This window comes from Nicotiana sylvestris, chromosome 4, assembly GCF_000393655.2.
Source record: "Nicotiana sylvestris chromosome 4, ASM39365v2, whole genome shotgun sequence".
Lineage (NCBI taxonomy): Eukaryota > Viridiplantae > Streptophyta > Magnoliopsida > Solanales > Solanaceae > Nicotiana > Nicotiana sylvestris.
Window position 1 is genome coordinate 68,899,252 of NC_091060.1, and position 72,089 is coordinate 68,971,340.

General features: G+C 37.3%; 3 protein-coding genes across 3 annotated transcripts in view; 1 reads left to right on the top strand and 2 right to left on the bottom strand.

Moving 5' to 3' along the window:
* The window catches only part of LOC104215258 (AP-1 complex subunit mu-2), an 8,900-nt gene extending 3,315 nt beyond the window's left edge, over positions 1-5,585 (top strand). Inside the window, exons 6-11 of the mRNA XM_009765018.2 lie at positions 376-483; positions 793-889; positions 991-1,088; positions 1,220-1,361; positions 1,467-1,589; positions 5,184-5,585. Coding sequence (XP_009763320.1) covers positions 376-483; positions 793-889; positions 991-1,088; positions 1,220-1,361; positions 1,467-1,589; positions 5,184-5,282 — 667 coding nt within the window. The 3' untranslated portion in view covers positions 5,283-5,585. The remainder of the gene's footprint in view (positions 1-375; positions 484-792; positions 890-990; positions 1,089-1,219; positions 1,362-1,466; positions 1,590-5,183) is intronic.
* A 34,645-nt stretch (positions 5,586-40,230) lies between these two features.
* On the bottom strand, positions 40,231-46,051 carry LOC104246003 (protein NSP-INTERACTING KINASE 3). The gene is made up of 11 exons (XM_009801725.2): positions 45,183-46,051; positions 44,863-44,995; positions 44,697-44,768; positions 44,425-44,568; positions 44,253-44,324; positions 44,090-44,149; positions 43,714-43,811; positions 43,427-43,573; positions 42,114-42,455; positions 41,127-41,518; positions 40,231-40,907 (listed from the first exon to the last, which is right to left on the bottom strand). Exons 1-11 carry the CDS (start codon positions 45,283-45,285, stop codon positions 40,590-40,592), a joined length of 1,881 nt encoding a protein of 626 aa, XP_009800027.1. The 5' UTR covers positions 45,286-46,051; the 3' UTR covers positions 40,231-40,589.
* Positions 46,052-47,439: 1,388 nt separating this feature from the next.
* Positions 47,440-47,862, bottom strand: LOC138889666 (secreted RxLR effector protein 161-like). The gene has a single exon (XM_070173001.1). The coding sequence runs from the start codon at positions 47,860-47,862 to the stop codon at positions 47,440-47,442; it is 423 nt and encodes a 140-aa protein (XP_070029102.1).
* Between the last annotated feature and the right edge of the window lie 24,227 nt (positions 47,863-72,089).

Here is a 72,089-nt window from a genome sequence, read left to right on the forward strand (position 1 = left end):
GTCATTACTAAGATCATATTTACATGTAATTTTGTTCTTCGAGCCTTTCACTTCACATCTACACGGTTGAGCTGGTGAAGTTCTGTCTTCTTGCCTGCATTTCCTTCCCGTCTTACTAATGAGCTGCCTCTATGGTAGCATCACTAGTGTATATCTACCTAAAATGTCTAGGATTCTTAAATGTTGACACAAGGACTGCATTATTTTTCCAACCTTTGGATCTCCTGTAAGGTTTTCACTAGTTTAACTGCAATTCGACAAAAATCCCACCATGTCACTTTTCTCTTGTATCTCAATTTTACATCTTGTCCTTTACCCAGCCAGTTAATTGATGAGTGGTACTGGTCTAATGACATAATGTTGCTTCTCTTGCAGTGGTATGCCTGAATGTAAGCTTGGCCTTAATGATAGAGTACTGCTGGAAGCACAAGGACGTAATGCTAAGGGGAAAGCTATTGATCTAGATGATATCAAGTTTCATCAGTATGTAATTCAACTATTTTATTTTCTTTGGTGGATTATGACATCTTTTTGCGTATATGCTTTACCCAAGAATAGGTTTGTGGTGGGTGTGGGAGTTGGGAAGAAATTAAGCTCTTCTGGGCAATGTATACTATATAATCTGTTCAAACATCCGATAGAGTACCTTAGTTTCAAGTTGGTACACAAAGATAGTGAGGCACCGGTTGCTGGTCTCCCCCCTCCCCCCCCCCCAAAAAAAAAAAATAAAAAATAAATTCTCCCTTCCCTCCTCCCTCCATCATTCTTCTACTAACTTCTTCTGTAACTTAGGTGTGTGCGTTTGGCCCGATTTGAGAATGATCGTACTATATCATTTATACCTCCTGATGGGTCTTTCGATCTTATGACCTACAGACTCAGTACACAGGTGCACTTCCCAATGTTTTAATGCTATCCATCTGACTGACCTTTTTTTAGTGCCTTCACTGAGTCGATCGATTAAAGTGTTATAATAGTAATTAATCTCAGGTAAAGCCTCTATTATGGGTAGAAGCCCAAGTGGAAAGACATTCTAGGAGCCGTATGGAAATTCTGGTTAAAGCACGAAGCCAGTTCAAGGAGAGAAGGTATGTCTATTTGTATAATGCTATACACCTTTTTGGAGCTGCATCATTTGATCTTTTGGAGTTCAGATGGCATACATTATGATATAACGATATGGTGCTAGTTCAGATATGAGTTTATTTGATAATTTCAGCACTGCAACTAATGTTGAAATTGAGTTGCCTGTTCCAACGGATGCAACTAATCCAGATGTTCGTACATCGATGGGATCATCTACTTATGCACCTGAAAAGGATGCATTGATTTGGAAGATAAAATCTTTTCCAGGTGGTAAGGTAAGCGTATGCTTAGTCATAGCTTAAGATTTAACTCATATTTACCTTTTACTGTTTGTTCTCTCTCTGAGATTTCTTTTATGCCAATTCCCATTGCATTTTCAGGAATATATGTTGAGAGCAGAGTTTAGACTTCCCAGTATTACAGCAGAAGAAGCCACTCCTGAAAGAAAAACTCCTATACGTGTAAAGTTTGAGATACCATATTTTACAGTTTCTGGTATACAGGTGAGCCCTAAGTACATGTAATTGTAGTTTAGTTAAATAATTTAGTATTTTCCTTTTCCCCAAATTCCTACAATATTTTAGATGCCTATGTCCACATTTAGTCCATCATATCGAGAAACATTATGAGTCTGAGTATTCAATGGGTGCTAAAGAGGTTTTCTAGCGTAGATTATAAAAGATGTTATTAGCACATGATATTTATCTTCTTATCTTTAATTAGAAATAAAGTCTTATCTATTAGTTAGATATATATTTGTCTTTAGGTAGGAATAAGTTTTTTATCTGTTAGTTAGAGCTTATTGTTTAGGTTGAGACTGAATTCTAGTTGCTTAAAGAGTTTTTACTTGTTGGGTTCTCTATCCGATAATACCTTGTATATTTTATTGAACAGATAAGATTTGATGAATCAATTTTGGTATTATAAACCCTCTCTTCTTCACTTTCTTCCTCCTCTCTTCTCTCTCCCTCTCCCTCTCTTTCTCTTCTCTCGCTCTCTCCTTTCTCATTCATTCTACTTGCATGTCTCCGTTCTCCCTTTCTAGTGCTACATCAGTTTAGTATCAGAGCACACGTTGCGCTTCATTACACTAGGGCTCTTTATATCCATCATTATTATGCTGGCCACTCATTCCAGGAGATGATCTTCCATTCAGTTGGTAATTTGCACATGTACCTAAGGATCTACTACCGCATTATATTACATGAATCAAAAAATTGAGTTTTGGTCTATTACTTAAGACCTTTTGGAGTTTAGTCTCACTCATGAGTTTTCTCCAAGTAGAGTAGTGTTTATAATAAAAGATGTATTACAGTATATTATCTATCTTTTATCCTTTATGTAGAAAGGTATTATAATCTATTAGTTACAGTTTATTTTCTGTTAGACAGTTATAATTATTACTTAGAGTTAGACTTACATTTTAGTTAGAAATAACATTCTACTAGCTTAAAGAGTTTTGACTTGTTGGGCTCTCTACCCTATATATAGACCTTGTATATTCTTTTGCACAGACCTGAATAAGTTTTGATGAATTGATTTGGTATTATAACCTCTCTTTATCACCTTCTTCCTCCACTTTTTCCCCTATTTCTCCTCTCCATCTTCCTGTCTGCCTTTCTCCTTCTCGTCTTTCTCAGTTCTTCCATTTGCAATTCTCCCTTCCCCCTGTCCGGCACTATATCAACTTTACATACAAGGGTGTCCGTAAATTAGGACTGAGTCTTGGAAGGTAAGGAGAGAGCTGAACATGTTTGCGACTGAGCTGCTCAGTGGACAGTTATGGATGACACATCCCACCTTAATCCCGTACGTGAGGTCTGGGAGGGTAGTGTGTACACAGCCTTACCCCTACCCTATAACGGCAGAGAGGCTGTTTCCGATAGACCCTCGGCTTAAGGAACGGTAAAAATAAAGCAACAAGCAATAACAACAGTACTATAATAAGGTAATGGAAGCGAGACATCCATCTATGATTGGAAATTCAAATATCATTGCTCATGACTTGCAATTAATCCTAAACCAATTTTCTACTTATTTCTCTCTCCAAGAGAACCACGCATCTCTCCAAATTAAAACTTCTCCAACCCCGTTGCTGACCTCTCATCCACTGTATATCTCTCAAATTGAACAGGGAGCATGAACAAGAAGCCAGTGATTTAGTCAACTTGCGAAGAACATGCTCACGCTTGTAAAGAACGGGATTCCAAAATATGGGGATTGGCGGTCAAAAGTCAAAACCATCCTTTACTGAGATTGTTGATGGTGGCGCTGGTGGTATTGGTGGACCCAGGGAGCTCTAGATGGGCATGCGAAATAATTCATCGATCAGAACTGGCATTTAATGCAGAGGTTGATAGATTAATGGTGTTGGGGATACTGGTATTACTTGAATTTTTGAATGCATATGGGATAGTGAGGGTGATTTGGTTGGATCAATTATGGTGTAGAGGCAGGGTGATAGAAGTATTTGTTGAGGTAACTGGAAAAAAAAAACAAGAGATTAATTCTTCTCGTGAGAATTTTCTTGTGTTTCCTGGTTTCTCCTTTTACCAAGCCTCCTTGCTAGTGGGGATGCTTGACATTTCAAAATAACAAAGGAGAAAATTGGTGTGCAAAGATGGTGGCAGCTCCAAGACACTGGTACAAAGGCAAAGGTCGTACAACAGGAGATTTATGGTAGGTGCGCAGTACAAATTCAAATCATGCCTGGTGAATCAGGTCTAATATTCAAGTGAAAAAATGGTACAAGACCCACATTATCTACCAAGGTTAAAAGTTGGAAACATGGATTCTTGGTTACCTAAGGATGTGGCGTAAGAGTCAATAAAGTGGGAGGAGAACCATGCAGCCTCAAGTTCAAATATCAACAGAGGTAAAAGAAAAAAACACTAGGTGATTTTTTACATCTACCTAGCCTTGATGGATAGAATTACCTACCCAGTACCTATGCTGGTAGGACTTAGGAGGTAGCAGGTACGCAGCTAAATAGTTAAGGTGTTCGTAAGCTGACCCAGATACCACCGTCATAGAGGAATAGAACATAAAAATAAAAAGTAAGAGAGAGGGAGGGGGGGAGTTGAGAATGTGCATAGCTGCTCGTCATCTGGCCATTTACAAGATGAGCGGATCAACTCTAAAAATTAGTTTATATTAAGGGTGCGTTTGGTGCGAAGGAAAATGTTTTCCTCGGAAAATGAATTCCTGAAAAATATGTGTTTGGTTGGCGAATGGAAAACATTTTCCGGGAAATATTTATATTGCTTGGTTGGTGAGTAGAAAATATTTTAATGAACAATAATGAAAATAATGTTCACTAACAACAGAAAAAGACCACAAAATAATGCTTGAAACTTTGAAGGTATCAAATTTATAAGCAGCAAACATTATTGGAGAATCAGTAATACGAGTAATCCAAATATCCTCTACCACAAGCAACAAAAGTACGACCATGCATACTTGGCAAGTTGTGAACCATGTACTCTCAATTCATCCAAATTCAAAGTCCCTTGCTCTGTCCCATGCCCATAGATTCACAGAAAAAGTGTAAGCACGCAGGGGAGTGATTGGGGACAACATAGAGATTGGTTTTGGGTGGGTAGGTGGGGGGCCTAAAAGCAGAACCTCATTTTTGGACCTGAAAATGACTTCCCGTGGGTCCCTACGAACACTAATTAGTGGATATTGTTTCCTTTAGGAAAATGTTTTTCCAAGTATTAGTGCAACTAAATATGAGAAAATTGGAAAATCTTTTCCTTTCATACCAAACACACCCTAGGTGACAACTATAAGATGATGGAGCCAATAGTACCAACATAAATGTGTGGTTCTGATTGAATTCCCCATGTTCTAAAGAAGAGGACCTAACAATTTTTTGTGAGTCTTGAATTTAGTCTTGAATGTTTCTGTGTTCAATCTTGTTCTGCTGGTTAGTGATGGAAGCCGTGTGATAAAATATCTTGCTTTTTATGATTTTTGTGGCAAACCTTTCTCATCAACAGCCTAAATGGTATTTTGTTGTTATTTTTTTCTTTAATAGCTGAGAACAGCGCATTTTCAAAATTTATAACCAATGTGGATTTGTTAATGCATACTAGGTTCGCTACTTGAAGATAATCGAAAAAAGTGGTTATCAGGCTCTTCCTTGGGTGAGATATATCACGATGGCTGGTGAATACGAGTTAAGACTTACGTAAAGCCACAGAGATGGTGTACCAATCCATTTAAGTCTGTTTTTGAGGCTCAGGTAACTACAAGTTCCAATGCTTTGGGTGCTGCTTTAGTTCAAAGCTAATGTTGTGCTGGCCCAATTTGTTGTCCATTTAAGTATTTGGCTTTATTACTTGTATGTTACTCACACTTTCTTGTATAGAGATGTTTGGTGATTAATTTCATGTCTCATATTTGTGTCAACTCGCGGCTGCTGATACTGGCTGGTCGTTTATATCATTATTTCTGTTTTAACCTTTAAAGAAGGTTAGTTTTTATAGCGAGTGTTAGTATTGGGTACTTCTTTGTCATTTTTATACATGTCGTCAAAGTATTATTGTGATAGTAAGTTAAAACTTGCATTTGCATTTCTAGAGCGTTGAGATTCTTTGCAGATAAATTGGTTAGTATCTTTTGCTGTTTGAAGTTTCCTGAATTACTTATAGTCGATATGCTGTTGGATGTGAATGGGAGAGATTGTTTTCGGGAGATCAATTATGACGGTGACAGTTGGAACCAGGTAATTTGTGAAATTGAAGAATTTTCCGATAGAGTGTCACCCGGTACCACCAGGTGCAACTCACGCTCTAGAAATCAGTGAAAAGACTAGCATGCTAGTCTAGACATGAATTGAACACAAAGAGGACATTCTTGTTTCCAGCTTTTCATTCCTAAATAAAGGTGTGAAATTCAAAAATAGCTAGATTTACAAGTGGCCATTCAAAAATAGCCACAGTTTCGAAAGTAATCGAAATTTAGCCACTTTTCATGTAAAGATAAATCTGAACGAAAACACAGTTCAAAAGCCGGAAAATACTCCAGTATAATATATTGGACTTCCAGCATAATATATTGGAGTTCCAATATAATATACCGGTCCAGCATAATATGCTGGAAGTTTATGCACATGTGCTCCAATCTCCAGTATATTATGCTGGAACTTTTCGCGTGTTGGAGTTTTAGCATAATATGCTGGAAGTTCATACACAGGTGTACCGATCTCTAGTATATTATTCTGGAATATTTCGTGTTGCATCAAAATAGTGGCTATTTTTTAATGACTTTGCAAACGTTGACTATTTTTCAATGATCAGTTCGAAAACTGGGCTAGCCCGTGCTATTTTACTAAATAAAGCCTCTGTGACCAATAAGTACAAGGTAAAACTAACTCTGAATTAAAAAAAGAAGACATAAGAGTGAGTGAGTGCGTATATTTTAAAAGCAAAAAAAAAAGGGAGAGAAACAGCCATTAGCATCAATTGCAAAAGGTTGAGAAGTGTAATAGTCTTTGGCCAACCACCAGACTTAATCCTAAGCTAGCTGAGGTCGGCTATATGAATCTTCACTATTTATTTGACTATATTTTAACTCGTCTCATTCCAATATTCTATAATTTAGGTTTCCTAACACTAGTTCTTTATATATTTTTATTGACATGCAAACCTTTAGCAAGATCAAAAGGAATTTTAGCAAACATTGGACCTAATGTAAGCTTAACAGCATGACTAATATGTAATCCCAATTAGTTAGTATCCTTTATATCGATCTTTTCCTTACATCGACACCGTATTACGATTTACGGCCTGCCAATTCTTGATCAGGTTCTTCGCTGCCACCAGAAGAAAAATTGTGTATTTCTTTTGGAAAGTCTCAATTGTTCCAAAACAACTAGAAAGCATCTGGAAGAGATTTTAGGTCTGAGAACTTGTTTCCATATGATTATAGGTTTACTTACCGAAAAGAAAAAATAGGTGATTTTAGGTCACTTGGTGTCTTTTTTAACACCTTCAATTATTATGATTTTAGACATAATAATTGGTACATCTGAAAGGTCTATGTAGGATATATATAACGGCTCGACCGGTCTTTTTGAGCTCTAGCGCGTCGTTCGGCGGTTTAAGGTCTTGGGTAGCTTCACTTCATGTATTATGACTTGTATGTGCGGTCAGAATTGAATTTCGGGAAGTTCGAAGTTTATTCGGATGGAAAATTCTTAATTCGGAGGATTTAAGTTGGAAGAGTTGACCAAGGTTTGACTTTTGAGCAAACGACCTCGGAATCGGGATTTGAAGGTTCCAATAGGTTCGTATGATGATTTCGGACTTGGGCATATATTCGGGTTGAGTATCGAGTGGTCCGGAAGCATTTCGGCTTATTATGGAAGGTTGGCATTTTGAAAGTTTAAGAATTTCATAAGTTTGGTTCGAAGTATATTTTGGTGTTGTCGATGTCCGTTTGGAGTTCCGAGCCTTGGAATAGGTTCGTATCGTGATTTGTGACTTGCACGGAAAATTTGGCGTCATTCCGGATTGTAAGTGTGAATCGGACGCGTTGTCGATGTTTGAATGTTTGAAAGTTCAAAGAAAGGTTTCAATCATCGATTCGTAGTTTTGATGTTGTTTGGTGTGATTTGAGGCCTCGAGCAGATTCGTGTTATGTTTTAGGACTGGTTGATGTGATTGAATGGGGTCCTGAGGGCCTCGAGTGTGATTCAGGACGAGTTTAGACCATTCCTCTATGTTGTGCAGCTGTTGGCATCTGGTGTGTTTGGAAAGCATTGCGATCGCGAAGGAAGGATAGCGATTGCGAAAGGTTAAGTGGATTGATGGCTTTTTTCTTCAATGCGTTCGCGTAGAGGGAGCCGCGAATGTGGGTTGGAGCAGGTGTACTTTGCGTTCGCGTGGGTAGAGCCGCGAACGCGATGGTTTGCGGAGGCAGGCCTGTTTGGGAAAGTTGAGCTATGCGATCGCGGAAGGACTCACGCGATTGCGGAAGAGGAATCTGCGGAGGCCAAGTTTGGCCTTTGCGTTCGCGTTGATGGGCTCGCGTTCGCATAGGCCTGGGCAGGTTGTGCTTCGCGATCGCGAGTAGGACCTCACGTTCGCACTGGGTAAATTCATGGGCGAGCCTGGTTGGCCTTCGCAATCGCGTGGTTTTTTCTGCGATCGCGAAGAAGGGAGTTGCTGGGCACTGAGCTTTTATTTCGGGTCTTAGTCCATTTTTCTCACATTTTCTTTTGGTTGGGCGATTTTTAGAGCTCTTGGATGGAAGATTTTCATCATCTATGTCAAGGTAAATAGTTTCCGCATATTGTGAGTTAAATACATGGTTTATATATGGATTTAAACATCGAAATTAGTAGAAATTTGGGATTTGGTAGAAAATCTAGAATTTGGTATTTTTGGATTTTGACCACGAAATTGGACATGGAATTGAGAATAAATTATATATTTGTGTTTGTAACGTTATAGGTAATATTTATCCTCGAAAAGTTTCAGAATCCAAGCACGTGGGCCCGAGGGTTGACTTTGTTGACTTTTCGAGCGGAGTTGGAAATCATTATAAATTGTTAAATTATACGCATTGGGGATATATTTGATTGGTTTGCATATTGTTTCACTAGTTTTGGATCGACGAACATGGGTTTGAGGTGCTAGAGAGGCATTGGAGCCGGTTATGGAACTTTGGAGCGAGGTATGTATCCTTTCTAACCTTGTGAGGGGGAATTTACTCCGTAGGTATTATATTCTTATGTGATACATGTTGTGGAAGCTACGCACGCATGAGGTGACGAGTATCCGTGCGTATGCTAGAATTCCTTATTATGTCCGGGTAGACTTAGGTTCATGCCATGCTTTAATTGTACTATTTGAGTTTCCTTGCCTATTTAATTCCTTTATTTCGTGTTACGACGGGAGACTAGGCTTGCGTAGAGTGATAGACTCGCTATTGTAGATATTTGACGAGCTACTTGATTAGCCGCAGAATAATTGTGCTCCCTTACGAATTCTCCCGCATTGTGAATTTTCATGGAAAAGCTTCCTTAAATTTCATGTCACACGTTTATTCTTGAGTGGGGTCGAGGACCCGTTAAAGCTTCTTATTCTAATGGGATTGGGTTGTTTGCCTCGGCAGTACCACACTCTTATGGGATCACCTCAGCAGTACCACATTATTATGGGATCGGGCCGTTCTTCTCGGCAGTACCATATTTTTATGGGATCGGACCGTTTTCCTCATCAGTATCACATTCTTATGGGACCGGGCCGTTTGCCTCGACAATATCATATTCTTATGGGATTGGGTAGTTCGCCTCGACAGTACCACACTCTTATGGGATCGGGCCGTTCGCCTCGACAGTACCACATTCTTATGAGATCGGGCCATTTGCCTCGGCAGCTCTATAAAATACTCTTATGAGATCGGATCTTTCGCCTCGGCAGTACCACATTCTTATGAGATCGGGCCGTTTGCCTCGACGACTTTATAAAATACTCTTATGGGATCAGATCTTTCGCCTCGGCAGTACCATACTCTTATGGGATCGGGCCGTTCGTCTCGGCAGTACCACATTCTTATGGGATCGGGCTATATGTCTCGGCAGTTCTATAAAATACTCTTATGGGATCGGGCCTTTCGCCTCGGCAGCTTCATGAAACACTCTTATGGATCGGGCTGTTTGCCTCGGCAGCGTCGTGCGTAATATTTGACAAGAAGTCATCGTATCCCTGAGTTTTCCTGATTTGAGTTCTGACGACCTATCTGGTGGGGACCATTTTACATATATACTCCAGTTGAGGAGGTAACCAATAGTTGAGAGCTTGTGTTTACGGTTCAAAGGATGATTGTACCACGTGTTTATATTTGTTTATTCCGTTTATTTACTCTGCCTCATATTTATTTACTTCTTAGTGTATATGATTTACTGGACCACTAGTAAGTGTCGATGTCGGCCCCTCGTTACTACTTTTTCGGGGTTAGGTTAGATACTTAGTGGGTACGCGTTGATTTACGTACTCATGCTACACTTCTGCACTTATGGTGCATGTATATATTTCTGGTGGTCTTTCGGGCGCGAAGGCGCAGCTATTACAAGGACTTATGATGAGCTGCATCCCATGCTACGATCCGCAGCATACAAAGTCTATCATAATTATTTATATTTTTTCGATCTAACTTGTATTCTAGACAGATATTGTATTATTATTGTACTCCTTAGTAGATGTTCATGCACTTGTGACATCGGGTTTTGGGATATGCTAGTTGATGCTTACGGATTTGTGTATTATTATCACCTTTCACTTCTTTTATAAGCTACTAATTGTGTACGTACATGTGAATTTAAAAGCGTAAATTTTCTTCATTAATAAAATTTATAGTTTCGAAAGTAATAAAATGAACAATTAATGTGATAGTTCAGCGTTTCCATTAAAATACAGAGACCACTTTGAGGCTCTTACCCTCTAGTTACACTGCATGCCTCTATACCAGTTCTGTTTTAAAGATCAAGTAAGCTTCTGTTATCTCGCAGTAAGTACATATAATGATGGTGGCTCGAAACCATTATAAATACTAATAGTGCCAAAATGTGTAATTTTGAGGATTTTGTCCAAAATCTTTTCTAGAGTTGATTTGAAAACATATTAAATGATAAGGTATTTGGAAATTTTTTACTTTTGGAAGTGGAACCACAAGGTGAAAACATGGGAGTCCGAAACTTTTTTGATGATTTTTTGGATAAAAAATACTTTTTTACTACTTAAAAAAAAAGTTACATAAATGAGTAAAACGCAGTACTATACTGCGAATTACTTTAACGGAAATTTAGCCGTTAAAGTAAAACATAGTACTATACTGCGTTTTACTTTAATTTTTTTTTTTTTTTTTTGTAATTCGCAGTACTATACCGCGTTTTACTTAAAATCTGGGCCCAACTATATTTTATTAAAGCTGTTCGCAGTACTATACTGCGTTTTAAGTAAAACGCAGTATAATACTACGAACATCTTTAATAAAATAAACCCCTTTCTTCTTCCTTGGACCACAGAACCGACGCACCCCCTTTTAAAAAATTCTGATTCTGCTGGTCCCCCCCCCCCCCCCGACAAACTTAAAAAAAAAAAATTGGGCCCCACCAGTCACCTAAAGAGCAAGGAGTGTAGGTCCCAAATACAAGACAAGCTTTGGATTCCTTCTTTCGGGTGCAAAAATTCGATTTCAATCAAATTCAAAAAACTTAAATCGAGGTATTTCGATTTTGTTTATGTCGAAACTCGTATAGTACATGCATATTTGTATTGTTTAATGTGTTTCCATGTTAATTTGTGTTATGTTTGTGTTTAAATTTGTATCTTATTTATACCCGGATTGATTTATTAGCTTTGGTACAAAAAATTGTTAAAATTTGATAAATTATTTGTATTGTTAAAAAATTAATATTATTTATTTTGTTTGTTGTTCATATTTGTATTTTATGTTAGTTGTTTTTATATGTAATAGTGACCTTTTAGCGTAGTAAAATAAATAGCCTTTTAGCGTAGTAAAATATAGAGCCTTTTAGTGTTGTAAAATATAGAGCCTTTTAGCGTAGTAAAATGTAGAGCCTTTTAGCGTAGAGTCTATGTAGTTTAAGTATGTAGTAACTGCAAACTCTATCCAATTACACTTTACAAAATTAATTATTTAATTTATAACAATAAACTTACAAAAGTAACAAATTAATATATGTTGTAAAATTAACTCAAATATCGAGCCTAGAACCCATACATAATTATTCAGTCCAATTTTAAACATAATTAATTATTTAATTTATTAAGCTAACAAAATTCTAAAAATGTTGAAATTGACACGCATAATAATTAAGGATAACTCGGTGCTACTGGGCCTAAAAAATCGAGCTTGGAACCCATACATAATTATTCAGTCCAATTTTAAACATAATAAATTATTTAATTTATTTAGCTAACACACACAATTCTAAAAATATTGAAATTGACACGCATAATAATTAAGGATAACTCGGTGCTACCGTGCCTCAAATATCGAGCCTGGAACCCATACATAATTATTCAATCCAATTTTAAACATAATTAATTATTTAATTTATTAAGCTAACACACAAAATTCTAAAAATGTTGAAATTGACATGCATAATAATTAAGGATAACTCGGTGCCACCGGGCCTCAAAAATCGAGCTTGGAACCCATACATAATTATTCAGTCCAATTTTAAACATAATTAATTATTTAATTTATTAAGCTAACACACAAAATTCTTAAAATGTTGAAATTGACACGCATAATAATTAAGGGTAACTCGGTGCCACGGGGCCTCAAAAATCGAGCTTGGAACCCATACATAATTATTCAGTCCAATTTTAAACATAATTAATTATTTAATTTATTAAGCTAACACACAAAATTCTAAAAATGTTGAAATTGACATGCATAATAATTAAGGATAACTCGGTGCCACCGGGCCTCAAAAATCGAGCTTGGAACCCATACATAATTATTCAGTCCAATTTTAAACATAATTAATTATTTAATTTATTAAGCTAACACATACAATTCTAAAAATGTTGAAATTGACACGCATAATAATTAAGGATAACTCGGTGCTACCGGGCCTCAAATATCGAGTCTGGAACCCATACATAATTATTCAGTCTATTTTTAAATATAATTAATTATTTAATTTATTAAGCTAACACACACAATTCTAAAAATGTTGAAATTGACACGCATAATAATTAAGGATAACTCGGTGCTACCGGGCCTCAAATATCGAGCCTGGAACCCATACATAATTATTCAGTCCAATTTTAAACATAATTAATTATTTAATTTATTAAGCTAACACACACAATTCTAAAAATGTTGAAATTAACACGCATAATAATTAAGGATAACTCGGTGCTACCGGGCCTCAAAGGATCAGCTACTAGTGTTGCAGGGCGACCATAGGTCCTCCTTTGTATGGGAGGGACAGCTATCGATGCAGCCTCTCCGCCCCAGGAGACCTGACGATTTGTGGGAGTTCATCGGGCGGGGAGCATCCTTTCCATGCCCGCGTAGTCGCGCGCCTACAGGCTACGGGCTTCTATACGATTTTTGAGCTTGGACGGATGCAGCTTGATTGGTCTCTCATCACGGCCTTGGTAGAGCGGTGGCGACCAAAGACGCACACTTTTCACTTGCCCACTGGGGAGGCCACCATCACGCTGGAGGATGTTCAGGTTTTGTACGGGCTGCGGGTAGATGGACGGGCAGTAGCACTGCCCCAGTGTCACACCTCCTTTTTCCGGCACCGCGAGGTGCGTAGGGAGTTTTTTCCAATTAAAGGACAGTCGAAACGGGATTGGTTTAATTATTTCAGAGTCGCCACTTGGGAGATTTAGGGTGTCCCAAGTCACCAATTTTAATCCCGAATCGAGGAAAAGAATGACTCTATATTACAGTCTGCGTACCAGAAATCCGGATAAGGAATTCTGTTAACCCGGGAGAAGGTGTTAGGCATTCCCGAGTTCCGTGGTTCTAGCACGGTCGCTCAACTGTTATATTCGGCTTATTTATCTGATTTTTAATACAATTATGAACCATGTGCAAATTTTATCTTTTACCGCTTTATTATTATAATTATTATTTTTTAGGAATGTGAACATCGCTTAAAACATATCTTTGGATTGTGTCACATGAAATGCACCCACAATACGAAACATATTTTATTTGATGTTTTAGGATTTAGATTTGGGTCGCATGAAATGCGCATCCGAGTTTAAGAAGGTAAAATTAATTAAATCGCGCCTAAAGAGTCTAGCGCGTCATTATCTTTGGGGAAGGAAGTGAAATTCACTAAACAATCCATCCCAAATTCTAAGTAATTTTTTTAAATAATTAAATAAATAAATGAGATTGGAGAATCCTGTAAATTTGTATTATTTACATCTATTTATTTTTAGCGAAATCCTTTAAGAATATCCTTTAATGACTACCTTTTTATTATTACTAAGTTTTTTATAAATATAAAATCAATATCTACATTCTTGAAAATGACATATTAAATAGAAGAGAAAAACAAATATTAACAGAAAGTAATAAAATTATAATCATAAATACAACATGGAATTATCGAAAAGTAAAAAAAAAAAAAAACTAATTATCCCATAGTTGGATTAAAATTCAAATTGTTAGTAAGACTTAAGCTTATTGAAACTAATTATTTACAAATACTGAAAATTGAAAGAAATAAAAATAAAAACTTGAGTACTAAATCATATTTCTAAAAATTTAAACAATTTAACATTAACTAACTTTGTTTTAATTCATCATGTCCTAATACTTGTTCGCAAACTAATTCATGTTATAACTGAAATTGACTACATGATTCGGATTAACTTATCGTTGACGAAAAACCTTATGAATAAGGAACTTAGTTAATTTTTGCCAAACTGATTCAATAACGCCATTTTTACGTTATTTCTTCTATTTTTTTTATTTAAACAGTTTTAATTAATAATCAGGCTTAAATATATTTCCTAATAATCTGGTTAAGGCGTTATTTAATATGTCGCTATAATATGCCTAGTTATGCCAATGACAGTGATTTACAGAATAATAATACATGAATAACCTAAATACAATACAAAAAATTAAATTAAACTAAATTAAAAATTTAACACTCCATTCTTCATTTCAGCTTACAAAATGCCAAAATTACAGTTGTGTACCTGATATTGTCAATATAAGAAGAAGAAAGTCAGCAACGTAATACGTAACACAGCAACAACAACAATAACCAGCAATAACCAGTCAACGAAAATCCCAGTGACAGCTTTGAAAAATTCAAAATAAAATCCAGGAATGCCGAAAATAATGGACAGAAACCAAGGGAAATTTTCAGATTTTTGAAAGGCTAGTTAATCTTCAACCCTTAATTTCTACACCTGTATACCAGAATATTTATCATGTGTGTACTACTTTCTCTTCTAATTTTCAACTTTTTTTTTCTTTGTATGTTTTTCTTTTCTTGAGAGTTTCAATGTTTTTTTTTCGGAATAAATGTTCAGCTTTTTTTTCAATCTCTCTTTTTTTTTCTGTCTGTATTTCTTCCCCTCTTTCATTTTTCAGACCTCTCTATATATAATCCCCACCCTTTAATCAATTAAAATCAATCCTTTTCTCTACCAAACCCATTATCTTCCCACTCATCCCCATTACATTAAATAAATATATCACACCACCCCATTTCATTTTGTCCCCCATGCTTCTTTTAAAATAATGCAAGATTCCCCTTTAAATTAAATCTTGTCCCCCCTTTATATTAAATAATAATATCACAACCCACCCCATTTCATTTTGTCCCCCATGCTTCAAATAAACAATTACAAATTGTACAATTCCTAAACTACCCCTTCCGACCTTACTGAAATTACCAAACTACCCCTGAACGTATTACAAATTTACCAAACTACCCATCAGCTATAACACATCAATTAATCAAACTTAACCAAAATATAGACAATATGATCAATTTCTAACAATGTTCAAATAACAATATGAACACGGATGAACATCATAACAACAATATCACATGAACATGATTTTAACAACATTTCAACAACAAATCACATGAACACAAATTGAACAACCAAGAACAACTAAAATTTGATTGAACAATATTTTAGCAACAAACAATCCTATTTTCGGATTCAACACCAACAACAAACAAAGTATGAAGATTTCTAAATTCAATCATATTGAACTTAAAATCAACTCTAACAACATTACAACAAACAATTCTTATATTAAACTTTAAATAAGATTATGAGAACAATTCAAGAAATAATCATAAATGGTAAACAAGAAATCAAACTATACACATTTCGGATTCAAAATCAAACGGATTCAAAATCAAACAAACATAATATGAACATGAATTAAATCTAAAAATAAAAACGACAGATTCAAATGACTAAAACCAACATACTTTCCTTATTACAACTAAATTCTTTTAGGCAAATGACAAAACAAAACTAAGAAGAAACAATTATGAATTTAAACTTGAACTTAACAATATTAACAATTTCCGGAAAATATATCAAATACATGAAATAAATTGAAGAAACAATTAATTAAATTTCAATTTGAATCTAACAAATATTAAAACTAACAAATATTTATCTAAACAATAATACAAACATGAAATAAACATGAAAAACAACTAATTAACTTCCATTTGAAATCTGAAAATTAATTTAACAAAACACATGAACAAAGTAAAAATTAATTCAAACGATAAACAAAACAAACATTTGTTGATTTTAGATTCAAGAAATATCAAAACAAAATACGGACAAAATAAAATTCAAAAACTACTAACCGGACTGAAACGAAGAGTGTATGCACTGACTCGACGAACTTCGATCAAAGCTCGACCACACGACGATGAACGAATCTAAGAAGCAAGCTGATGCAACGCCGACTTAAGGGTGCGGGCAGCAGCGAACAAAACAAAAGCAGCTGGGGGGTGCGTTTGGTTTTGTACGCGAAGCAGAAGGAAGAAGATGAGGGTGAGGCAACAACGTCCAGCAACAACCATGGCGAAGAAGAACACAACAACATTCTGGCCGCGTAAATGGTGGACGCGCATCAGAAGCGACGACGAAGCAGCTGTGGGTTCGTTTGGTTTGTTCGCGTGAAAAGGATGAAGGCAGCAACGGAAGCAGATGGGTCAGTAGGTTGATGGCGAAGCAATAGCGCAGCAGCAGCTCGGAGGAAGATAAGAATGGAGCATCTACGCGGGGAGGAGGAAAGCAGCCATTGACGTCGAGCTCAAGCTCGAGCTTGACGCCGGACGACGAAGATGAAGCAGAAACAGTCGCGTGGTCGCCTGGGCTGCTCATAGTCGAAGACTAAGTAGCTGCGACTTTGGTGATGGTGAAGCCGAAGGCAGCGGGGTGGGTCATCGACGGGAAGCTGGGCAGCCATGGTTGCTCGTTGACGATGGGTTGTTCGACTACTAGCGAAGGGTGGTCGATGGAGGGGTTGTGCGCGGGTGTGAAGGTGAGTAGCCATGGTTGGCTATGGCAGCCATTGGAGCTTGAAGTTTTGAGGAAGAAGAAAGAGAATAGGGGGGGGGGGGGCGGATGCTTTAGCATTTTTAGGGTTTTTTTTTTTGTTTTGTTTTATTTTGTTTGTAAAATAATAGGGGTGTTGGGTTATGGACTGGGTCGACCCAGTTCGAAATGGACTGGGTCGTAGGGAAGATTGGGCCATTTTTTGGGCCTGTGGCTTGAAGTTGAAGAAGAGGCCTAATTCCGACTTTCTTTATATTTTCGCTCTCTTTTCTTCTTTTATTTTTCTAAAACTAAATTATAAAAATACTTAAACTATTATTAAGAACTAAATTAAGTTATAAAAGCGCAAATTAATTCCCAATAACAATTAACGCACAATTAAGTATTAATTAAGCATAAAATTGTATATTTGGACATTAAATGCTAAAAATGCAAACGATGCCTATTTTTGTAATTTTTAATTTTTGTAAAACAAATTTAATTACTAACAATTGTAGAATTAAATCCTACATGCAAAATGCGACATATTTTTGTATTTTTTATTAATTTAGCAAATAAACACGCACAGACAAATACAAATAATTATTCAAAATATCACAAAATATCACAAAATTGCACACCAAAGAAAAATCATTTTATTTTTGAATTTTTTGGGAGTAATTCTCATATAGGGCAAAAATCACGTGCTTACAGCTGCCCCTCTTTGCCCGAAGACACGAAGGGTTTTCGTGCAAAGATAAAGCGAGCGATTTTTTGCCCATTCGAGTACTCCGTTGAAGCATTTTTTGAAAAAGATTTGACCGAACCTTTGCTTCAAAGGTTTCCTACATATCCTGGGCTAAATAGGAGTCAGGTCAATGTAGTTCGGGAAACTTTGGTAGCTGGGACTACCGTTGGACTGCACTGTTACTGTTGTTGCATGCTATTACTACTGCTTACCGATTTCCTTGTTACAACGTGCTTAAAAGAAAACAAGGAGCTAGGCTAGAGTACAATTTGTTTTTGTTGCCTTGCTTCCTTGTCTGCTTGCATTTCTTCCGGTACTTTTCTTCTTTTGACACATGCGCTTGAATTTGCGCTGGGACTTCTTGTTGCCACCTTCTGCCTTCCGGTGTTGGGATTTTTATTGTTTCCTGCTGGGGATTCTTGTTGTAACCTTCTGCCTTCCGGTGGGGTTACTGACTTCAAAATCTGCAGTATAAGACTGAAAAGTATTCCTCTCGTTATACAGGTGGGTGCCTGGAAATGGAAAAATGAAATGTATGCCCGCATTATACTGGTGGGCGACCTGGAAATGGAAAACTGAAATGTATGCCCGCATTATACTGGTGGGCGACCTAGAATATGGAATGAACAGACAAAATGTATTCCCTCATTATACTAGTGGGCGACCTAGAACTGAAATGTATTCCCGCATTATACTGGTGGGCGACCTAGAACTTAAATGTATTCCCGCATTTTACTGGTGGGTGACCTAGAACTTAAAAGTATTCCCGCATTATACTGGTGGGCGACCTAGAACTTAAATGTATTCCCGCATTTTACTGGTGGGCGACCTAGAACTTAAATGTATTCCCTCATTATACTAGTGGGCGACCTAGAACTGAAATGTATTCCCGCATTATACTGGTGGGCGACCTAGAACTTAAAAGTATTCCCGCATTTTACTGGTGGGCGACCTAGAACATAAAGTATTCCTGCATTTTACTGGTGGGAGACCTAGAATTGAAATGTATTCCCGCATTATACTGGTGGGCGACCTAGAACTGAAATGTATTCCCGCATTATACTGGTGGGCGACCTAGAACTGAAATGTATTCCCGCATTATACTGGTGGGCGACCTAGAACTGAAATGTATTCCCGCATTATACTGGTGGGCGACCTAGAACTGAAATGTATTCCCGCATTATACTGGTGGGCGACCTAGAACTGAAATGTATTCCCGCATTATACTGGTGGGCGACCTAGAACTTAAAAGTATTCCCGCATTATACTGGTGGGCGACCTAGAACTTAAATGTATTCCCGCATTATACTGGTGGGCGACCTAGAACTTAAATGTATTCCCGCATTATACTGGTGGGCGACCTAGAACTGAAATGTATTCCCGCATTATACTGGTGGACGACCTAGAACTGAAATGTATTCCCGCATTATACTGGTGGGCGACCTAGAACTGAAATGTATTCCCGCATTATACTGGTGGGCGACCTAGAACTTAAATGTATTCCCGCATTTTACTGGTGGGCGACCTAGAACTGAAATGTATTCCCGCATTATACTGGTGGGCGACCTAGAACTTAAATGTATTCCCGCATTTTACTGGTGGGCGACCTAGAACTTAAAAGTATTCCCGCATTATACTGGTGGGCGACCTAGAACTTAAATGTATTCCCGCATTTTACTGGTGGGCGACCTAGAACTTAAAAGTATTCCCGCATTATACTGGTGGGCGCCTAATTGGTAAAGAATAATTTGAATTTGTTTCCTTGATTCTCCGAGAAAATTTCCACTTGTGGCAGAAAATTTTCTGCCCCAATTCTGGCGATCTTTCTTATGGCGTATCTTTAGGCCATCATCAACACTTTATTTTCCTGTTCAAATCAAAGAAAATTTAGTTTTTTTTTTTTTTTTTCCGAATATGGCGAGTGGTCATGTCACTCTTGATGGGGATGATTGTTCCCTTTCCCTTATTCTTGTTCGGCGTTCTCAAAACTTGTTGGGGATGATGTTATTTGCTGGAGATAACATTCTGCTGGGGATGGTTTTTCCATTTATCCCTTCACCATTTTGTATCTCAAAAATTTCTGGAGGTTATTTTGCCGAAGATGGATTTTCCTTTCTTCCCTTCCACTTCTGTGTTGTCCGACCACCTCGGAGCTTGGTCGATATTCGGTCGGAGTACTCTGGGGATCGTCTTGGAACTTGGCTTACAATTTCCTCAACATGTAAGCCATGTTGGGGATCGTCTTGGGGATCGTTTTTCTGCTTGTTCGTTTTTTTTTTTTTTTTCGGCTCTTCCCCGTACTTTCCTTGCCATTTTAGGACAGTATTATTCGGCCTGGCAATCAACGTCTTTTGCCTTATTGCCTTGTCTCTGGATTGCCCTTTTCACCTTTTATGTTGTACCATTTTGGCAACTGGTAGTAAGCTCTGAAAGACCTTTCTTAAAACATAAATTTCTAGAAAAATTCTTTTAAACAAAGAAATGAAAAGATAGAAAAATGAGAAAATCTTTCTGAACAAAAAAAAATGAACTTATCTGGGTGATACAACCGATTCCAATGATCATGTTGTGCATTCCGGATTAATCAACCCAGTCTATTTGTGTCGATCAAACTTTCTGATGTCTTCACTTGCTGGGGATAAATAGGTGCCCAATTCTTCGCAAAATACGGATCTTTTCCGTCAATCTATCTTGTCGCCTTATAGTGCCCTTCGCGGGGTTTTCACTAACAAGGCTCTCTCATTTCTCACAACTCCCGTCGCCTTATGGTGCCTGTGAAGGTTTTCACCGATAAGACTCTCTCATTTTGTATTTCTCAGCTTACGTCGCCTTATGGCGCCTGTGAAGGTTTTCGCCGATAAGACTCTCTCATCTTATTTTCTCAGCTTGGGATTGGAGTGTTGCCGATAAGATTTATCTCTGCCGGGAATTCTTTTGGCTATAAATTCTTTCAATTCATGATCCTCATTCAGTCAGGGACCGACGTTTTATTCTTGGTTTTCATTTGCCTATCTTAACACCTCTCGGATACTGATCGGGAGGTCTTTTTTGGATATCAATATAGGTTTTAGAAGAAAAGAATATAAAATTCAAAATAACTTTGATGGGTAAAGTATTACAACTCTTGGAATCAAACTCTTTTTTTTTCCAAAATTTAGAAACATAATTTCTGCCCCAGTTTTCTTACTTGGGGATTTTTCTTTTGATTTTTTTTTATTTTTTTTCTTTTTTTTATTACCTTATGACCGAGCCGTGAGGCGCCTACGTATCCTCTTTGAGGAATCAGGTCGAACGTAGTTCACTGACTCCTTTGTTTTCTTGCGACCTTCAAAAAGTTTTTTTTTTCATACATTTTTTCATTAATGATTCCAAGAGAGGGGTATAAAAAGATAAGTATGGCTCAAAGGGGTAAAGCAAAGGTTAAAAGTGTTTGGATAGAAGAAAGAATTGCCTCCGTCATTTCATTATCCGATAAGCACTAAGTACAAACAAACAAATAAACAACAAAAGAAATTACACATAATATCTTTTGACTGCATCAGAATTGATAGCCATGTCGACGCATCTTCCTTCAACATCCGTCAGACGTAAAGCGCCATTGGATAATACTCTGGTCACAATATACGGCCCTTGCCAATTCGGGGCGAACTTGCCTTTTGCCTCAATCTGATGTGGGAGGATCCGTTTCAATACTTGTTGCCCTACTTCAAATTTTCTGGGGCGCACCTTCTTATTGTATGCTCTTGCCATTCTCTTTTGATACAACTGGCCATGACATACTGCTGCCAATCTTTTTTCATCCATTAAACTCAGCTGCTCTAGTCGGGTTTTGACCCATTCATCATCGTCAATCCCGGCCTCAGCGATAATTCGAAGGGAAGGAATTTCAACTTCTGCTGGTATTACTGCTTCGGTTCCGTATACCAACAAATAAGGAGTCGCACCTATTGAAGTACGAACAGTAGTGCGGTATCCTAACAACGCAAATGGTAGCTTTTCATGCCATTGTCTGGATCCTTCAATCATTTTCCTCAATATCTTCTTTATATTTTTGTTGGCTGCCTCAACTGCTCCATTCGCCTTGGGCCGATACGGGGTGGAATTACGGTGTGTAATCTTAAACTGTTCACATACTTCTCTCATCAAGTTGCTGTTAAGATTAGCACCATTGTCCGTGATTATTATTTTTGGGATCCCAAATCTACAAATGATATGGGAATGGACGAAATCCACCACTGCCTTCTTGGTTACAGACTTGAAAGTTTTGGCTTCAACCCACTTAGTGAAATAATCGATGGCTACCAGAATGAACCTGTGACCGTTCGAAGCTGCCGGCTCGATAGGCCCAATGACATCCATGCCCCATGCTACAAATGGCCATGGTGCGGACATTGTGTGCAATTCCGTTGGTGGAGAATGAATCAGATCTCCGTGTATCTGACACTGATGGCATTTTCGTACGAAACTGATACAATCATGCTCCATAGTGAGCCAATAATATCCCGCTCGCAGAATCTTCTTTGCCAACACATATCCGCTCATATGGGGCCCACAGACTCCAGCATGTACCTCTGTCATCACTATCGTGGCTTGACCTGCATCAATACATCTCAGCAATCCCAGATCTGGGGTTCTTTTGTACAACATTCCTCCACTGAGGAAAAATCCATTTGCCAGTCGTCGAATGGCTCTCTTTTGATCTCCGGTTGCCTGCTCCGGGTATATTCCCATCCTGAGGTATTCCTTGATATCATAAAACCATGGCTCGCCATCCATTTCTTCTTCTATTATGTTGCAGTAGGCATGCTGATTACGAACCTGAATATACAATGGGTCAACATGGATTTTGTCTGGATGGTGCAACATCGATGCTAAAGTGGCCAAAGCATCGGCAACCTCATTGTGAACTCTCGGGATGTGTCTGAACTCCACTGATCGAAATCGCTTGCTCAAATCGTGCAAACATTGTCGGTATGGTATAAGCTTCAAATCCCGTGTTTCCCATTCACCCTGGATCTGATGTACTAGGAGGTCCGAGTCTCCCAAGACCAAGACGTCCTGAACATCCATGTCTGCAGCCAATCGTAGGCCCAAAATACATGCCTCATATTCAGCCATGTTGTTGGTACAATAGAAACGTAGCTGAGCTGTAACAGGATAGTGATGTCCTGTTTCTGAAATAAGTACTGCTCCTACTCCAACTCCTTTTGCATTAGCAGCCCCGTCAAAGAAAAGCTTCCACCCTGGTTCCTCATTCAGTTCTAACTCCTCTATATGTATCACTTCTTCATCTGGAAAATACGTCCTCAAAGGCTCGTATTCTTCATCAATAGGATTCTCAGCCAAGTGATCGGCCAATGCTTGGGCTTTCATGGCCGTCCTCGTCACATAGACAATGTCGAACTCTGTGAGTAATATCTGCCATTTTGCCAATCTTCCTGTGGGCATAGGCTTCTGGAAAATATACTTTAATGGATCCAGACGTGAAATAAGGTAAGTAGTATGTGACGACAGATAATGCTTAAACTTCTGTGCTACCCAAGTTAGAGCACAACATGTCTTCTCAAGTTGAGTGTACTTATTCTCATAGACTGTAAACTTCTTGCTGAGATAATAGATGGCTTGCTCTTTTCTTCCTGTGATGTCGTGTTGACCCAACACGCAACCAAACGAATGATCCAGGACCGTTAGATAAAGGATTAATGGCCTCCCCGACTCAGGTGGAACCAATACAGGTGGATTGGATAAATAACCTTTGATCTGGTCAAATGCCTCCTGACATTCTGCCGTCCATTCTATCGCGGCATCTTTCCTCAGCAATCGAAAGATGGGTTCACAAGTTGTTGTGAGCTGAGCGATGAATCTGCTGATATAGTTCAACCTTCCCAACAGACTCATTACTTCTGTTTTGTTCCTCGGTGGCGGCAATTCCTGGATGGATTTGATCTTTGACGGATCCAACTCAATGCCTCGCCGACTGACGATAAATCCTAACAGCTTTCCAGATGGAACACCAAATGCACATTTGGCTGGGTTGAGCTTAATGTCGTACCTTCGAAGTCTTTGGAAAAACTTCCTAAGGTCTGCTACGTGGTCTTCCTGACGCTTGGATTTGATGATCACATCATCTACGTACACTTCGATCTCTTTGTGTATCATATCATGGAACACAGTAGTCATTGCTCTCATGTACGTTGCCCCAGCGTTCTTCAAACCGAATGGCATTACCCGATAACAATAAGTCCCCCATGGCGTAATGAAAGCTGTTTTCTCTGCATCTTCTTCATCCATCAAAATCTGATGATACCCAGCGTAGCAATCCACAAAGGAGCCGATTTCTCGCCCGGCGCAATTGTCGATCAAGATATGGATATTGGGCAATGGAAAGTTATCCTTTGGGCTTGCCCTGTTCAGATTACGGTAGTCGACGCATACCCTGATCTTCCCATCTTTCTTTGGTACTGGCACCACATTAGCCAACCAATCAGGATATCGAGAGACCCGAATAACCTTTGCTTGCAGCTGCTTGGTTACTTCTTCTTTAATCTTCACACTCATATCTGTCTTGAACTTCCTCAGTTTCTGCTTGACGGGAAGGCATGCCGGGTCAATGGGCAATTTGTGAACCACTAGCTTGGTGCTTAAACCCGGCATGTCGTCATACGACCATGCAAAAACATCTTTAAACTCAATGAGTGCTTTGATTAATTCTTCCCTGATGCTAGGCTCAATGTGGATGCTGATTTTGGTTTCTCGGACATTATCCGCATCCCCTAGATTTACAGCCTCGGTGTCATTCAGATTAGGCTTGGGTTTCTCTTCAAATTGGCATAGTTCTCGGTTTATTTCTTCGAAGGCTTTATCCTCATCATATTCAGACTCATCGTCATAATCGATCTCTTGTATCATTAAATCAGAGTCAGATTGATTTATTAGACTAGGTCGAAGATCCGTCGTGCATGCCATGTCATTAGAACCAGTAAAAAGAGAACTGTTCAGAAAGAGAAAAGAATAAAACAAAATTAAAATGAGACAAGAAAAGAATTTTATTAAAATGCGGGATAACAGGGTTCACACTTTTACAAGATAAAAATAAGATTTGGATTACACCCTGAATAATCCGAAAAATAAGAAAGCAAAAATCAAAGCCTACTACCAGGACTCTCCCCGAGTAGGAAGAGGAGTAACCGTCCAATTGTTGGTTTTGGCCTCAGGCCCCATAAACTGTATGTCTGTTCCGCTGGAACCCTCTCCGACTTCTACCATATTGACATTAGTGAACAATCTTTCGAAACTCTGATTCAGATCCCCGTCAATCCCAATCAATCGCCCGAGAACTTTCGGGACTGGTGACCCCTTGGCGCTTGCTCTAACAAAAGATCTTGAGAGACGTGGCACAGGTTTGGGAAGAAACCAAACTTTCTTCTTCATTTTCCGAGCTCGTTTTACATCTGCCGCAGTCGGTTTGAACCCCAACCCAAAGGTCTCCAAATTCTTGGGCAAGGAAACAGGTTGAACAATTCCCTGAAGTTCAGCTCCCAAGCCTTTTCCTGGCATAAACCCATTACCCAGCATTTCTGAAACCATCATAACCGTTGCGGAAGCTATCCTAGGATGCTGAATGATTTCACCCTCGGGGATCTTGTTTGCCGACACTGCATCAAAAATCTGGTAGACCCAGGGACCTTTGTCATCATTGGTCTCTATGAAGGGTACAATGGCGCCTCCTACGGTGCACGCAGTGTCCTCGCCGTGCAACACGACCTCTTGTCTATCCCACTCGAACTTGACCATCTGATGCAAGGTGGATGGCACTGCTTTGGCTGCATGGATCCACGGTCGTCCCAACAGAAAGTTATAAGATACCGTAGCATCTAATACCTGGAATTCCATGGTAAACTGGACTGGACCGATGGTCAACTCAAGTATAATATCCCCCACGGTGGCTGTTCCATTTCCGTCAAATCCTCGGACGCAAATGCTATTCTTTTGGATTCTTCCGTGGTCGATCTTCAATTGGTTCAGGGTGGATAATGGACAAATATTGGCACTTGAGCCGTTATCCACTAATGCCCGAGTAACTGCCGAATCTTCACATTTGACAGTTAGGTAGAGAGCTTTATTATGCTCCGTGCCCTCCACTGGCAGATCATCATCTGAAAATGTTACCCTGTTCACCTCGAAAATTTTGTTGGCAATCGTTTCCAGGTGATTTACAGAAATCTCATTGGGCACATGAGCTTCATTCAGTATCTTCATCAGGGCCCGACGATGTTCATCCGAATGGATTAATAATGATAGCAGTGAGATCTGGGCCGGTGTTTTCTTCAACTGTTCGACCACGGAGTAATCCTGCACTTTCATCTTCTTTAAGAAATCCTCAGCTTCTTCTTCTGACACAGGTTTCTTTATTGCAGCTGGATTGGGTCTTCTCAACTCCGCCGGAGCAAAACACCGTCCTGATCGAGTCAGTCCCTGCGCCTCACAACTATTCTCCTCCACTTGTTGTCCCTTGTACATCACCACTGCCTTCTCATACTTCCAAGGCACAGCCTTGCTATCAATCACTGGTGTTTGGACTACTGGTTTTATGATGACCGGTTCCCTGCAGACCCCTTTCACAACAACCACGGGTGCAGATGATGCTCCCGTTATTACCAACTTGGCTGGTTCTGGTTTCCTTGTAGCGGCAGATGGATTCTTCCCCAATATCACCACTGGCTTGACATCTTCCCCCTTCAACTGTACCCCTGCTTCCTCATTGATCGATTTTTCTTTCGGAGTGGCACGGATCATCATCACTGTCTGTGGGGGTTTCTTCGGCTCCCCTCCTTCGTGCACAAGCTCGATCATGTGGGCTTCAGGGTGCTTTGGCAATGGGTTCTGGTTAATGTTGGGTGCCTCCGGTGCCTGTACCTCGATCTTGTTGGTATCAATAAGATCTTGTATTGCATGTTTCAGCCTCCAACATTTCTCGGTATCATGTCCGGGAGCTCCCGAACAATATTCACATCTTACCGAGTGATCCATATTTTGGGGTAAGGGATTTGGTAATCTAGGCTCAACAGGATTTAATAAACCCAACTGCCTCAATTTGTGGAACAAGGCAATATAAGTTTCCCCCAACTCAGTAAAAGTTCTTTGCCTCTGCAATCTTTCATTTCTGGCGGCCGGATTTCCCCTGAAACCCATCCCTGGAGGGTTCCTGTAGGCTCTTGGTGGTGGATAGGTGTTTTGTGGTGGTGGGTATGTGTTATGTGGAGGTGGGTATGTATTGTGGGGAACCGGCGCGCGCCATTGTGGGCGAACCGGAGGTTGGGTGTATGTCTGGGCTTGATGGACGGTGAAATGTTGTTCTTGTGGTTGGTAGTAGGGTTGTGGAGGGTAATTTGGAATGTGTGGGTAGTTTAGACGATGGGGTCTGGGTTGGTAATGAGGGGAAGGACCTCTAGATCTGGACCAATTGTCGGCCTCTAATGTCGTGACCTCCTCTCTCCTTTTCTTCCCTAGCGCACCTCCCGTGCCGCTCTGAATGGCCTGAGTTGTTGCCTTAATTGCCGAATAACTCAGGATCTTATTGGACTTAAGTCCCTCTTCTATCATACCTCCCATTTTCACAACTTCATTAAATGATTTGCCAACTGACGTCACCAAGTGACCAAAGTAAGTTGGCTCGAGAGTTTGTAAGAAGTAATCCACCATTTCTCCTTCTCTCATTGGGGGATCAACTCTGGCTGCCTGTTCTCTCCATCGGAACCCAAATTCCCGGAAGCTCTCTCCGGGTTTCTTCTCGAGCTTTAGCAATGTGAGACGGTCTGGGACTATCTCAAGGTTGTATTGGAAATGTCCTGCGAAAGCCTGTGCCAAGTCATCCCAGGTGTACCACCTGCTCGGATCTTGTCTTGTATACCACTCTAACGCCGACCCGCTCAAACTCTGGCCAAAGTAAGCTATTAATAGCTCATCTTTGCCCCCTGCTCCCCTCATTTTGCTACAAAAACCTCGTAGATGTGCCATAGGATCACCATGCCCTTCGTATAAATCGAACTTGGGCATTTTGAACCCTGCTGGTAATTGAACGTCAGGGAAAGGGCATAGATCCTTGTAAGCCACGCTGACCTGGTTACCTAACCCGTGTATGTTCCTGAAGGATTGCTCCAGGCTTTTAAATTTCCGCATCACCTCGTCCTGCTCTGGGCTCTTAGCCGGCTTTTCAATCTCCGCCGGGACCTCAAAGTGGGGATTATAGGTATGTGGCTCGGGTGCTTTGAATGTGAGTTCAGGGGGGTAGTATTGTGTATCGTGAGCCTGAAACAGTGGCTCACTAGATGATCTGTGCAATGGGGCTGGGGGAGGTGCCACAAAGACGGGAACATTTGGTGGAGGAGGGTTTTGAGTGGGTGGTGGAGCTTGGGAATCATAAGCCTCTCTTCCCTGATAATAGTGATGGCTTGGGAAACTTGTTGAAGGACCGGGAGAGGGGTATTCCGGCGTGTGTGTTGGTTGGAGGGTAGGAGTAACGGGTAGTTCTTGCCCCTTCTGGGCTCTAGCTAAGGCTATCTGCATTTCATTCATTTCTAGCCTCATTTTTTCCATTTTCTCCAGGGCTTCCTTCAGCATCTGATTGGCCGTTTTTTCTGACTCAACGCTGTTGTCTGACCCAGTCATGCTTTCTGGTATAGGACCTTTTGATCTTGTCTGATAATGGTACGGTGCCAGTACGCTCTAACAACTAACTGATATTGATTGGAAAAACAACAAACTTGTCAGTGTTAGAGTCTTAACAGATATTGTAATTGCACGTTAGGGGGATGCAATGCTCCTAGGCAGTTAATCATTTCTAACATGCTTTTGCTCTGACCGCATGCATCATCCCGGCTTATTTTTGCTCTGACAAATATATATTCTTCCTCTTTTTTTTTTTTTTTTAATACCGGTCGAATCCTATAGAGATTGCCTACGTATCGTGACCCCGCACGAATCAGACCAAGCGTAGTTCGTGCCAATAAAAGATAAGCAATACTAATCATTTTTTTTCAATTTCCATATTGGGTTTCAAAGGTTTAAAGATGACCTACAAACTTGAAAATCAAACAACCCGCATATTCTAATCAAAAGATTTACAAACTCAAAAACAAATGGCCAGCTTCCTTTCCCCGTTTGCCAAATGCAACCAAACGGCTATTTTTGCAAATGTGGCCCCTTTCAAATTTTGAGGCCGGAGAGGATTATTTCATGACACTTTACACACTTGTCCGTCTTTTACGAAAATAGCCTTTCGACAACTGAAAGATACTCTGAGACTATTTTGGCAAGAACGGTTTAAGACGCGGCCGAAGCTGGCTCGGCTTATTTTGACCAAAAATCTAAACGGTATTCACTTGACCGTTGACTCTTTGTTATTTTTTCAAATTACAATAAAAACCAGGTGTTGCAACACGGCCCTTCAGCGCCTCGGGGACGAAGATTTTTTAAGGCTGTGTGGGTCAACTGGACCAAATTTTAAAAAAATGACCCAAAGGTGGCTGTTTATGCAAAGTCAGCCTTCCGGCGTCCCTTTCGGGAACATTCGGCTATGTATTGATAAAACAGCGTCACCTGACTTCTTTATGACAAAATTAAAATTTGACATTTTTTTTTGCTATTTATTTATTTATTTATTTATTTATTTATTTAGCAAAAAGTGGAGGCGGAACACTGCCCGACTTATTTACGACAAAATTAAAATTTTGACAAGTTTTTTATTTATTTATTGGTTTTTGGCTTATTTTAGCAAAAGGGGGGGTTGGACCCGATGAGGGTTGCCTACGTATCTCACATCTGGTGATATTCAAACCCGCGTAGTTCGGGCCTAGTGAATAAGTAAATGAACTAATATTTTTTTTATTGGAACTGTGAAAGAACTGCTCAAAGGAAGTATATATATATTTTTTGATTGATTTCTTTTTGAAAGAAAAACTTGTAAAAATTCCTTTTCTTTTGATTTGAACTTTGAGAATTTCAAAAGTAAAAGGAAGTTTTTTTTTCGAATTTCCATTTGTTTTTTTATTCTAAAGAAAAAAAAATATTTTTGGAATTTTACTTTTGATAAAAGAAATGCTTCTAAAAAATATTTTTTGAATTTTGAATTTTCTTTTCAATTTTGAAAGAAGAATCAAAATATTTTCGGATTTTTTTTTTCTTAAAAGAAAACATTTTTATTATTTTTGTTTTATCAACAATGGAAAATAAAGATATTTATATTATTTTTTGCAAGACATATCTTTTTGGAATTTTATTTTGAATTTTCTTGGCAAGACAAATACTCTTTGCAACAAATAAAGATATATATATCTTTTGGAAATAAAAAAAAACTTTTCGGATTTATATATATATATATATATATATATATATATATTTGCGACAAATAATGAAAGACTTTTTTTTTATTTTGTTTTTATTTTTTGCATTTTCATAAGCAAATAAATAATAAAAAAAAACCATTTTAAAAATAAGACTCTTTTTTATTTTCATTTTCATGGCAAGACAAACTATATATTTTTTCTATTTTTTATTTTTGAAAAACAAAAACAGAACAACGATTTTTTTTTCTTTTCTTAGCTTTTAATAAAACAAACTAATAAGACATTTTTATTCATTTTCTTAAAATTTTGGCAGAGTTTTGACAGTATTTGGGCATTTGTTTTCTTTTCAAAAATAAACAATCAATTCCCTAACCGCTATTTCGTTTTTTTTTCAATTTCAAAATATTATTCCTGATATTCACAAGTCAGTCAGCACACAAGTCCGAATCAAATAAATGCGCAAGTAGTAGCAAGTAAGATGCATCAGGATGGTCATTTTCATTTTTGGTACACCTGTCCTAGACAGACCCAACCCCTGTGTTGGGCCTCCAAAGTCAAATGCACGTGATGCAAACAAACGTTCCTACTAGGGATCCGGCATGTGGCTTTGTTATACTAGGTTCAGAACCTGGGTGTTTGTTCTAGACCTGGCTTACCCGAGCGGACAGCTCGAGCCGAGGGAGGAGGCGGCAGTCCGGGAATACAGAAGCTTCACCGGCTTTGCGACTTATCCAAACCTCGTTCTAAATTGGGACTTGACACTATACAGAAAAGAAGTCGTACGAAGTACACCCTTCTTCATGATTCAGAAGACTCAGAGAGAAGATGGGTTTCGGCACAATTTATATACAGTTCACATAATATCAAAGCGGTAAAAGCATCATTTAGCACATTAGGCTCAAACACATGTAAAAATCAGATAAAGCCAAATATAACAATTTATCTAAGCTCGAATTTCTAACCCTGAACCAGTGGTTCTGGGTGTTTGTCCCCAGCAGAGTCGCCAGAGCTGTCACACCTCCTTTTTCCGTACCGCGAGGTGCGTAGGGAGTTTTTTCCAATTAAAGGACAGTCGAAACGGGATTGGTTTAATTATTTCAGAGTCGCCACTTGGGAGATTTAGGGTGTCCCAAGTCACCAATTTTAATCCCGAATCGAGGAAAAGAATGACTCTATATTACAGTCTGCGTACCAGAAATCCGGATAAGGAATTCTGTTAACCCGGGAGAAGGTGTTAGGCATTCCCGAGTTCCGTGGTTCTAGCACGGTCGCTCAACTGTTATATTCGGCTTATTTATCTGATTTTTAATACAATTATGAACCATGTGCAAATTTTATCTTTTACCGCTTTATTATTATAATTATTATTTTTTAGGAATGTGAACATCGCTTAAAACATATCTTTGGATTGTGTCACATGAAATGCACCCACAATACGAAACATATTTTATTTGATGTTTTAGGATTTAGATTTGGGTCGCATGAAATGCGCATCCGAGTTTAAGAAGGTAAAATTAATTAAATCGCGCCTAAAGAGTCTAGCGCGTCATTATCTTTGGGGAAGGAAGTGAAATTCACTAAACAATCCATCCCAAATTCTAAGTAATTTTTTTTAAATAATTAAATAAATAAATGAGATTGGAGAATCCTGTAAATTTGTATTATTTACATCTATTTATTTTTAGCGAAATCCTTTAAGAATATCCTTTAATGACTACCTTTTTATTATTACTAAGTTTTTTATAAATATAAAATCAATATCTACATTCTTGAAAATGACATATTAAATAGAAGAGAAAAACAAATATTAACAGAAAGTAATAAAATTATAATCATAAATACAACATGGAATTATCGAAAAGTAAAAAAAAAAAAAAACTAATTATCCCATAGTTGGATTAAAATTCAAATTGTTAGTAAGACTTAAGCTTATTGAAACTAATTATTTACAAATACTGAAAATTGAAAGAAATAAAAATAAAAACTTGAGTACTAAATCATATTTCTAAAAATTTAAACAATTTAACATTAACTAACTTTGTTTTAATTCATCATGTCCTAATACTTGTTCGCAAACTAATTCATGTTATAACTGAAATTGACTACATGATTCGGATTAACTTATCGTTGACGAAAAACCTTATGAATAAGGAACTTAGTTAATTTTTGCCAAACTGATTCAATAACGCCATTTTTACGTTATTTCTTCTATTTTTTTATTAAACAGTTTTAATTAATAATCAGGCTTAAATATATTTCCTAATAATCTGGTTAAGGCGTTATTTAATATGTCGCTATAATATGCCTAGTTATGCCAATGACAGTGATTTACAGAATAATAATACATGAATAACCTAAATACAATACAAAAAATTAAATTAAACTAAATTAAAAATTTAACACTCCATTCTTCATTTCAGCTTACAAAATGCCAAAATTACAGTTGTGTACCTGATATTGTCAATATAAGAAGAAGAAAGTCAGCAACGTAATACGTAACACAGCAACAACAACAATAACCAGCAATAACCAGTCAACGAAAATCCCAGTGACAGCTTTGAAAAATTCAAAATAAAATCCAGGAATGCCGAAAATAATGGACAGAAACCAAGGGAAATTTTCAGATTTTTGAAAGGCTAGTTAATCTTCAACCCTTAATTTCTACACCTGTATACCAGAATATTTATCATGTGTGTACTACTTTCTCTTCTAATTTTCAACTTTTTTTTTCTTTGTATGTTTTTCTTTTCTTGAGAGTTTCAATGTTTTTTTTTCGGAATAAATGTTCAGCTTTTTTTCAATCTTTCTTTTTTTTTCTGTCTGTATTTCTTCCCCTCTTTCATTTTTCAGACCTCTCTATATATAATCTCCACCCTTTAATCAATTAAAATCAATCATTTTCTCTACCAAACCCATTATCTTCCCACTCATCCCCATTACATTAAATAAATATATCACACCACCCCATTTCATTTTGTCCCCCATGCTTCTTTTAAAATAATGCAAGATTCCCCTTTAAATTAAATCTTGTCCCCCCTTTATATTAAATAATAATATCACAACCCACCCCATTTCATTTTGTCCCCCATGCTTCAAATAAACAATTACAAATTGTACAATTCCTAAACTACCCCTTCCGACCTTACTGAAATTACCAAACTACCCCTGAACGTATTACAAATTTACCAAACTACCCATCAGCTATAACACATCAATTAATCAAACTTAACCAAAATATAGACAATATGATCAATTTCTAACAATGTTCAAATAACAATATGAACACGGATGAACATCATAACAACAATATCACATGAACATGATTTTAACAACATTTCAACAACAAATCACATGAACACAAATTGAACAACCAAGAACAACTAAAATTTGATTGAACAATATTTTAGCAACAAACAATCCTATTTTCGGATTCAACACCAACAACAAACAAAGTATGAAGATTTCTAAATTCAATCATATTGAACTTAAAATCAACTCTAACAACATTACAACAAACAATTCTTATATTAAACTTTAAACAAGATTATGAGAACAATTCAAGAAATAATCATAAATGGTAATCAAGGAATCAAACTATACACATTTCGGATTCAAAATCAAACGGATTCAAAATCAAACAAACATAATATGAACATGAATTAAATCTAAAAATAAAAACGACAGATTCAAATGACTAAAACCAACATACTTTCCTTATTACAACTAAATTCTTTTAGGCAAATGACAAAACAAAACTAAGAAGAAACAATTATGAATTTAAACTTGAACTTAACAATATTAACAATTTCCGGAAAATATATCAAATACATGAAATAAATTGAAGAAACAATTAATTAAATTTCAATTTGAATCTAACAAATATTAAAACTAACAAATATTTATCTAAACAATAATACAAACATGAAATAAACATGAAAAACAACTAATTAACTTCCATTTGAAATCTGAAAATTAATTTAACAAAACACATGAACAAAGTAAAAATTAATTCAAACGATAAACAAAACAAACATTTGTTGATTTTAGATTCAAGAAATATCAAAACAAAATACGGACAAAATAAAATTCAAAAACTACTAACCGGACTGAAACGAAGAGTGTATGCACTGACTCGACGAACTTCGATCAAAGCTCGACCACACGACGATGAACGAATCTAAGAAGCAAGCTGATGCAACACCGACTTAAGGGTGCGGGCAGCAGCGAACAAAACAAAAGCAGCTGGGGGGTGCGTTTGGTTTTGTACGCGAAGCAGAAGGAAGAAGATGAGGGTGAGGCAACAACGTCCAGCAACAACCATGGCGAAGAAGAACACAACAACATTCTGGCCGCGTAAATGGTGGACGCGCAGCAGAAGCGACGACGAAGCAGCTGTGGGTTCGTTTGGTTTGTTCGCGTGAAAAGGATGAAGGCAGCAACGGAAGCATATGGGTCAGTAGGTTGATGGCGAAGCAATAGCGCAGCAGCAGCTCGGAGGAAGATAAGAATGGAGCATCTACGCGGGGAGGAGGAAAGCAGCCATTGACGTCGAGCTCAAGCTCGAGCTTGACGCCGGACGACGAAGATGAAGCAGAAACAGTCGCGTGGTCGCCTGGGCTGCTCATAGTCGAAGACTAAGTAGCTGCGACTTTGGTGATGGTGAAGCCGAAGGCAGCGGGGTGGGTCATCGACGGGAAGCTGGGCAGCCATGGTTGCTCGTTGACGATGGGTTGTTCGACTACTAGCGAAGGGTGGTCGATGGAGGGGTTGTGCGCGGGTGTGAAGGTGAGTAGCCATGGTTGGCTATGGCAGCCATTGGAGCTTGAAGTTTTGAGGAAGAAGAAAGAGAATAGGGGGGGGGATGCTTTAGGCACTTCTTTTTTTTTTTTTTTTTTTTTTTTATTTTGTTTGTAAAATAATAGGGGTGTTGGGTTATGGACTGGGTCGACCCAGTTCGAAATGGACTGGGTCGTAGGGAAGATTGGGCCATTTTTTGGGCCTGTGGCTTGAAGTTGAAGAAGAGGCCTAATTCCGACTTTCTTTATATTTTCGCTCTCTTTTCTTCTTTTATTTTTCTAAAACTAAATTATAAAAATACTTAAACTATTATTAAGAACTAAATTAAGTTATAAAAGCGCAAATTAATTCCCAATAACAATTAACGCACAATTAAGTATTAATTAAGCATAAAATTGTATATTTGGACATTAAATGCTAAAAATGCAAACGATGCCTATTTTTGTAATTTTTAATTTTTGTAAAACAAATTTAATTACTAACAATTGTAGAATTAAATCCTACATGCAAAATGCGACATATTTTTGTATTTTTTATTAATTTAGCAAATAAACACGCACAGACAAATACAAATAATTATTCAAAATATCACAAAATATCACAAAATTGCACACCAAAGAAAAATCATTTTATTTTTGAATTTTTTGGGAGTAATTCTCATATAGGGCAAAAATCACGTGCTTACAGCTGCCCCTCTTTGCCCGAAGACACGAAGTTTTTGGATATGATGGGGCATGTTACTGGTTATAGACCTCAGGGTGACGCTGGGGGCAGTCGCGTTGCTTTGTCAACCATCTAACTGCCGGATCGCTTCCATGCACCTCGTGAATTTGCACTGCTGGTGCTCAGTTGTAGTCATCCACATTAAGTCATGCAATGCCTTGTCAGGATATTTCTTCTGGAAATTGGCCTTCAGGTGACGCACACAGTAACGGTGGTATGCATATGGTTCCTGCCATTCAGGCAAGTGACGTACAGAACTTAAAATACCACCATGCCGATCAGATATTAGACACCTGAACGTTATTTGACAACGTGCTGCTTCAAGTGGTTCAAAAAAAGCGTCCATGTCTCTTCACTTTCGTTGGCACATATGGCAAAAGCTAGTGGAAATATTTGCCCGTTGGCATCTACTGCAACTGCAATCAAAAGCTTAATATCATACTTTCCATAGAAATGAGTACCGTCTATGGAACAGGACGACAATGCACAAAACCATTAATTGTTGGTTTAAATGACCAGAACACATAGTTGAAAATATATTCGGGTCTGTCCGTACTTCGCTCACGCCTCCATTCAACAACAGTCCCGAGGTTAAAGTGTTGCAGTGCGGCCATGTACCTGGGCAGATTTGGAAAAGACTTATCCCAGTCGCCATAAATAAGTTCAAAGGCACGTTTGCGACCGAGATATGCCTTTGTTTTGGTTATAGTACAACCATACTCCTGGTGGACGACTGTAATACACTCTTTAATCTTGAACCTAATGGACACTTCCAAATATGGAATCAAGACAAGAGAAATCAAGTCCACATCCAAGTTGAAGTGATTCTCATTGTATGTGTCCATTTCATATCTGTGCTCGCTAATAAATTTACCCACTTTCCACAAACCTGATTTCTTCTTGGTGGCACGCAATATCCAGTGACAACCCATAAAGTCTCTACGGCATACAGCCTTGTATTTCTCCGTAGTTGACTCACTTACCGTCATCTCACGGTACTCTCTTATATTGTAGATTTTTACAGCCATAATTAAGTGAGCTTTATCAGGGAAATACATGCCTTTTGTCAGAACAGCTGGTCTAGACTCATCCCACATCGCTGACCGAAATTCATCATCATCCCTTGTGAGGGCATCCACGTTCGGCATGCTTGGCAAATTATCAAGGTAGGGAATATTCTGCTCATGAAATGACACGTGGGACTCGTGCACTCTTGGTCTAGCGGGAGGTGGAGGAACATGCTCCCTCGTCAGCTCAGGTTCAACATTCACTTCCTCTTCATCATCACCCTCATCATGGAAGGGTGTGTCATCCCCAAACTCATCCGCATTGTTGTCATAATCACTATCATCTTCCTGACTCTGCGCATCTACCAAATCACGAGTAAATACGTTGTCTATGGGCAACTGTGTGAGGTCAGGAGCTTCAAGAATCTCGTTTTCACTGCACAAAAATAACAAAATGATAATATACCCAACTAGATAAATACTTTAGATATAGCTATATCACTTTACTTACAAGTCGTACTGTCTTGACGTTTCATGATGGATATTTTCTTGTTGGTGATGACTCCCGGATGGACCACCGTGGTCCAATACTCCAGAACTACACATATTCCAACTAGGGGCGGGGTCATAACTTGTAAAATTCGTATCCGGACGGTACCCTCTATGAAAAATATGAGTGTTAATACAAATCCAATTAAAACATAAAATAAACATCGCTAAAGCACCCACGGAATTGAAGTTTACCAGTCGTCTTGTTGATTATATAAAGTCGAAAAATTATTTTGTGGTTGCTCATTCGCCGATGGTGACAAGTTTAAATCAAGGCAAGCTCTTTCATCAGCAATCTGTCCGGCAAAAACTGCTCCAGAATAACCACCCGATGACTGGGGGTTATCCCTACTATGCACGCCCTCATTATTGGGAACGTCTTCCACCTTGACGTACATTTTCAATAATTTTATTACAATAAATTCCCTGTATTCATCCGGAATCCGCAAAAAATCTCTAAGAGTTTCATCATCCTCGATGTTAAACTTAGAATAATAAGCAAACCCCTGCGAAGTCACTGAATACGGAAATCTACCGGTTATTTTAAGGTTAACCGAACGCCACCTCTCATTCATTTTTTTACGTAACAATGATACCAATTTATTGTACTCCATAGTAAGCGGCAATTTAACATGACGTTGAGAAGGTGAGCTATACCACACAGAGTTATTCTCCAACACAACCTCACCCCCCTAATATAGTGAAACCCTTATTTTTGCCACTTCAGACATTGTAAAAAAATGATTGATAAGAAGAAGAGAGAAGTATGAACGTAAGTTTGAAGTAAAGTATTGAATGAATTTTCATAAAATTGAAACGCCTTTAGATAAGGCAAGTCCGACGTTGGGGTGTAGAATTTTTCTATGTAAAACGCAGTACAATACTACGTTTTATGTATTGAATTATTGTTATGTCAGTTCATTATTGGTGGGGCCAAAAACCAGAGTAAAACGCAGTATAATAATATGTTTCAGTGTAAAACGCAGTATTATATTGCGTTTTACAAATTTTCTTAGTAAAACGCAGTATAGTACTGCGAATTACAAAAAAAAAAAATTAAAGTAAAACGCAGTATAGTACTGCGTTTTACTTTAACGGGTAAATTTCGTTAAAGTAATTCGCAGTATAGTACTGCGTTTTACTCATTTATGTAACTTTTTTTTAAGCAGTAGAAAAGTGTTTTTTGTCCAAAAAATCATCAAAAAAGTTTCGGGCTCGAAAACATGGAGGTTGCCTGGCCATGACTGGCGCCTGCAAATTTTCTTCTGATATGGGGGTCCATTGTGCCAACAACAGTTGGTGGGACATACATACTTTTTCAGCATTTCAGTTTCAGTAAAAGAACAGTGACCATCCCACATGGAGGGGGGATTTGCATATATACCCGCTTTTTGTGTCACGTTTTAACTTGTGCCCGCTTTGCAAAAACAATTGCAAGCGTACCCGCTTTTTCGCATAACTTCAGCATACGGGGTTGAAGTAGCAAAGACAATCGCACAAAACTTCAGCATTCTAGTAGCCGGGCCTGAAGTTTTTGTTTTGTAACTGTCGAACTTCAGCTCTAGAGCTGAAGTTTTTGTTTGTAACTGGCGAAGTTTTTGTTTGTAAGCTTCAGCTCTAGAGCTGAAGTTTTTGTTTTTTAACTATCGAACTTCAACTCTAAAGCTGAAGTTTTTGTTTGTAAGCTTCAGCTCTAGAGCTGAAGTTTTTGTTTTTTAACTATCGAACTTCAGCTCTTGTTTGTAAGCTTCAGCTCTAAAGCTGAAGTTTTTGTTTGTATTAACTATCGAACTTCAGCTCTAGAGCTGAAGTTTTTGTTTGTAAGCTTCAGCTCTAGAGCTGAAATTTTTGTTTTTTAACTATCGAACTTCAGCTCTTGTTTGTAAGCTTCAGCTCTAGAGCTAAAATTTTTGTTTTTTAACTATCGAACTTCAGCTCTAGAGCTGAAGTTTTTGTTTGTAAGCTTCAGCTCTAGAGCTGAAATTTTTGATTGTAAGCTTCAGCTCTAGAGGTGTCTAATCAGTTCACAGGGATCATGGCCATTTCATTCGTTCAGCTTGCACACATCGACAAACTTTTGCACTACATTGTGGTATTGAGTTCCCTGCAACATGTAATAGATGAACAGAGCTAAAGAAGAGAAGAACAGGAAGAAAAGGAAAACCAATAAGCACCAAGCCTTGTTGATATATAAAAGAATGGGAAGGATGGGGGTGCGAGGTTGAAGGGCAGAGTAGACAACCACCCAACACACAAAAATAATCTACTCTTTATTTACACAATCTTTGATATATGCATCTACATTGAGTTTTCGATGCATTGATATAATGTGAACATGCAATTCTCTAGGGGAGTGAACATTCTTTAGTTTTCAAAAAACAGAAATATATTTTTATTCTTGTAATTAATCTAAACAGAAAGAACATCCACAGTATTGAAAATAAACTGATGGTGGCAAAAGATTTCCCTTTCTCTCATTATTGAAGTTACTTTTGCAGAAAAGGGAGAAGGATAAGTTTGAAAAAGAAGAGGCTGATATAACTTTGAAGAGGAGAAGGAAAAAGGGGGCTGAAGTTGCTTAAAAAATAGGTACAAGTTAGAAGTTTTAAAAAAATGGGTATAGGTTAAATGGGGGCGACCAAATAGAGCGCCCTGTGCAATTTTTACCACATGGAGTAGCTTAAAATATAGTCGAACTATTATTATTATCTTGATTTAGGCTGGCCCATCACAAATATTTAGTGGCTGGCTGGTCCCAGCTTCTGAGGGCTTGTTCTAAATGATCACCAGTCTAAATCAAGCATCTATCACAGGACGAGAGAAAAAGGAAAGACCACCAACTTGGAGGGTTAGACAGCACCAACACATAACATCTTAGTACAGCAGATGCAACTTCTGTAAACGGAAAAACTTATTCGACCCGACACACATACCAAATTATTATGTTATATTCCCATAATGATTATTGAATAGGAGTAGCATATAATTGATTAACAAATCTTCAATCAGACCACTGTACATGAGGATGGCTACCTTATGCTCTCATCCTCTGTAAATTTAAAGATTTTTAAGCTAATGGACTCTTTTAAGTTACATACAGAAATGGCACATTGTCTCAAAATTGAGGAAAGAGGACCTATGAACTCGGCAGTTGATCAAAAGTAATGAATTATACATGACCTTCCCGTTCTTTTTACAGATTTACAACAGCTATCAACAACCAAATATTTTCCACTTCAACTTTAAACACTCAAGAATGATCACGTGTAAGAAGAACGATAATTGGATGTCATCTAGGTCCTGAAAGCTCCATTGCTTCAACTACTAGTGATGATTCTTCTATATAGTCGGAATATCTTTTTGGTGTATTTTCAGAAGTTCTGTACCTTGGAGTTTCGACTTTTTGTGAAGCCTCCCATTTTTCTGCTAATCCATCTCCCTCCAGCATCCTTAATACCTCGGACATCTTTGGGCGATGAGAAGGACTGAAATGAGTACATAGAAGTGCAACTTGAACCATCTCTTCAAGTTCAATCCGGTCAAAGCTGTTCTTTAAATCTTTATCCACCATAAGGTTCAGCTTTTTCTCTTGATGAAGCTTCTTTACCTGCATTACATTAGCCGTAAATTTAACAAGGGAATCCAATACAGAATGCTTAACACAGCGTTAGCAAGATTCAGTATACAAAACTAGTATTCAAAATTGAAATGATAGTGGGAATTACAGTAGCTAGCTACTCTTCAAAAATCCATCTAGGCCTTTCTTCTCTCCATTTTAATAATACAATATGTTTTTCCACACATAACAGAGACAGGGTGAACATACCCAGTCAAGCATAACACCTTTCTGGTTGGCCCCTCGTCCAAAATCCACAGCTTTCTGACCTGTAATTAGCTCAAGAAGTAAGATTCCAAACCCAAACACATCAGTTTTCTCTGATGATTGACCAGTAGACAAATATTCTGGAGCAATGTGGCCAACGGTGCCCCTGACAGCAGTCGTTACATGGGAATCCCGGTGATCCAAGAGCTTTGCCAACCCAAAGTCTCCGACAACTGCCTCAAATTCCTCATCCAACAGAATGTTGGCTGCTTTAACATCACGGTGGATTATTTTGGGGTCACACTGCTCATGCAAATATACCAGCCCTCTTGCTGTACCTAATGCTATGTTTTTCCGCCTTGACCAGTGCAAAACTGGCCTGCCATGGATGTGATCTGCAAATTTAACAAAGGCATGGTTAATTGAAAATGTTTGGATCGTTTCTTCAAAATGCTGCAAGTTCACTTTAGTAAGCTAATAAAAAGCAGCTGATAAATCCGTCAAAAATAAAAATGGATACAGCTTCGAACTTCAGGACAATCAAAAGAAAAAAAATAACATCACTGTGGTGGCTGACGAGGGCTTACCATATATTTGAAGAAGTGAAATATAATGATGACAGCAAATAGGGGGCATCACAGATAGAGTGGAGAAACTGAATGTCTCAAAATACCTTGTGAGATGAATGGTTGAAATATCAGCAAAGCTGATTTATCTTCTAAGATTCATTCTTGTAAGAGAATACTTTATGCTGTTAAGCTCACTTTCAGTAATAGCGAATTGTGCAGCTTTAAGATAGTCATTTTAACTTAAGTTCCAGAAATGGTGAAACAAAAACTCAGACTGTTGTTAACAAGCACCTAAAAATGAAAGTGAAAGGCAACTACACTTGGAACTGTTTATTCATGAGAATGTCCAACTTCACAAAACATGGAGGTCGGAGTAATGATCTGAAGCTAGTAGGGAAACTAGTAAGACCAAGAAGCTGACCTTTTAATCGTGCTGCTACGCTTCCATTTGGCATATAAGGGTAAACAAGAAGCCGCTCACTTTCAGTCGAGCAAAAACCCCAAAGACGGAGAAGATTTCGATGGACAGCCAAACTAATCAACTCGACCTCTGTCTGAAATTGGATTTCACCACCGACAGCATTGTAGTCCTTCAATCTTTTGACAGCCACAACGGTTCCATTATTTAAGCGGCCCTTGTACACAACTCCAAATCCTCCGCTCCCCAAAATATTTTTTGAGCTAAAATGATCAGTTGCAGTTCGCAGTTCCTTAAAGGCATATCTTTTCAGGTGACCCAAGCATACCTCTGGATCATATTGCTCTGCAGTGGAGAAACCATTGCTCAGATACAGTTATAGAGGATAACTGGAGACAGACAAAAACTACTAAATGCTCAAGGAAAATGACTGAGAAAGAATAAGTAGTGACTTGTTCCCATAAAATGTCCACAAATATGCAAGAAACAACCACAGTCTAAGATTGATCAAGGAAAACGTCATCCCAGTGGGAGGGGGCCAGGGGGAACAATTGATTTACCTGACAAGGTTGGTCAGGACAGTGAATTAAGTTCACATACAGCAGCGAAGCTATACCTTGTTCAAGAAATGGACCATAGCATTTTTTTTAATCCTACCTTTGATAATAGTATGCTGAGCGAATAGTTGACATGGAAAGACTCGCTAATATCTGAAGAAGGAACTCATGGACTATAATGTGCCCACAGCAACTAGCCAAGGAAGGGAGAAAACATACATAAAATTGAGGAACACCAGTTCCAATCTTTTGGTCTAAATAGGCAGTAACTACGGAAGACAAGGATTGTACTACGTCTCAATTTGAGAAAACGTTGGCCAGAATATTTCAGATGGAGGGCAGTGTAGTTTGCTAAGCAAGAGAATTCTTTGCTTTCAATATATTCACGATCTGGGTATATGTGAAGTGCTGATAAACATCCATAGCAAACTTGAGGTCCCACATGATACTACGCAAATAAATTTTACAACCACATGTCAATGTATGTCTTCCCAATGTTAGATTAACACAAAGATGTATGTATATGAACTTATTAAGAAACTAAGATAACCATTCAGCCACAAGCCACCAGTCTCTGTGACGCAAGCTTCAAAAGAAAATCAAATGATGCCAACTACTCAAAATGATGACAAATCTACCGAGCTTAATTTACACGTCCGAGAAGCTATACGGGTTGCCAATTGAACTAGAAATACACAAACGAGGAGAAGAAACTTGAATCATCTTAGTGGGATTAAAAGCAAAAGAAAATCTGCTTACCATTGACATCAAAGAAGATCTGTTTATTGTGCCGGTAGCTCCACCATAGAACCAGTGCGACAACTACTATAACCAAGAACGCAGCACCAAAACTTGCTCCAAAAGCAACAGCGACATGATGGCTTTTACCTCCTGCTCCTGATTTATCTGTTGGAGTGAAGAAAATAGACAAAATATTTTCAAAAACAGAGATAGCTGAACCTCCTGTATTTGTTTTCTTAAGTTTTATTTTTTCCCACTCTTAGATGAAAGGAAAGGGTGGTGGACAGAATTGATGTTATACACACCTCCTAAACTATCTGGCGGGAATGATAGCGGTTCTGGATAGACTGCAGAACAATTGTTCCCAGAACTTTGGCCACAAATTAAAGGATTTCCAACAACTCTGAAAGACATGAAGAGAAACTTTAATTGAATATGATGAGGATTTACTAATCTAATCTATCAATCGTCTTCCTATAAAGTATCTTGAAAACAAAAATGCTAAGCACTTTTTAAGTAGTAAATAACCCAGAAGAACCACGTTGTACTCTAAACTACTTCATTATTGTTAATGAAATTAAAATTTACAGCCATATGAACAAGAAAATTTCAATATTATTGAGAATTACTACTTCAACTTCAGCAAATTAGTATTAAAAAACAATAGGAAAAGCGACTCACTTGAACGCTCTTGATGATATTTTAGGCAGTGGGCCACCAAGATTATTAAAAGAAACATCCCTACAAGCAAGATCAGCTAAGTCAATACAATATAAGAATAAGATTGAAGAATATGCATAATAAATTTCGAAGCAAAATGGATAAAAGAGGCATACAAACATACACAAGAGCAAGTCCTTCAATGTTAGAGAGAGATTGAGGAATGGATCCCGTGAGGCTATTGTTGTTTAATCGCCTGTCTTGCTCAACAGTGAAATTACACAATAAGGTTCAAGTTTAGTTTGAGATAAGAATGTCTGTAAACAGTGAAGACAAGCAAAATTTCCTGAACTCACAAATAATTTAAATTCCTCAAGTCTCCGAAAGAAGCAGGCATTTCGCCTTCAAATTTGTTGTTGGAGAGATCAAGTGTCTGAAGCTTTTCTAAATTCCCAATCACATCAGGAATAGGACCAGAAATAGCATTGTTTTGCAGCAATCTACAAGAATAGGCCAATTCAAACAGCTTAACGTTACGTACTAAACCTTATGCCCCAAAAAAGAACATTATATGAGAATTGGATAACAGATGGAAGCGATATATAGATGCATAGAGTGAAGCACTTACACAGATTGCAATTTAGTGAGGTTGCCTATTCCGGGTGATAATGTTCCAGATAGACTTTGACTAGGTAGTCCACTGATGAAGGAAAAAAGTTTCAGCATTCAGTTTACTAAGTAAAAATTAGGCCTTATGAACTGAACACACACACACACACACACACACTACTTACAGAGCAGAAACATAGCCATCAAGGGAACAAGTGACCATTCTCCAACTGCAAGGGTCCACAGAAGTCACATCCCAATTCTCCAGAACATTGTAAGGATCATGTAACGCCTTCTTAATTTCCGTCAAAGCAACAACTGCATTAAATTTTATGCACATTACATAGGATTACATCATAGTTTTCAAGTTATAACTCGTCAGGGGTAACAATTTTTTACTTATAAAAGCTAAAGAGAAGCAATAAAACAGGCTTAGCCAAATAAAGAAAGGAAATTTCAGAACAAGTGAATATAATGAATGAAAATTCAGGACAAAGAAACTTACCTTCATAATTAATGCCAGTAGGGGAAAGAGAAGCATAAGAACTCTCCATTAATGTTAAAACCAGTAACCCCACATACCACAGCATACACCACTTTCCCTCCATCCTCTACTAATGCTCACTTCTACAATTTTAAAAAATTCATTCTTTACATAAAAATCACTTAGAATCAGAAGCCCTTAAAGCAAACCCCACCAATTTGCCAAAAAGGAGATTCTTTTTCAACCTCAAATCCTGCTATTTCAAACAAAGATGCCAAAGTTGCTCTTCTTACAAAATTATGCAGATGCTGGGATTATGCTTTGAGCCAAATGGGCACTATATTGTACGAAGGAAAAAATGGAATTTTCTTGAGAAAGAACAAGATTAAGCCTGAAAATATGGTAATGTTGAGATCTGATAATATTGGAAAAAAAGGATTAGTTTCATGGTTGGTAACTGATCCCAACAAATTCCATCAGTGGAATATTGTTAAATATAATATGTTTGAACTAATTAAGCTTCTCCCTTTTAGTTGAAGCTTTGTACCGTATCCACTCAAGATCATCATCACCATCTCCCTCTATTATTATTCTCATTCTTAATATATACCACAAAGATACAAACATACAAAAGAAGCCAAAACATATGCCAAAAACTCACACATACAGATGTGGACAGTTTTTACAGAAAGAAAAAATAAACAAGAATTTTATTTTATTAATCAGTTTAAAATGTTCAAAAAAAACAAACAAAGAAATTGGGTTTTGAGAAATTTGCTTATTATTCAGTGATTGGACTGAAGGGATGCGTTGGATTGATGAGAATTCAGAAAGAACAAGAGGATGTCTAAAAGGAAAAGCAAAGGAAACTTTTTGCAGTAGTAGTAAAAAGCTTTTTGGCAGGTCACGTGCTTGGCTTGTCTTAGTCTTTGTTGTCTTTTGGACTTTTTGAACATTTTTAAATGGTTTTCTTCTGTTAAAGTTTTTGCAGGAATGGCCCACATTGCTAGCTTGCACCAGATTAGTTTGTATATGAAAAATTCTTCCTCTTGCGGTTACTTTTATTATAAAATAAAGACGGTAAAACAAAGATAAGTATAGAGAGAAATTGATATATTATTCGAATTTAAATTGATGTACATGAACTAAAATCTCTTTTATTCATAGAAAAAATGAAGTTGTTGGGTAAGTTGCTATTGCAAGCTGTTGTGTAAATTGCTATTGCAAGCTGCTGTGTAAGCTACTACTATACCAGATATGGATAATCTTCTATTGAGAGTAATATTTATTTATAACGGAGTACTAAAAGGATAAGTTCATTATACCATGTATAGATAATCTTCTACCAGGGGTAATGTTTATCCATAACGGAGTACTGAAAGGATAAGCTCATTGTACCCGGTATGGATAATCTTCTACCGAAGGTAATATTTAGCCATAACGGAGTATCAAAAGGATAAGTTTATTATACCCGATATAATAAGCTTCTACCGGGGATAATGTTTATCCGTAATCGGGTACCGAAGTGATAAGTTTCTTCAGGAGGCTTATTTCCAATTGAGTACTAAATAGATAAACATATTTACGGCGGAGTCCCATATGGATAAGCTTCTTCATGAAGCTTATTTACAACGGAGTACTAAATGAACATCATAATATAATATATTTATAATACTCCCCCTTGAATGTTCATTAAAAGATAATGTGTCTCATTAAAACCTTACTAGGAAAAGTCACGTGGGAAAAAATCCTAGTGAAGAAAAAAGAGTACACATATTTAGTAATGCGCATTGGTAGGTGCCTCATTAAAAACCTTATAAGGAAAACCCTATGGGAAAAAACTTTAGTAAGGAAAAAGAATGCATAGCGTATTTTACTCCCCTTAATGAAAACCTTGTTTCAAATATTTGAGCTTCCGCATTCCAATCTTGTATACCATCTTCTCAAAAGTTGAAGTTGACAAAGATTTAGTGAATAAATCTGCTGGATTATCACTTAAACGGATTTGTTGCACATCAATGTCACCATTTTTTTGAAGATCGTGTGTGTAAAATAATTTTGGTGAAATGTGCTTGATTCTATCTCCTTTTATAAATCCTCTCTTCAATTGGGCTATGCATGCAACATTGTCTTCGTATAAAATTGTGAGTCTTTTCTCACATTCCAAACCATATTTTTCTCGAATAAAATGAATTATTGATCTCAACCATACGCATTCCCTACTTGCTTCATGAATGGCTATTATCTCAGCATTATTTGAAGAAGTAGCAACAATAGATTACTTTGTGGAGAGCCATGATATGACAGTACCCCCATATGTAAACACGTACCCGATTTGAGATTGAGCTTTATATGGATCAGATAAATAACCCGCATCTGCATAACCAACAAGATCTGCACTACCTTTGTTAGCATAAAACAAACCCATATCAAGAGTTCCCTTTAAATATCGCAATATATGCTTAATCCTGTTCCAATGTCTTCGTGTAGGAGAAGAACAATATCTTGCTAGTAAATTAACAGAAAATGCTATGTCAGGCGTTGTAGCATTAGCACGATACATTAGTGCACCAATTGCACTGAGATAAGGTACTTCAGGACCATGGAGTTCCTCGTCCTCTTCTGGAGATCGGAACAAATCCTTATTCACTTCAAGTGATCGAACAACTATTGAAGTACTTAATGGGTGCACTTTGTCCATGTAAAAGCGTTTTAAGACCCTTTCTTATAGGCAGATTGATGGATAAAGATCCCGTCTGCTAAATGTTCAATTTGCAGAGCAAGACAAAGTTTTGTCTTTCCAAGATCTTTCATCTCAAATTCTTTCTTAAGATAGTCAATTGCCTTTTGGAGCTCTTCTGGAGTTCCAACAAGATTTATGTCATCAACATAAACAACAAGTATAACAAATTCTAATGTCATTTTCTTTATAAAAATACATGGACAAATAACATCATTTATGTAACCTTCTTTCAACAAATATTCACTAAGGCGATTATACCACATGCGCCCAGATTGCTTTAAACCATACAAAGATCTTTGTAATCTAATTGAATACGTGTCCCGAGATTTTGAATTCGCTTCAGGCATTTTAAATCCTTCAGGGATTTTCATATAAATTTTATTATCGAGTAAACCGTATAGATAAGTTGTAACTACATCCATTAGATGTAGCTTTTCATGTAGCGCTAAACTGATGAAATATCGAAATGTTATGGCATCCATAACAGATGAATATGTTTCATCAAAATAGACTCCAGACCGTTGTGAGAATCTTTGTGCAATAAGGCGAGCTTTGTATCTTTCAACTTCATTTTTATCATTCCTTTTTCGCACAAAAATCCATTTATGACCAACTAGTTTTATACCAGCAGGTGTTTGGACTACTGGTTCAAAGACCTCTTTTTTAGCAAGTGACTTCAATTCTGATTGAATTGTCTCTTGCCATTTTGGCCAATCAGATCTTTGTCGACATTCTTCGACAGATCGAGGTCCAAAATCCTCACTATCTTGCATGATATTAAGTGCAACATTATATGCAAAAATATTATCCACCACATTTCAGATCGATTTAAATTAATCCCATCACCGATCGAACTTATTAAAAGTTCCTCACTCACATGAGCTTCGGGTTCATTGATTTTCTTAGGAATCTCAGAATTAATCAGATCTTGGGTCTCTTCACGAGATCCCTTCATAATATCGTTTTGATCATTTATCGATTTTTTTGAGGATTTCGATCCTTAGAACCCAAAGGCCTACCACGCTTCAGGCGTGCTTTAGGTTCACTAGCTCTCATGCTAGTAGATGGTCCTACTGGGGCATCAATTCGGATAGGCACATTCTCTACAAAGATATGTGACTTAGTTATACTTTTCAAATCAGTAAATGCATCTGGCATTTGATTTGCTATATTCTGTAAATGGATGATCTTCTGGACCTCCTAATTACATATAGGGGTACGTGGATCAAAGTGAGATAATAATGAAACTTTCCACACAATTTCTCTTTTGATTTCCTTTTGCTTTCCCCTTAATTGTGGGAAATTTATTTCATCAAACCGACAATCTGCAAATCGAGCAATAAATAAATCTCCTGTCAATGGTTCAAGATAGCGAATAATAGAGGGTGATTCAAACCCAACATATATTCCTATCCTTCTCTGTGGTACCATCTTACTGCATTGTGGTGGTGCTACTGGCACATATACAGCACATCCGAAAATTCGTAGACGATCAATATTTGGTTCATGACCAAAAACGCATTATGACGGAGAATATTTATTATAATGTATCGGTCTGAGATGGATAAGTGATGTTGCATGCAAGATAGCATGGCCCCAAATAGTAGTGGACAATTTTGTTTTCATAAGTAGTAGTTTTGCTATCAATTGCAGGCGTTTAATAAATGACTTTGCAAGGTCATTTTGAGTATGAACATAAGCTACAGGATGTTCAACTTTTATCCCAATTGATAGACAATGATCATCAAAAGCTTGAGATGAAAATTCTCCAGCGTTATCAAGGCGAAAAACCTTTATAGGATAATCTAGGAATTGTGCCCTTAATCGAATTATTTGGGCTAATAGCTTTGAAAACGCCAGATTGCGAGATGATAGTAGGCACACATGAGACCATCTTGAAGATGCATCTATTAGGACCATAAAATATCTAAATAACCCACTTGGTAGGTGAATAGGTCCACATATATCCCTATGTATACGCTCTAAAAAGGTAGGAGATTCAATGCCAACCTTCATTGGTGATGGTCTAGTGATCATTTTTCCTTTATAACAAGCATCACAAGAAAACTCATCATTTGTAAGAATCTTCAGGTTCTTTAATGGATGCCCACTCGAATTTTCAGTAATTCGTCTCATCATTATTGATCCAAGATGGCCCAAACGGCCATGCCAAAGCACAAAAATATTTGAATCCGTAAACTTCTGGTTTACAATAGAGTGTGCTTCAATTGTACTAATTTTTGAATAGTATAATCCAAAAGATAAAGTCGGTAACTTTTCTACAATGCATTTCTGGACAGAAATATTCTTTGTAATACAAAGATATTCCACGTTCATTTTATCTATTGTCTCAATATGATACTCATTTCGGCGGATATCTATAAAACTCAACAAGTTTCTTCAGGACTTGGAGGAGAATAATGCATTGTCTATAATAAGTTTTGTTCCTTTAGACAGAAATATAATGGCTCTTCCGGAGCCTTCAATCAAATTTATATTACCAGAAATTGTTGAAACGTTTACTTTTTCCTTATGCAAATAAGAAAAGTATTTCTGATCCTTCAATATGCCATGAGTTGTTCCACTATCAATAACACAAATATCTTCATGATTTGTCTTTGATCCAAACATAATTTGAGAATTATCCATATTTTTAAAATGACATAAATAAAATATATTATAGTAAACATCATTATCAAAGCATAACTTTTATTTATGTACAATAATTACATAACCATACTATCTATTACAAACAACAAAAATTAAAATATTTATATTTTTACAGATTCATCACCGATTACATGACTTATTTCTCCTTTTGGGAGTGCAAAGTAATCAGGTACATCCAAATGCATGAAGTCTAAATTATCTCCAGAAATAAAATTTGCTTCAACATTTTTCTCTGTCTTCTTCAGGGAGGCTTGATAAAGCTCAACCAGGTGCTTTGGCGTACGGCAGGTTCGTGGCCAGTGCCCTTTTCCTCCACATCTATAACATGCATTTTCTACATTTGGTGCTTGCACCGCTTCATGCTTTTGTTACTTTCTTCTCCACTGCTAGTGGCGATGGGGGTTCTTTGGTGCATTATTATTATCATGATTAGAGTTTCTTCCCCGACCACGACCATGACCACGAGTGGGGCCACAACCTCTTCCACGTTTAGCTTGGTGGAAGTTCGTCTCATTCACTTCAGGGAATGGACAAGAACCAATAGGTCGGCTTTCATGATTTTTCATTAATAGCCCATTATGTTGCTCTGCTATAAGAAGATGTGAGATAAGTTCAGAATACTTTTTAAATCTCATCTCTCGATATTGCTGCTGCAGGAGCATATTCGAGGCATGAAAAGTGGTGAAAGTTTTCTCCAACATATCATGATCAGTAATATTATCACCACATAATTTTAATTGGGAAATAATTCTGAACATAGCAGAATTATACTCACTGATAGATTTAAAATCTTGTAGCCTTAGATGAGTCCAATCATAACGTGCCTGTGGAAGAACGACCATCTTCAGGTGGTCATATCTATCTTTCAAATTATTCCACAGTATGACTGGATCTTTAATAGTGAGATATTCCATTTTCAGGCCCTCATCAAGGTGATGGCGTAGGAATATCATTGCTTTGGCACGGTCTTGGTTTGATGCCTGATTTTTATCCTTTGATGGTGTCTACCAGACCCATCGCATCAAGATGAATTTCAGCATCAAGCACCCAAGACATGTAGCTTTTGCCCGATGTATCTATGACTACAAATTCAAGTTTAGAAAGATTTGACATTATTTAGGAAAAGAAAGTTCGTACCTCTAATACTTTCAAAGTATTTGCTCGAGATGACAGAGTCTTGTGCTAATAACGTGTTATAAAATAAAGACTGTAAGGTAAATACGAGTATAGAGAGAAACTAATATATTATTCGAATTCAAACTGATGTACATAATGAACGGAAATCTATTCTATTTATAGAAGAAATGAAGCTGCTGAGTAAACTGCTACTGCAAACTGCTGAGTAAGCTGCTACTATACCAAATATGGATAATCTTCTACTAAGAGTAATGTTCATCCATAACGGAGTACTGAAAGGATAAGCTCATTGTACCAGGTATAAATAATCTTCTACTGGGGGTAATGTTTATCCATAAGGGAGTACTAAAAGGATAAGCTCATTGTACCCGGTATGGATAATCTTCCACCGAAGGTAATATTTATCTATAATAGAGTATCGAAAGGATAAACTTATTATACCCGGTATGAATAATCTTCTACTGGGGATAATGTTTATCCATAACTGAGTACCAAAGTGATCAGTTTCTTCAGGAGACTTATTTCCAATAGAGTACTAAATAGATAAACATATTTACGACGGAGTCCCATATGGATAAGCTTCTTCAGGAAGCTTATTTACAACGGAATACTAAATGAACATCCATAATATAATATATTTATGACAACTTTTATATTTTAATTTACTATTTAAGTTATGTTGTTGTGAAGATTAATTTAATACTTATATGATAGCATGTTTTAGGCTCTTTAATTTAACTAGTATTATTTATAAATAACTCAAACCAAATTTCACCAAGTTAGGATGATATCTAACTCAACCCGCTAGACGATCAACAAACATAGAACACAAACTAAACTGAACTTCCTTAAATGAATAATGAAATAAATACGTGAAATTTAATACAAACTACTCCAAGAACTGGCGTCACACGTCCTGACCAACTAAGAAATAAAATAGAATGCTACTATGAGAAAAGTACATTATTTGTTAGAATATACATTAACAGAAATACAAGTTTTAAACTACCGTGAACAAAATATCAGCTAATCACTGGAACGCTAATGTCTTCAATGCTCGCCCTAATACTTCGCAACAACTTAGCTCTAAAATCTGCATGCAAGTTGCAGAAGTGTAGTATGTGTACAATCGATCTCATGTACTCAACAAGTATCAAGATTAACCCAACGAAGTAGTGACAAGGTTTAATCAAAATATACTCAATTTATATAATATGTGCAGCTCATAAGCATATATAAAAATAGAGAAAACAACCAAGGAGCAATAACAACAACAAACCCACTGTAATACCACAAGTGTGGTTTGGGGGGAGGGGGATAGGGGATGATAATGTGTACGCAGACCTTACCCTACCTTGTGAAGGTAGAGAGGTTATTGTCGATAGACAAAAGAATAAATAATAAGGTGCACATTCGAAGTAGGAGATAAAAAGCATATTTTCTTATATATCATGATCAAAAGCATGTATCAATGCACCAAATCCGCATATAAAGGAGATATGTATCAAGCAACATTTATTCGAATGCTTCTACATATATAAGCCTAGAATGTCTATGCAAGATATATAAAAATCAAACTTTACATCAATTGATACCCTTCAAGTATCCGCCAACATGCTGACAAGCCTCATGCATATGTAAAATGCATCGAGTAGCATATGAAGATGATATGCATAAATGATGCATGTAAAAAGCATGAATACGCATATCTCATGCCAAACTAGAAATCCGTCTGTTTCTCATAACCTACACGCAGACGGCCTAAGATAACATGGGTAATCACGTAACTCCATAGGGATAAATCTAATCCATGCACTATATCTGAGCGTAATAGCTCTACAATCGATCATCAATCTCCATGAAAACACCTATCTTGCGAATATCCCTCTAATTTCCACCATGTGTATATATCAATTAGCATGATACCATTCGTACCAATATCGCGCTCATCCTCACTGTAACGACCCGACTAGTCATTTTGAGTTCTAACTTTTTATTTCATGATTTTACGCCTTGAATAGCTTTATTTGATATTTTATGACTTGTTTGCATGGTTTATTTTTATTACTGAAAATTTTAAATGTATTTTGAAAGGGAAATTTTAGTTCTAGAATTTTGATATTGTTGGAGTTGACCACGGTAAACATTCTTGGTAATCGATCTCAGATCAGTGTTTCGCTAATTCTGCTATGTTTGTATGATGATTTTGGACTTGTGCACATATTTGGTTTGGGTTCCGGGTGAACTGAGGTCGTTTTGGTGCTTCTAGTTAAAAGTTAAAAATTTGAGTTTAAGAACATTTGAAATTGTAACATCCCATATTTTAGACGTGATTGCATCGTTACTTAACCAACGTAAGCCCGAAGAATTTAAGATCCCTCCAAAAGGTTAAGAGAGGTTTATTAAGGTGATAAGTAAGTTTTGTAAGAATTGATGATTATACGAATCAAAGAAAATACTTTTCAATAAAGTTCAACAAAGGGAAGTGGATTGCCATAGCCATACTTTTGGAGTAAGAATAAGAGTCCTTAATATGATAATACGGTCTTGGTATTATGTATTTGAATCGTAGCATATTCGTATATTAAGTTTTGAAGTCAACTAAGTTCTAAAATTAAAATTTGCAAAAGTTGCAGCAATCTTTTTGAATTTTGGGTCTAATGTCACTAAGATTTTCTCTCAATTTACTTGGATTTATGAGATTATCCACCCACCAAATTGAATCTCTACTACTCTATTTTTTAATGCATTAAACTGTTCGTCAATACAACATCGAAGTAGAGAAATATTCGCATTTTCGGAAGACTGCACAAGCAGCTCCCTATGGGACCCACTTTGAACGGTGGAAATATTCAAGATATCTATCAAATGCCTAGAGCCCGTCTTCATTCACATTTTTCACTATTTCCAAAGCACTCCTAAACCCTCTCTAAGAACTTTCTTATGATCCACGGCCAAAATCAAAGGCAAATCAAGTAAATCCAACGTGAAGAATCCTGTGGTCGCCGTCTTAACGTTTTTCTCCTTGTTGTGCTGGTTTTGAAGACTCCATGAAAGTGAAGTGATATCGAAATTGGAGGGATTCTTGCTCTTGGAGGTAAGTTTCATCTTCTCCTTCTTGTTCTTAAGTTAATACAAGTTGTAGGAATGTTATCACAAAGAGGTTGTAAACAAAATTCTTGGAGGAACTTGGAATTAAGTTGTGTGTTGTGAGTTGCTCGTATAAGACTGTATGTTGGTATTAAATTGCTGGATTTGGTTGGTTGTGTTGCTAAAATGATAAGAAAGATAAGTAGGGTGAAATATGTGGTCTTGATGTTAAGCTACCATTGTTAAGGAACTTGAGAGTTCTATGTACTCAAGGTGTTTGACACATTATCTAAGTGAAGGCTACTTATAGTTATTGATTCTATTTTCATTCCAATCATTTGTATGATGTAGATAATCTCCCGTAGTACGTGCAAGGATCCATGCAATATAATTAGCTTCATCAACTAGGTATGTAGGAAAACTTTCCTTCTTGGCATGACTCGATGTAAATATTTCTTTGAAACAATCTTTATGTCGTAAGATTGAATAACCTTACGCCTTTCTTGACGAAATTGATCATGCTCTTGTGTATTCCTTATCAATAGCATTTTTCGAATTCGATACGTCTCAGAATGATTATTTTAAGGATGAAGAATGTAGCAACAATAACAATAGTCAGAGGATAATGACAATAGGTCACTCCGACTCTAATTGTGATATCTCTTGCGATTGGTCTTGCATTGCACGTATATATGTATCTATTTTCTTACTGAGTCATGCTATAGTAGACCAGGTACGACACTTATATGTGCACACCATTGCAGCTGGTTTTTACATTACCGAGTCCTAATAAGACCGGGTACGACCGAATGCCATATATTAAGGCCGGGTACGAGCGAGTCTTTTCTTAGGCTGGGTACATTATGATATGATATGATTTTCCCCACAGAGCAGCTTGATACTATATTATATGGACCTATCGAGTGGCTTGATTTTTACAAACATGCTATATATATATATATATATATATATATATATATATATATATATATTCATGGTTATAGCAGTTGTATTCCCTCAACGACCTCTTTTTGAGTTGAGGTTGATTTCTGTACCCATATCTCTTGTACTATATTTTTTGTTTATGCATGTTAACTTCCTTACATATTCAGTACATCTTACATACTGATGTCCCTTTCTGGGGAACTGTGTTCATACCCGTAGGTACAAATAGACAGGGAGATATACCGCCTCAGTAGGGTGCCCGTCTCAGTTGTTGGTTGTCACACTCAACTTCTATGAAATTGCTATACAGGAGTCGATAGATACTATTATATATACTTCTTCATCACATTTGTGATGCTTTGACCGCAAATGGGAGGCTGAATTTGCGAATGTTGGCTCGCACTTACGAAGAGCTCAACCAAGGGGGTGGTCGCATTTTGAAGACTTGGCTGCAAATGTGAATGTCACATTCACGATGGCCTTGTCATATTTGTAATAGCTCCATCGATGCTGATTCGTATTTGCGGACCAGGCTGTCGCATTTGCGACATTTATAGGTGGGATAAAATAAGGGTTTAGGGATTGGTTTATTTTTCTCTATTTTGAGGCTTAAACTTTGGATACATCCGATTTTTGGTGTGATTTTCACTCCAACTTCAAAGGTTAGTGTTTTTAACCTTTTTTTTTTTTTTTTTTATTTTCATAATTTTTTACCCCTAAATCTAGAATTTCAAATAGTAGGAATTGGGGGTTTCAGGCTCAACTTAAAAGACCTAAATTTGGGGATCTAGACCTCGATTTGAGGTCGAATCTTGAAACAAAATACATATTTATATTCAAGATAGAATGGGCAATTGGGATTTGGTCTTGATTTCATATTTCGACCATGTGGCCCGAGTTGACTTTTCTAAATTAGATAAATATTGAACCTTTTTGATACTAGGATAGTTTCTAAAGTTATTTTTGACTTATTTAAGCATTATTTTTCTAGATTCGAGGTTTTTTAAAGTTTGTTCTAAAGAGAAAGCAAATTTGAGCTTTAGACTAGCTTGGATGAGGTAAGCGTATTGCCTAGCTTTGTTTTCAGGGAATTTTTCTTAATAATTAATATTATTTGCTTCATGCAGAGAAGACATATATACGAGGTCACGAGCGTATATATTTGCTAGGGTTTTTCATGTTCGAGGAAGATTTTATGTTTTCTTATGTCTTGTTGGACTATGTGATTTTCTTGATTTATATTTTATTTGAATTTCATGACTACATGAACATAATATCCATGGTAGAGATCATGTTTTAGCTTAAGCAAGCCGACAATCACAATATAACCGCACATCTTTAAATTTGGAAAGCATAGTAATATAAGCTCAAGAGAAAAATCTCGCAAATACTTATAAGAAAATATCGCGACTCAACACAATATCCGCCCAAAATCCGGGTGTCATTGAGTACATGAGCATCTATACAATAACATGGTCTGACTGCTGAAACACTATTTAGGAAGGTAGAACAGTATAAATAAAACTAAAAGAATGAAGAAAAGTCAAGGTTTGCGGACGCCAAGGGCGCTACATCAATAGTCTCCAAACTGAATAAGCTCCAAAACTAGCAACCTCTGTGCGTGGAATTACCTGGATCTGCAAAAGTCAAAAAGTAAACTCAAAAAGTCAACCCCGAGCCTACGTCTCGAAATTTAATAAAAGTTACAAAATCTGAACACTCATTCAACCACGAGTCCAACCACACCAAAATTACCAAATTCCAACACCAAATCGTTAGTCAAATCCCCAAATTTTACACTCAAATACCTAGTCCTAATTTTTCAAAATTCTACCTTAAAAATACATAAACTAGGTGGAAAATTTAATATTAATGAATAAAAATGATCAAAAGTGACTTACCTCTTGAAATCTAATGAAATCCCCTTCAAAAATCGCCTCCAGCCGAGCTTCTAAAGTTCAAAAATGATAAAATCTCGGAAACCCTTCAAAATATATTCGGCCAGTGCTTTTGCACCTGCGGCCCCATAGGAGCTACCATTCTTCCGCTTCTGCGATTTCCCTAAAGATCTCCGGCCTCCGCTTTTGCAAAGCTGCGGAGCCGCACCAATGACATCCTATTCGCTTCTGCGGAGACTGATACCACATGCCTTTATCGCACCTGTACTTCTATTCCACATCTGCGATCTCACAGGTGCAGCCAAAACATCGCACCTATGCTGCCTCACATCCCCAGCTGAACCCTCTCCTGCGATGTTCCTTCGCTTCTGCAGTCGCACACCTGCGACCAAACTCTTCGTAGGTGCGATCGCACCAGACCTGGTTCACTTCAACAATCCTTCAAGTCTAAACTTTGATCCGTTAATCATCCAAAATTCACCCAAGGCCCCCAAGACCTCAACCAAACATACCTACAAGTCCTAAAACACGATACGAACTTAGTCGAGGCCTCAAATCACATCAAACAACATAGAAAATACGAATCGCACCCCAATTCAAGCCTAACGAAACTAATGAATTTCCAACTTCTACAATCGATGCCGAAACATCATACAACATAATTGATACAATGGACCCATTACAACTTCCGGAACCAAAATTCGATCCCGGTAACTACAAAGTCAACTCTCAGTCAAACTTCTCAACTCTCCAAACTTCTAATTTTCCAACTTTCATCATTTCAAGCCAAAATCACCTACTGATATCCAAATCAATAACCGGACACACTCCTAAGTCGAAAATCACCATACAGAGCTATTGAAACCATCAAAGCTCTATTCCGGAGCCATTTACACATAAGTCAACATCTGGTCAACTCTTTCAACTTAGGTTTTCAACCTTGGGACTAAGTGTCCTAATTCATTCTTAAACATCGCCGGAACCAAAACAACTACCTCGACAAGTCACATAACAACAATTGAGCACATAATAAGCAGTAAATGGGGAACGAGGCTACACCATTCAAAATGAGCAGCTGGATCATTACATTTTTAGACCATATTATGATATTGGACAAGACGACTCTTAAAATATTGATGTGCTTGTTGTACCGCAATCACACGTATCTCTCACATGATTTATTATGTTCACTCAGCCCCTTGTACTCACCTTGTCGCATCTTACTTTGCTTGTTGTTATTACATATATGCTTGGTGAGGATAAATGATATATGCACGAAGGGTGATTTCGTGCTTCTTGATATTATAATTATACGAAAGATATTTCCGTGCTTGGTAATGAAGAGTAATATATGCACGAAGTATGTTTCCGTGCGATTTGATATAATATTGGTCCGAAGGGTATTTCCGTGCAGGTGAAAATGAGAGTTCGTGGCATGAAAGGTATTTCCGTGTAGGTGAGGATGAGAGACATGCATTGTATTATGTTTATCTTTCCCTCATATATACATATTGTATTCTACCTTATTGTTAATGTTACCCATGTACATCTTATCTTATTTGTTATTATTACTTATGTTCCACCTACTTTGTCTGTTGTTGTTACTCAAGTACATCATACCTTGTGTGCTACTATTACTTATGGACGTTCTATCTTTTCTGTTGTTACTTACATATAACCTACCTTATCGTCATTGTTACCTATATGCATCCTACCGTGTGTTATTGTTGCCTATATTCCTCCTACCTTGTTTGTTATTGTTACACATATGCTTCTTACCTTGATTGTTATTCTTACAAATATGCTTGGTAAAGATGAGAGTTATAAGCACGAAGGATGTTTCCGTGTGATTTGGTATGAGCATGACCCTTGTGTGGTCCTTTCAATTATATGATTATTGATACGAGTTTTGGTCATGCATTGACATTTCAGATTCATGTAGGTGCAATTGTATAAATGTTATTTGAAAGTTGATCAATGAAATTGAATTTTGTACATGTATAGACACTCTACACCCATGTCACGATATTCAGGCAAATGTTATTTGGTGTATATCTCCTTTGTGTATGGATTCATGCAATTGTATATGCTTGGACCTGGTTATTCGGAAGAACATGTTGTTAATTTCTTCCGTTAACGTGTACCTTATTATTGGTATCCCTTTTTTCTTTGGCTTGTTTCGAGTTTTCTTTCTTCTTGTTATTTTCTATGCTCATAAACTGCACAAATATATTAAGCGAGTATCCTTTGACGTAAAATCTCACACTACTGCACTGAGGTTAGTCAAGATATTTACTGAGTATATGGGGTCGATTGTACTTATGCTATACTTCTGCATCTTGTGTATAGATGTTGGAGCTATATGGCTGCGGAATTCTACGATGAGCATTGAAGAACTTAGCATTCCGGCAACTAACTGCCATCTTATTGATAATAGTTCAGAATTATAATTATATTTATGTATTTTCAAATAGATGATGTATTTCTTCTCGCCAAAGTTATAAAATTTTAAATCTTAGTTGCTCATGACTTGTACTTCTCATTCTTCGGGTGGATGTATCTAAATTTGTATTTTTATTTCTATATTTATTCATGACCTTGGGGTTGGATAATATTTTATGTTAGTTAGCTTACCTAGTGGATTGGTTAGTGTAACGATCCGACCGCTCATTTTGATTAGCTTTATATTATGCATTACGACTTACATGTATAATTGGTTTTGATTTTCGATGGGTTCAAGATCAATTTGGAAGAGTAATTCTCACTTTGGAAGCTATAAGTTGGAAGAGATGACCAATGTTTGACTTTTAAGTAAATGACTTCGAAATAAGGATATGATAGTTTCAGTAGGTTTGTATGGGATTTTAGACTTGAATGTATGTTTGGATTTGAATTTGGATGTTCTTAGAAGGTTTTAGCTCTATTTGTCGAAAATTAACAAATTAAAGAATATGAGCATTCATAGTTTTGACTGGATGTTGATTTCGGTGTTATTGGACTCCTATTGTGATTTGAGATCTTGGATAGGTTTATTTAGTTGAGTAAAACTTGTGTGTAAAATTTAGTTATAATCTTGAATGCATAAGTGTGATTCAGATGTATTTGATAAAGTTTGAAAATTAAGAGATGGGTTCGATCTTTTGATTCTGGATTTTATCGTTATTTTTTTTATGTTTGGAGACTTGGGATATGTTTGCATAAGGTATTGACTGGATAAGGTCTTGTGGAGCTCGGTTGTGTTTCGGGGTGGTTTCAGACCATTTTGGTTGAGTTTTGTATTGCTGGTTTTCTAGTGCAGGTTTGTGCTTCGCTATCATTGAGCTGAGTCTAGCGATCACGAAAGAGAAAGTGGCCAGCTAGATTTTTGGTAATTACGCTCGAATGTGTGAAGTCGCGATCGCAAAGAGTGAAAGAGTAGTTCCATGTGTTCGCATGTTGTGGTCCGCGTTCACATAGAGGACAATGCTAGCTGGGGTTTGTTCTACGTGTTCGCGGTTGGGATATCGCATTTGTGGTGAAGGAAAAGCTGGAGACCTTCACTTTTGCAAAGGACAGGATATGATCGCAAAGGCTTATTTCGAGCAGCAAACTTTTGTGCTTCGCGATTGCGGAGCAGTGTCTCACGATCCCGGAATGTAATCCCTAGGCAATATATATGGTCAGAATTTCGGGATTTTGGCTCATTCTCTCATATTTTGAATCCTAGATTTGGATAGGGGCAATTTTCAAGGAGAATTTCATACAAGGTAAGAGGGTAAGTGATTTTTATCTATTTGTGATTATACTTCAAGAATCTACATGGATTATTAATACCCAAAAACATGAAATTTTGATATAAAATTTGAGAATTTTCATACAACTTAAGAGAGTATATTTTGGAAATTTGAGGGTCGGTTTGGACTCAGTTTTGAAAACTAATTATATGTTTAGACTCGGCGGGTTACGATTCATCAAGATTTGGCATTGGTTTTGAATTTCGAGCAGGCAATCCTTAATTGTCTTTTGTTGACGTTTTGGGAATCCTTCAACAATCGAAGCTTTATGTATTGGGGTAATTTTATAGAGCATTGTTGGACTTCCTCATATGATTTTTGGATTGGATTTGCATGATTAGAGGCCTAGAACGAGATTTTGTTGCGGTTTGAGGTTGAAGACCAACCGGATGAGGTAAGTGTCTTGTCTAGATTTGGTTGAGGAATTTTTTTCTAATAATAATATTGTTTGCTACATGCAAGGGTGATGTATATGCGAGGTGACGAGCATATATACATGTGACATGGTTATTCATGCTGGGGGTAGATCCTAGATTACTTTGTGCCTTATTTGATTGTGTGTTATACGTGTTCTATGCTTTACTTAATTGAATAAGTGCGTGAGTACAATAAGCCACGCTAGAGATAATGTTCAGGTTAATGATACCTTACTTTGAGCATGATGAATTAATCTTGAAACCATTGACATACTTGATTTAGACTGACACGTATATTATGAATACACACCCCTACTTGTTATTCTTGTGTTGTCTTAAATTGATGTATTACTACTTGAGTTTCCTTACCCATGTTAAAGGCTATGTTTTGTCTTTTGATGCTTATTTCGGCATGATGATTATTCGGATGACGTATACATGTTGGGATCGTGGTCATACGTATATATAGGCATACTTCCTACCTAAGGATCTTCCCTTTATATACATGCATACACCCATGTATGATTATTTCTTTGTCCATGTACACTATATATGCTTATCTCTTATTCGTATGTATACATCACTGCATATGGTTCTTGAACATGGATTGAGGTTATGGTACGATGTTTCTCCGGTGCGGATATCATGATATTGTTATTGGTTTGACAAATCTATGAACTCTCTTATTATTCAAAATGCCAAATTTTGACAGATGTATCCAAAACCTTCTATGAACATCCAAATTCAAATCCAAACATATGCCTAAGTCCAAAATCACCGTATGAGTCTATTACAACCATCAAATCCAATTCCGAGATCGTTTAAGTCAAATCTTGGTCAAATCTTCCAACTTAAAGCTTTCAAATCTAGAATCACTCTATCAAATTAATCTCGAACTCTCGAAAATCAAAATCAACCATGCACTCAAGCCATAATAGACCATATGAAGCCGCTCGAAGTCTCAAATCATAGAACAAAATGCTATAACTCAAACGACAAATCTGGTCGTTACATTCTCCCCCACTTAAATATACGTTTGTCCTTGAATGTGCCAAGAATCATTCCAAAGTCATCCAATAACTGTATAAACTCATCTCATAGATACCCATGGGTGATCCCACGTCAACACAATCCATATAAGTCCATTAGCACAACTTCCACTGAAGATTCTTTTTTCAACTTTAGCCGATAAACCTTAGAAACAATCTCGAATGTCCGGAATTCCATATAAGATCTGATTTTTGCATATATATACTGTATCAATTCTCATAAGTTGTACCAAGTCATAAATGTACTCCTAAGATATAACCACATAATGTAATTCATAACTCAAAGCAATACCTTCCGACCATATTAGTTATACATTACAAAACCTGGTACCGGTAATAACATCATATCAAATAACCCTTGACTCAAACCTTCGCAACACTGCTAATGATAAGAGAAACGTGTGGAAATTCATAATCACCCATCAAATCAACAAGTCATAGAGCTCTCTTGCCCGATAAGAACCATTACCAAACTCTAAGCTAACTAATGACATTCTTATCCAAACATACCTTAACCAAATCCGATTGCACTAATTCCGGGTCCAATAACCTCATCTCACCCCGTACAAGCTGCTCGACCGACATGCCACTCCATATACCACCTAGAACCACATATGATGCATTACATGCACCTAACAAGCACCAACTCGAATGTGATCAATAAAGGAAGGAGGATTAAAGAAGAGAACTGTCCAACAAGTTTGACAAATACAAACACAAAAGCACGATGCTATGAATCCATTCCATAGGGAAGAAACAAAACACACGAAATGAGCACAAGGAATCGTAATCCAACATAACTTTGTTATGGCACGTAACCCACCAATCCACATGGATACTCGTCGAGCCATAATTCTCACATTTAATAAACATGTGTGTATCAACAACAAACACGCGAAGTGCATGACCATAACCATGGAGAAACAAATAGCACAATATCCCACAGATAGGAAAAGCACGACTAGTATGCATAAGCAACTCAACATTTCAAGATCCATCTCGCTCAAATCTTGCCACAAGGCCTAAACAGAACCACAACATGCATGTGAATAGACAAGTAGTCCCACAACTCATCGTAGAATAAGAGAGTAACACATGGAAGGGAATGAATAAGATAAACTCTAGCCTATGACGCACCCTAACAATTGTTGTGCTAAGTAAACAAACCCGATTCGATGTAAAAATACACATACAATCAACGGTCTAACCCTTAACACATCTTCACGGTCCACAACCAAAGAATAATCTTCCTCTGAGAACATCTAGTCTCTAAACCTCCATAACACAAGAATCTCCATATCTGATCTCCAACTCTCCTGCTCAAATGAGTAATACGTCACTCATACACAATCACCTCATAACAATTACTCCTATAATTTTCCGCATCAAGTAGCAAAACCTGAACATCAATGGTTACCAACCATGAAATCTCTGTAGTACTAGTCAAGCATCCGCAAGTCAAAACACAATGCATCTTCTACAACAGATCCCTTCTTAGTTGATACTGTAGACATGTGATTTTTGACTTTCCCCAAGATTTTACACATTTTTAGCGTAAAATATTTAGTTTAGGTTTAATATCGTTATTTTAAATAGTTTTGACTCTTTTACTTTATTTTATCACAAAAAAATAAAAATTACAAAAATATAAAATAAATGTTTTTCATCTTTCGGTTAAAGTCAATTAGTATATTTATATTTATAGTATTATAACATTTGAAAAAACAAAAACAAAAAAATTTAAATTTAGTTTCACTCATAGTATTTAGTTTTATATTAGTTTATTTTAATTTAGAGTGATTTTTATATTTTTATAGATACATTGTATTATTTGGTCTTTTTAGTCTAAGTTCAAACCCAAAAGACATGGTCCAACCCAATTACCATTAGCCTATTCTTCTCAACCCATTAGCCATTTAAGTGCAAGATTTAATCCTAACCATCTATTTTCTTCTAATCCAATGACTGCCATCCCTTCCCACCTCCATATAAAATACCCAATTAAGAAAATCTACCCCTAAACTTTCAATTCCTAGACCTAGAAAAAAGAAGCACGGCAGCCATGGGCATTGATTGGAAAAGGGATCTTTTACTCCCATTTGAAAGAGAAAAAGCAGCAAACCTTTTGAATTCTAAAAGAAAAAAATCGGCCATTACCCCTAATCTCTAAGACCTTGTAGCGCATTCCCTAACCCCTCCCGTCGCCACACACACACAAGCAGACTTTTCGATTAATTTACAATTCAATCAAAACGTGCGATTGCAGACATTGGCATATTTGGGAATTTTTGAGTAGTAATTCGAATTCGTTTGGCAGTTACTAAAATTTCCCTTGGTCGTGTCTTCCTCATCAATCTGTCACTCGATTCCAACAAGCTCAAGGTTACTAAATTTCCAATTTCCAAATTTGCATTATCTTGTACCGAGCTTCCACAATAAGATATAATGATAGTTGTCGTCAAGTTGTTAGGATTGCCGTTTTACCTAAGCTAGAGAATTCGTGCTCTTAAAATAGAGTGAACAATAGCTTCTGATTATGGTTTCGAGCTTTCCGGTGTCGATTCGAGGTTCCAGTTTATTAATTTCGGTGTTTCAGTCCACCGATCGTTGCTTTGTTATTCCGATTGATTTACAATTTTTAGCTTCGTCCATCAATAAAAGGTTCATTTCTCAATTTTCAATCTAGTTTCAATGTGTCATGATGGCTTGATGCGCGTGTTGGTTGATTTGATTCGACGTTGTTTGAATAGCATGTCTTAGTTTTCATTTAAATTGCTTTAATTAGTTTTTATTTCGATTGTGATGTATGTAGTCTTGGTTCTTGAATAATTGCTTTGAATCGGGTAGATGAAAAAATTGGAATTGTTTCTTTCTTGACAAAGAATAATAATGGGTCATAAGGTGGGTCTTGAACCATAAGGAATCTGGCCAAGTAATAGATCATGTTAGCTAGCCTATTTGCTCCCCAATAATATTCCGTCCATAAATTTGGCATCACAACAATCTCAAAGATTAGGAAAATAATTTAAATGCGCCAGTTGCTTTAGGCGCATTATAATAAAATTATTATAGCTACGGGTACGGTTCCCGTGACGTAGTTGTGATACCTAATTCCCAAAATCGGGGGTGCATTTCATGTAACTCGATCATAACAACTTCGAATATTAACAAAAATAAACATGTCGCGAATCGCGGGTGCATTTCATGTAGCGTGGTTTGCGATGTGTTCCAAAACGGCAAGTGTACGACAATCGTAACTTGTTAAAGAAATAATTCCATAAATCTTAAAAGCAGTTATAAAGTTAAAATGCATAATAGGTTTAAAACATGTAATAAATTAGATAATAGGCCAATTATTAATAGTTTAAGCGATCGTACTAGAACCATAGAATCCGGGAATGCCTATCACCTTCTCCCGGGTTAACAGAATTCCTTACTTAGATTTTTTGGTTCGCAGACTTTAAAATAAATTCGGAAATTTCCTCGATTTGGGATTTAAAATAAACCGGTGACTCGGGACACCATAAATTATTCCAAGTGGCGACTCTGATAAATTAAATTAAAATAATCTCATTTCGAATAATGTCACTTTAATTGGAAAAACTCCATTATATCCCCTCTCGGGAGCTAAAAAGGAGGTGTGACAGCTTTGGCGACTCTGCTGGGGAAAAGAACCCAGAATCTCTGGTTCAGTGTTCAGAATTCGAGCTTAGAATAGCTGTTATGATTGACTTTTATTTGTTATTTGCTTTTTACATGTTTGAGCCTAATGTGTTAAATGCCGCTTTTTATCGCTTTGATTTTGCTTGAACTGTATATAAATTGTTACGAAACCCTTCTTTTCTCTGAGTCTTCTAAATCATCTGGGAAGTGTGCACTTCGTGTGACTTCTTTTCTATTAGAGTCATATCCCAATTTTAGAATGACGTTCGGACAAGTTGCAAAGCCGGTGAAGCTTCTGTATTCCCGGTACGCTGCCCCCCCTCCCAGCTCGAGCTGTCCGCTTGGATAAGCCAGGTCTAGAACAATACACCTAGGTTTTAAACCTAGAATAACATAGCCTCATGCCGGATCCCTAGTAGGAACGCTTGTTTGCATCACGTGCATTTGACTTTGGGGACTCAACACAAGGGTTGGGTCCGTCTAGGACAGGTGTACCCAAATTAAAAGACCATTCTGATGCATCTTACGTGCTACTTGCATATCTGTCTGTTTTGGCTTGCATGTTGACTAGCTTCTAGAATAGGGAAAGAAAATCCAAAAAAAAAAGAAAGAAAAAAAAACGAAAATCAAAGGGAAAAAATCAAGAGTGAGAGGTAGGTACTTGAAATTTCTGAAACTCTCCCGAAATTCAAAAAAAAAAGCCAATGTTTTCAAAAGTCATGTTTACCTGTGAGATACGTAGGCAAACCTCATCGGTTCCGGCCGCAATTTTCAAAAACAAAATCCAAAAATATTTTCCATTACTTCCTTCTTTAGAAAGTTTTTCTTTTTTACCCCAATTTTTTTTAAAAAAAAATACAAAAATATTTTCTTTAATGTCTTCTTAAAATCCAAAAATATTTTCATTCTTCTTTAAAAAATTGAAAAGTAAATTCAAGATGCAAAAATATTTTTTTTCTTTAGAAGTATTTCTTTCATAAATTCAAAATAAAAGTATAAAAATTAAAAAAAAAATTCTTCTTTATAAGTCTTTCTTTTCAAAAATTCTTTAAAAAAAATCGAAATCCAAAAATATTTTCTTTCTTCTTTATAAGTCTTACTTCGGAAATTAAAAAAAATCAAAATCCAAAAAAAAAGAGTTAGTTTATTTACTTTATTCACGATCTTCTCGAACTATGCAAGATCTGATTCATGTTCCCATATGATACGTAGGCAACCCACATCAGGTTCGATCGAATGTTTAAAAAAAAGAAAAACCAAAAAAAGAGAAAGGAAAGAGACAAAAAAAAAAGAGAAAAGAAAAAAAAGGAAAATAAAGAGAGTTTTTATTCTAACATGCTTGTTGTTTTGAAATAAAAGCTAGTCAAAGGTAGTCGGTTTGTTGGTTTGCAATGGCGAGTCCCAAAAACAATCCAAGATCTCTTGGAAGTAAAAGCATCTTCTCAACCAATGGAACAAGACCATTGTTGTTGATCCAAGGTCACGAAAGGGCAAGTAGGCAAGTTGGCGGCGAAAAATTAAAAATGGAGGCAAATGTGGGGTTGACTTTACCAGTTTTGAATAATAGGACATGGGCTTCTCGGGATGATTGTCAAAATTTGAGTGTTGAATCCAGAGCAATTAAAATAGTCAAATGTTGTGGTAATGTAGATGTGCGAATATGTGGCTAAGATGTCGCTTAGTAACTGGAAAGCCACTCCTCTTTTAGTCATGATAGCTTATTTTGTCATTTTTTTTTCTTCTTTTGTGTTATCGGACCCTGCTATCCTTTATTTAATAAAAAAAGTAGTCAGTCATTTTGTGTCCATTTTGTGCATAGTTCTTTTCATGCTAGTTTTAGTGACATGACATGCATGTGGAATTTTTGGCCAAATCTTAGAAAACTAATTTAGTCTTGAATTGGACAAGTGAGAAAGAGACACTTTTGAGGATGAATAAAGACATGAAACATTGAAAATGAGCATGAGCCAAGTTTACATGGAACCAAAGCAGTCATGCTCATGAAAGTTAAGGATCTCTACCTTTTGAATCATTTGAGAAGATCAGGCTTAAGGATAATCGGACGAGTTAAAGCCTGTTTAGCACTACGAGGTAGAAAGTGTTTTTCAATAGAAGGTGTATTCCAGACAACTTGAAATGGAACAGTTAGTGGCAAAATACATCTTCTACATCAAGACAAAATCCAAGAAAAGTCACCCAAAATGACAAGGGTCATTCACAGCGAGGAAAGTATTGCTCATACAACTTTACACTGAAAAGGACCCAAGAAGACATGCATGTTCATCAATGATGTGATCGTTAAACGATATTATAATTGGCGTTCTCGAGGGTGGGAGGCCCTTTTTCTGCTATCCAAACACTTTATATCCTTTGCTACCCCGTTTGAGCCTATGTTATTTTCTTTGACCACCCTCTTTTGGAATCAAGTTTAGAGTCAAGAGTCAAAAAATAAAAAAATGAAAAAAAAGTCCATGTCCCAAGAGTACAAACTGGAGCAATTCTTAGAAAGTTCAAATGAAAAAAAATGAAGAAGAAAAGAATTGTTGAAATTCCATGCCCTCAGAAGATAGAAGCTGGGGCAAAAAAAGAAAAAAAAGAAAAAAAAAGAAAAAAAAAAGAAGAAGAAAAAGAAAAGGAAAAAGACAGAGGAAAGAAAGTTGAAAAATAGTTAGGCCAAATGTTTGAACTACGTTCGACCTGATTCTTTAAAAAATGATACGTAGGCAACCTCACGGTTCGGTCCAACCAAATAATAATTCAAAAAAAAAAAAAAAAATCCCCAGTAGCTGAAACTGGGGCAGAGATTTTATTTCACTTTTGAAAGAGTCGATTCCAAGAGTTGTAAGTCTGCAACCCCATCATTTTGAGTCTATTTTGAGCCTTCATGACGTCCTTTCTTTCCAACCCTATCCAAAATCCTTTCAAATAAAGATCTCCCGATATACCTTCAAGAATGCCAAGAGAAGCATGCAATAAGCAACGGTTTGTCACATGACATAGAACACTGTCAAGTTTCTCACAAAAGAAAATCAAAAAAAAAAAGAGGTAAGAAAAGAATAAGAAAAATGAGAGAGTCTTATTAGTGAAAACCTTCACGGGCACTATAAGGTGACGGTAAGCAGAGATAAATAAATGAGAGAGGCTTGTAGGTAAAAATCCCTCGGGGCACCACTAGTCGAAAGTGAGTCGCGAAGCTTATGCAAAGAATTGGCACGAACAAGCCCGACTTCAAAGCTCATAAAATGGCAGAATGGAAGATTGGATTAGTTTGATAGATCAGGCCGTTGAGTCCAAAATGCATGTCATGATCATTAAGGCATGTTATTAAAAAAAGAAAAAAAAGGAAAAAAAACTCTTCCTTCTGTCCTTCCGACATGAGGCATCTCTTGTTAATATTCGTTTCTTTGCATCATTGTGTCCTTCACTCTGAGCCAGTCCTTGTCAAAACAAGTAAGAAAAGATTTCAAAATCTGCTACCAGCTTTTAAGTTGCAGAAAGTAAATTTGGCCAGCACTTAGTTGCTATTGTCAATATACCTTGAGGATTCATGTAAAGGCTTCCCCAAAAAGACTCTTGTCAGCCTACTTGGCGCAAGAAAGATAACTGGTGATTCTCTCTGATAACAAATTGCTCAAAAAGCAGGAAGTCATTCAAGATATCGGAAAAGGTCACTGTCACGACCCAATTCCCAAACCCGGTCGTGATGGCGCCTCTCGTGAAGACAAGGCCAGCCAGACCAAAACGGAACACCTCTTTGAGCAGTTAATTATCATAAACAGTAATAAACTTAATATAATATCCATAGATTGCGAAAATTTAACGATAACAACAGTGGAAACCATCCCGACACAGCCCAAACCAGGGTGTCACAAGTCATGAGCAACTAAGAAATCCGGATACAAGTCTACTGAACACTAATTCCGATACAATAGTTCTAAAAACATGAAAATGATAAGATAAGGGAGGCACGGGGCTGCAAACGCCAACAACTACCTCGTAGTCTCCGAATCACTGCCTGAACTGGGAGAATCAGCACTCAGGAGCGGACTCTGCGATGCCTGAATTTGCACACATGGTGTAGGGAGTAATGTGAGTACTCCGACTCAGTGAGTAATAATTATAAATAACGGCTGAAAGTATGAAAACACGTAAAGGAACAAAGCGATTCCATATCAAGCAGTAAAATCACTTAAAGTAGTAAATCAATGAAAAAATCAAATGATATTCCTTTTTAAAACAAGTAAAACAGGTAATTTAACAGGTAAATAACAAGTAGAAATTCGCCCCTCGGGCACAGTATCAATCGCTCAGAACAGTATCAGCCCCTCGGGCTCACTCTCAGTACAGTATCAGCCCCTCGGGTTCAGTATCAATCACTCAGAATAGTATTAGCCCCTCGGGCTCACTCTCAGATCATAATGGGTACCCGCACTCACTGTGGGTGTGCAGACTCCGGAGGGGCCCCTTAAGGCCCAAGCGCTATATCAAGCCACCTGGTGACATCATCACTCGGCACTCGACCTCACATCACTCGGCACTCGGCCTCACATCACTCAAGCCACCTCGTGGCATATAAAGTATCTCAGGCCCTCGGCCTCATGTCACTCAGCATAGCCTCACATATGGCCCTCGGCCTCACTCAATCCAAAAATCATCACAAGCCCCTTGGGCATTAATAAAACAGTAGTTCTCAGCCCAAAACATGATGTAGAAATATCATTTAAGTTTCAAATCTGAGTAAAAATGGCTGAGTTTGTAAAACAGTAGATATCAACCGGACTGAGTGCAAATAATAAGTCAAGCAGTGAGAAAACAGTGATAAAAATCCCCGAAGGGTTCAAATAGTTGGCACGAAGCCCAAATATGCAATCAGCCCAAATCATGATGATAACAAATGAATTTCAGTCCAATACGCGGTAAAATCATCAATCGGGACGGACCAAGTCACAATCCCCAGTAGTAAAAGACCCCACACTCATCATCCAGCGCGTATCTTGCCTCAATATAGCACTACAATGTGTAATCCGGGGTTTCAAACCCTCAGGACATCATTTACAATCATTACTCACCTTGAACCAGCAAATTCTCTAGCTCGCGATGCCTTTGCCCCTCAAATCGGCCTCCACGAGCGTCGGATCTATCCAAAATCAGAACAAATACGTCACAATATGCTAAGGGAACAAAGCCCAAACGAAAACATTCGAAAAATATCAAAAATCCTGAAATTAGCAAAACCCGAGCCCCAGGCCCACATCTCGGAATCGGGTAAAATTTACATTTTCAGAATCCTCATACCCTCACGAGTCTAATCATACCAAAATTATCCAATTCCTATACCATTTGGTCCTTTAAATCATCATTTTATATTTTTGAAAGGTTTCACAATTTTCTTCCCAAATTCCATCCCAAATCACGAATTAAATGATGAATTCAGTGATATATTCATGTATTCTAGCCAAATCTGAGTTAAAATCATTTACCCCGATGAATTTCTTGAAAAACTTTCAAAAAATGGCCAAAATCTGAGCTCTTTAGGTCAAAATA

Bases quoted from the DNA above. Each gene is read 5' to 3' on its own strand.
- LOC104246003 (XM_009801725.2), bottom strand. From the start codon at position 45,285: ATGGAGGGAAAGTGGTGTATGCTGTGGTATGTGGGGTTACTGGTTTTA. The intron at 43,574-43,713 runs GTGTGTATAACA...TCACTCCAACAG, and splicing joins CCCGCCAGATAGTTTAGGAG to ATAAATCAGGAGCAGGAGGT. The intron at 41,519-42,113 runs GTCAGCTTCTTG...TTAAATTTGCAG, and splicing joins CGTAGCAGCACGATTAAAAG to ATCACATCCATGGCAGGCCA.
- LOC138889666 (XM_070173001.1), bottom strand. From the start codon at position 47,862: ATGGACAAAGTGCACCCATTAAGTACTTCAATAGTTGTTCGATCACTT.